Consider the following 72089-nt stretch of genomic DNA (forward strand, 5'->3'; position numbering starts at 1 on the left):
TTCAATGAGCTCCAGTCCAGATGGAATTGTATGGTGTTGAAGTATGGAATGGATGCCATGTTGGCTAAACCCCAAAGTTTCCACCTCCACGTTTGACTGTGGAAGTGAAGCAGTCTGCTAACATCATCTTTCCTGGTCCCCGTCTTACACAAGTTCTTCTGTCGGAGACAAAGACGTCTGTTTTCTGAACATCCATTTCCAACCTCAGTTCCCTTTTGCCGTAGTAAACCTTTAGTATGACCTCCAACCTTCTGGTGAGATGTTGTACTAGATGTTAGAACGTGCTTGTGAAGATTTGAACAAGAGTCATTCAGTCAGGAACTGATGGAAGCGAGAAGGTGAGGAGGTTCCTGGGGTGCAGTCAGCATTCACATTCATCCCAAAGGTGTTTTTAATAGTATTGGATTGGAGGTCTCTAGCTGGAGATCTTCCACATCTTTCAACCCATGGAAAAGCATAACTTCATATATCTTCATGGAACAGGGTCTGGTATCTTAAATGCACAGGTTTTTCAATTTCTACTTGAATTTCCCCGAAAAAGTCCAAGGTTGATTTTGATATTGATCTTTTTTTTTTTATTATTATTTATTTTCGCAAAAAATGATGGCGCGATGGCATTTTAGTAGCGGCAGATAAATTCTGACAGATGTTCATCCTCGTCACATCACTCCCGATCTGCAGGGACAAACCCGATGCTGGAATAATAATAATAAGACGCTAGTGAAGATGAGTGCTTTAAGAAGGTGGCAAAGGAGAAAAAAAAAAAAACAGGTCTTGGCAGTGGACTCTATGAATAATATTATAATATGCATAATATGAATATATAGTAGTGTGGAAACAGTAGGACGATCATGTGAGCACGCACGCGGTGTAAAGTAATAACAGGGTTTGGAACATAATGAACAACAAAAGGCGAAGACGCAGCGATTTCAGCGGCTTATAAATCCTCCAATTAGTGCTAGAGACTTCTGGGATGCCGGTTTAGGTGCAGTTAAAGAGAAACAATGTCTCGTTTTCTCGACACAAACACACACACGTGCACACACACACACACACACACACACACACACACACACACACACGCATGCATAGTTAGCACCCATGAGGGAGGTTGAAGGAAAAAATGAAGGTGATTTTCTACATTGACTTCGAAGCATGTTATAAAGCATTCATAGGATGTAGCATCGTGTAAGTGGCTCATAATGCAACATAAAGATACACTATGTGGACAAAAGTATCGGGACACGTGATTGACCTCACCTACCTGACGTTACCACGTGGCTGAATGAAATCAAGCGCAAATCTCCTCAAGGACGCTGCAAAATCGAGTGGAACATCTTCCCAGAGGAGTGGACGTTATTCTAACAGCTAAGGAGGACTAAATGTGCTCAGGTGTCCACAAACTTTTGTTCATATAGCCTATGTTTTTTCTTTACGAGCAAACTAGCGAACATCTATCTATCTATCTATCTATCTATCTATCTATCTATCTATCTATCTATCTATCTATCTATCTATCTGTCTGTCTGTCTGTCTGTCTGTCTGTCTGTCTGTCTGTCTGTCTGTCTGTCTGTCTGTCTGTCTGAAATGTGTCTGTTTTTGTTTTTATTCAATCACCACAAGGGGTCAGAAAAGTTCTGCTAAAGTTCTAAAAGAAAACTCTTATACCATACCATACCATACACAAATACAAATACCCCCCCCCACACACACACACACACACACACACACACACACCTGGAAACAAATACTGTATACTGCCGAACACAGCAGTCTGACATAAAAACAGCTAAAAGAATTCCTTTCACATTTCGCTCCCTTGACTGTCTGCGTATCTGGTCGGCTTGATTTGGACACGATTCCGTTGAAGTGTTGAAGTAAACTCTCTCTCGTGCTTTGGCGTGCGTGCAGTCAGACGTAACTGACGAGGAAACGAGTCTCGCTTGCTTTCAGCCATGCTTTTAGACCGAGAACACTTAACAAAGATGGTGGGGGTGGGGGGGTGAAGAACGAGGCAGCAAATAAAAAGAACTGGTAACAATGAGCTTTCTTTGCACACACACACACACACACACACACACACACACACACACACACACACACACACACACACTCACTCTCTTACACCGCAATGCTCAGTTGCCATGGTAACGGGCCTCAGGAACTCTGGCGTGTCTCCTCCTCTCTGAGAGGGCAGCCGAGCTCGGATGGGCCGAAAGTCAGAACTCCGAAAGCAGCCCGGGTTCAACCAGTGCCAGAGTCAACGCAGGTGTCCCTTTTCAGACGCAAGGACCAGCTGAGGACGGAGGACAGAGTTCTGCTGTTCGGGGTCTCGCCGTCAAAGAGACACGCTTGTGTTTCCTCCATGAAACAGTTTACTCATCGACGCCTCATTCCCATTCCGCCCTTCTCCCACCTTCTCACGCCTGTCCACCGCCGAATGAGACGAGGGATGGAAAAAAGACGCCGCAGGAACACAGAGCTCTACTGATCACGTCTCATTGTTTTTTTTCTTTTTCTTTCTTTTCTTAATGCTTTAGACTCCAACTATAGGTGCTCGATTAAATGATGCGAGACTCAATTCTGTGCACCATATTTACACCAGTTTCACACTTTTTCCCCTCTTTTTTTCATACTTTCATTTTTCACTCACATACAAAACACGTACGTGATTTCGGCAAACAGTTTATTTTTATATAAGACGTGTTCCTTGAGTCTAATAGTAGGAATGATACAAGCTTAGTGCAAAACAGGGGGCCAATACTTTTGAATAGTTTGGAATTTTTTGCAAATAATCGATGTTCACACACCAAAATACAGCCAAGGGTGCCAATATTTTAATCTCTAGCTGTCTGTCCGCCCGTCTATCTGTCTAGATATGCATAATTATCTATCTATCTATCTATCTATCTATCTATCTATCTATCTATCTATCTATCTATCTATCTATCTATCTATCTATCTATCTATCTATCTATCTATCTATCTACTGTTACTACCATCTCTGACACACACAATTGTCTTTGGATGCATGAAATTTTCTGTTCGTTTGAACTATGAGACCCAAACCTGTTCCAGCACGACACAAAGTCCAGCTCCGTGAAGATCTGCTTCGCATGGGTTGGAAGATGTGGAAACTCTCCTGCTGTAGATCTCTAACCCTATTAAACAACTTTGGGATGAATGGACCACTGACTACACCCCAGACCTCCTCATATCACCGACATCACCATCTGACTTTCCCACCACCCTTGATGATGAAGGAGCAGAAATCTTCACTAAATCTACTGGAACATCTTCACAGAAAAGTGAAGGACTAAAAGACTCGATGTGGGATGGGATGCTAAAAAAAAACCATAATCCAACCTTATGGTTAGGTGTTTACAAACTTTCATCTGCATACACTGTTCAGACAAGTGAACAGGAAGCAATATTAAATAGAAGATGATGGATTTTGAAGAAGATGCTTAACGGTGATGATAAACTCTTGGTAACTAAACAGTAAGGACTGGGATTGATGGGCTACACACACACATCCTGGCACGGTTGTCATGGTAACCGGGTAAGAAGGGCAACCAAAACTCAGAGAGGGCACGGGCAATTTTTTTCATTTTTCACAATTTTACATTTGGGTGCATCTTTGACTCGATTTCTATCTTTAGCCGTCTGAAACACACGTGAGAAAAACACGCTTAAACGTTCTCGCAGCATGTCCTTACATCTGAACATGTCACAGCATTGCATCGCATCACATCACACACTCGGACAGCGGACAAGATTCGCATTCCATATGATCACCGTCGTGCGCTCGATGTTTTATGGATCATATTGTTTCAGCTCATGGACCATTAACACTACAAACATCTAGATCTCATGCTCACATAAAGGTGTGTGTGTGTGTGTGAGAGAGAGAACGAGTAAATAAAGGAATGTGTGAAAGAAAGAGTTTGTGTGTCAAAGGAATCCGTGTGGAGAGGAAAGAAGAATATCTTGGTGCAATTCCACTGGGTTATGGGTTAGAAGGTTAGGGTTAAGGGTTGGCAGGTTAGGGTTAGGGTTAAGGGTTAGAATTAGGGTTAGGGTTAATGGTTAAGGGTTGGGAGGTTAGGGTTAGAATTAGTGTTAGGTGATTAGGGTTTAGGAGTTAAGGAGATACGGTTAGGAGATTAGGGTAAGGACGTTAGGGTTAAGTGTTAGAAGGTCAGGATTAGGGGTAATGGTTAGGCTACGAAGGTTAGGATTAAGGGTTATGGTTAAGGGGATAGGGGTTAGATGGTTAGGTTTAAGGGTGAGGAGGTTAGGGTTAGGAGGTTAGGGTTAAGGTTTAGGAGGTTAGGGTTAGGAGGTTGGGGTTAAGGGTTAGGGTTGTGGGTATAAGGGTTAGATGGTTAGGTTTAAGGGTTAGGAGGTTAGGGTTAAGGGGCTATGGGTTAGGTGATTAGGTTTAAGGGTTAGGGTTAAGGGGGTAAGGGTTAGATGATTAGGTTTAAGGGTTAGGGTTAAGGGGGTAAAGGTTAGATGGTTAGGTTTAACGGTGAGGAGGTTAGGGTTAAGGGTTAGGCGGTTACAGTTAAAGATTAGGGTTAGATCGTTAGGTTTTAGGGTGAGGGGGTTAGGAGGTTAGGGTTAAGGGGGTATGGGTTAGATGATTAGGTTTAAGGGTTAAGAGGTTTAAGAGTTAGAAAGGGGTTAAGGTTTAGGAGGTTTAAGAGTTAGAAAGGGGTTAAGGGTTAGGAGGTTAGGGTTAAGAGGGTATGGGTTAGATGATTAGGTTTGAGGAGTTAGGAGGTTTAAGAGTTAGAAAGGGGTTAAGGGTTAGGAGGTTTAAGGGTTAGGAGGTTACAGTTAAGGGGGTATGGGTTAATGTGTACTATATCCTAGATTAAACACCCGTTAATTTAACTATATTATTGGGGCTCCTTTTGAATTACTTACATTTGTGCATTTCATAATGCTTCAGGTCAGGTGGACTTTATCTCCGTCCTTCAAAAACATGTTTCAGTTCCTTTTCTTGATTTAGAGCTGCTTTCAGGTCGTCATAATGAAAGGTGAAATGCCTCCTTTTCTTCTTCAGACTCGCTGGAAAACACCTTCAGTTTCTGCACTAAAAGCGAATGGTATTCAGAGCTATTCATGATTCCACTCTAACAAAAGCCCCTGTAAAAGCAGCCCTAATAATTATAATGATGGAATCTCCAGGCTTCACTGCAGGTATTTTACTCTTTTTTTTCTACCAAACATACATTATGGAATTATGCAGTGTTTTTTTTACCTGGAATTTATCTCATCTCTGATTATAACACATTCGGCTTCTTGGTTATGGTTTGTTTTATATACAGAGTCTGTCAAATGGTTTATGAGGTGGAAGCTTAATGGTTTGGGTTATTTTAGAGCAGGGAAGGTTGGAGATTTATTCCAGCAGGGTGAAAGGAACCAACATTGCATCCATTCCATAACTTCAACACCATGCAATTCTAAACTGCGGCTCATCGGAATTGACTTTTTTACGGTACGATAAGTTGATAAAGCACACGAAAGTCCAAGTTCTGTAAGCGCTATTTGGAAAACAAACAGTGGGATGGAGTTTTATCTATTATAGAATGACCTGCCCAGTCACCTCACCTTAACTAGTGAAGAACACCTTTGGAGAGTTTTACAAGAGGAACGGCAAAGTATTCCAACTGAATGTTCGGAGAAACAAACTGTCCGTTTGCCGAGAGCGTGTAAAGCTGTTCGTGCTTAGGAAGGATTTTAAAACGAAAATAAACTGAGACATCTGGACATTTATTGTCTTGCTTGGTCTAATTAAATCTTCATGCATTTATTTGCATAGAAACAAAAGGAACATGCAGGTGTGTCTCTCAAAAAACATAAAACACTTATAAACTTGGATGTTTTTTTGGGAAGAAAACGGTTTCTGTCTAGACGCCCTCTCCTAGACGCCAGACGAAAAGTGTGAAAAGTATATGGGATCTGCATTGCTGTTACATGCAGAGAGTAATCAGTACTTCTCAGACGTTTCCTGCAGCTCTTTAAATGTTCCTGCAGGTCTCTTGGCAGCCTTCCTGGTAAGTTTTCTCGTGTATGTGCGTGTGGAAGGATTTCGGGCGAGTGATTTCGAAATGTTATATCTTGATCGCAAAAACCCTGACATTTTTCACAGGGGTGTTTAGATGTTTTAATATCCACTGGGTATTTATAAACTTCAGTTCCTCAATCTGCACATCTTTAGTTAGTTTGAATCCCAGAATTGCCTGGAAGTCCAGTGTTAGCAGAGTTATGTATAAGATCTATAACAAATAAAGCACTTTATTATAGTAAAAATTGGCAGTAAAACCACAGTAATTGTAAAAACAGTAAATTTATCCAAATCAGGACAATGAGTCTCGTTATGTATTAAAAACTTTCATTGGCAGAGTTTATAACCAGATTGTTCAACAAGATTTTGGAGGGTGAGACGTTCAAGGTGGAGGTTGGACTGCATCAAGGATTGGCTCTGAGCCCTTTCCTGTTTGCAGTGGTGATGGACAGGTTGAAGGACGAGGTCAGACAGGAGTCTTTCTGGACTATGTTGTTTGCGGATGATATTGTGATTTGTGGTGACAGTAGGAAGCAGGTGGAGAAGAGCCTGGAGAGGTGGAGGTACACGCTGGAGAGAAGGGGAATGAAAGACAGAGTACAGGAACACAACGCAGGGAGGTGATGGGTTACACCATTTAATGTAAAGGTCTAAGTTTTGAGAAAAGAATAGTGTTAAAAGGCATTATAGCATAAGTTATGGACAGTGTGTATGAACTGGTACAGTATCCTAAAGTATCATGTAACATGACATTATGAAGTTATTTTAAAAGTACTTATGAAAACTTACTCAGGCATGTGGCAGGCAAAATCGATACTAGCATCTCTGCAGGAATCCCAGCAGCCACTCTGGTTACTTTTTTTGGCTTTAAAAAAAAACCAAAATAATAATACAATTTACATTATAACAGGATCCAGTGTCATTATATGTAAATTGCGGCACTGGTCCAGATGTTGCAGCCTAATACTACAATATATTTATTTCTCATTAATCTACATTCAGTAATGGCAAAGTTAAAACAGATCTCCAGAAATGTCGGGACATTTGAAAAAGAAAAAAACCCTGATGTCACATGTATCACAAAGTTCAGACTCTTTGCAACAACACTTGAAAAGCTCAGGTGCCTCCCATTTCTCTTGATCGTGTAGATGTTTCTACACCGTGATTGGAGTCCACCTGTTGAACAGTTTATTGATTGGAGATGATTTGGAAAGGCACATATCTTTCTATTAAAGTCCTCACCGCTGACAATGTAGATCAGAGTACAAACCAAGCCATGATATCATTGAAACTGGCTGCAGAGCTCAGAGACCAGATTGTTGCAAGACACAGACCTGGGGAAGGCTACAAAAAAATTCTGCTGCCCAGTGACCTCCACAATTCGAGTGTGGAATGTCACCCGGCCAAATTGAACAATCGGGGGAAATCTCCGCAAAGGTGTCAAAACAGTGAGCTGGATCTTCATCTTCGGGAAGAGGGTGAAGTCTGCAGGAGACAAATCTGGCAAGTGGGGTGGATGCTGAAGTGAGATCATGTGGATCGATCATCATGCAGGAGTTGCTGATGGTGTTCGAGATTTCCGGGGGGGTCGCAGCATCAGCGTATGTCAAACGTCTCTGTGTACAATTTGCCCAGGTTCACGCAGAATTTCACGTTTGCTGTGTCAGAATTGCACAAGTTAGCACCATTCGTCTCGAACCTTTTTAGACATCTTGGATCTTGTTATCTTGTTTATATATATATATATATATATATATATATATATATATATATATATATATATATATATATATATATATATATATATATATATATATAATTATTATTATTATTATTATTTATTTTTATTTTTTCTAAATTAAAGCTCAGTTGCTTTGGCTGGAACTAATTAATAAATAAATTCTATTCTTAAATCCACCGTTGTTGTATTGTTACACCGGCTTTCTTCGCTCCTATCTGATATTTCGCCCTTTCAAATAAATCATTTTAGTGTTGCTCGCAGGAGGGGGTCAAAATTAAATTCCAGCCCCGACCTATTGGTTTAAAGCTAAACTTTAATTACTCATTTCAGGTTAGTTAATGTGGGCCAGCGGGCCGCATTAAAGATCATTCTTCTCCGTGGTTAATCTGGTGAAAAGGAGGGGACGAGCCGGACGGCCGTTCCATGACAATCAGGCGATAATTATGCGCGGGGAGCCAGTCGAGCGTGGCCAAATCCAATGTCATTAACACACCCATGGCCCGTCTCGATGAGAAGGGCACTCATTACTTTCTATTATTCTGAAAGGAGCATCAGTCACAGGCGGTGGAAACACATAGCCAGACGTCTGCACGAGGCGCAAAAAAACAACAACATGACAGACAAACCCGTGTGAGGCGCATTCGAAATTCCTCTCGCTACACACCCCGAATGGAAAAAATGGTAAGAACTGAAGGCATAAACACTGATATTTTTTTTTTAACATAAATTCTTGAAGCGTTTTATTCCTTTTACACCACAGCAATTTTTATGTAATGGTCTGAGGATTCATTTTGACCAACAAATATAAATGCCTCTTGTAAAACTCTCCAAAGATGTTCTTAACTAGCTGGAGATCTCTTTACGACCCAGTTCATCTCGAGCAGTTTAATAGGATTTTGGTGCAGGGACTGGGCAGGCCATTCCTTAAGAGAGATACATAACACTTCAGACGACTGTTTGCGCTTCAAAATAACGCTTAAAGAGTTCAGACGTACGCTTCGGCTCATCATCTTGTCATATGATGGAGTCCCTTCCACACAATTGATACACAAATATTATTCTTGGTCATCGTGAACCTGATTAGAAGTTAATGTGAAGGTCAAATTAGAGTCCGTTTGTTTCCAATCAATTGCAACCAGGTGTCTGATCTTCACAGCACGTGTTTGTGGAAATGTATCATGGCAAGATTTCTGGGGACCTCAGAAAAAAGTTATTGTTTCTGTATTGGTATAAGGACCTTATCTTAACTTGGTGAAACATGGTGGTGGTGGTATCCTTGTTCTGCTAGTTTTGCCGATTCGCATCTAGGCCACTAGGACTGCTTGCTATCATTGATGGAATAATGAGTTGAGAATGATACCAAGCACACAAAGTGTTTTACAAACGAATGGTCGAAGAGGATCGTTAATGCTTGGGAACAAACAAAATCCTGACCTAAATCCAGTGAAAATATTGAGGAAGAACCTGAAGCAAGCAGGTCATGTAAGGAAACCCTGGCAAAGCTGTTCTGTACTAGTTATTGGAAGATTTAGTGACTCGGTTCTTTGAATCTTGTTCATTGAATCAAATGAGTCTTTTGTTGAGTCATTTGGTTCATTTGATTAAAAATTTGAAAAAATGTTACATTTGCAAAAAGCAGATCCCCCAACATGTGTATATACACCAACTTTAACTATAGTTTAAATAATTAAAATATGACCATGCAGCTAAGGACAAATTAAAATACACAGAATAACAAGCTTCACCTCTCATATCTTCCGATCCATGTTATTGGTTCATTTGACACGTGACTCCCATAATTATTGTAACAATAATCTCGAGATTCGGATCAATAAAAGATCAATTGCATTGTGTAACCTATATGGGAGTCACGTGACAAAACCTCACAGCCCAGAGGACTCTGGAGGTGAACTACTTCATTCTGTTTTCTGTACGTGATCTATGAAGATTTTATGATGCATTGCTCATGCGCATCCAGTAGAAACCGAACGAATCACTCTTAGAGATGACTCGTTCTTCCGAGTCACAATAAAGGCTGGTTCAAAATGTCGACCGTTCATCGAACAACGAATCGTTCATCGACCCATTCTGTACTTCGGAATAGGCGCAAATTCCTTTAAGACATTGCGGAGGACTGATGAGCCATCACCAAAAACATTTTATTGTAGTTATTGCTGTACGAAGGAGTCACACCAGAGACTAAAAGCAATTTTTCCCATCCGTCGTTATCCCTATTTGTCAACTCTTTAATGAAACTGAGCCTATATTACAAAAACCAACTTTCACTCCAACTCTTTAAGGCTTAGAATAAACACTGTGGGACGGACGTCTCTGTTCCGTCACCTCTTCGTTGCACATCTCCGATCTGTCCAAAGTGTAACAAAACCAAACAGGGTGGAATAAACTGACAGCCGAATTCACTTCCTGAGTCTCATTAGTGAAACCTGTGAAGACATCTGCTCCTAAAAGCAGCTCAACTAAAGATTTCCACCGGATTCACCAACACGCTTTTGTAAAAACCTTACACCTGCGCTCCCGAGACACGCATCTGCAGCAATCTCTGGACGTTCTAATGACCGGGGTGGAGATGCACGCATGAGAAAAAGGTCTTAGGTTCTGTCAACAATGAAACATTGTTGGAACAACCTGCATTATTTAAGTGAAAGTTGAATTTGGCTACAAAATCGATCAACCATACACTTGACACACTTGTATGGAGAAATTGGCAGTCCAGAAGGAACCCCCATGGTGTTGAGGTATGGAATGGTTGCCATGCTGGTTTAAGATTCCTTTCATACCGCTGGAATAAATCTTCAACTTTCCCTGTTTCAAAACAACCCCAAACCATTAAGCTTCCACCACCATGTTTGGATGTGGGGGTGAGGCAGTCATCACATCTTCTCTCCTGGACTCTCACAACGTGAACATCTCTCATCCCTCTTAAATGTTGCTGCATGAAAGCTTTGAGCACAATGTGGATGAGTATTGTTCTCAACCTGATGTTGATTACAGACTTAATTAAAGAAGACTTTAAGAGTCAAATCCCAAATCGCTTTCATTTAACAAATGACCAAAAAAATGCCACCATCAGATGAGTTCCCCTGAGTTTAGTGCTATCGATTTCCTGACCAGCATGATCTATATTTTTGTGTAAAGAAGCATCAGAATTGTACCTGCACTGCTTTCTAATTGCGGGTTGTGCATCGGGGGAAAAACTCTCCCAAGTTCGCAATTCAAAAAGTCTGAACCGGATCTGTCTAGCAATGAAGATGTGACTGAACCCGGAGAACATATGCAACGATTCGGATGGACATCTGTCCAATTAGATCTCCTGCAGAACGAAGCATTTGCCTATGATCGTCCTGATTGACCTGAGTACCTTCGTGTGCTTCCTGGATTCCTGGATGTGAGAAAAGCGGTGAGTGACAGTTGCAATGCGAGAGGAAACGGTGTGCTGCGACAACTCGGCGTAATCGTACTAATTAGACCTGCTGGGTGCTTTAATTGAATGAGTTTAGTGGTGTGAGGCTGCACTCCACACACACAGATGTCATAAGACATCTTGTACAGGATTACACCTGTCTCAAGGTTTGCAATCGTATGTAAGGGAGAAACTCAAAAGCTCTTATTTTGGCAGGAACTGCAAATTACAGGCTTGTATGAAAGTCTTCGTCTTAAAACATCATCGTTTCTATAGTTACAGAGCAGTCGCGCAGACCTGTACGGCAGAGGGTCGGCATAAACACGTAGCTTTTGGTACCAGAGGACTTGTTCATGGATAGATCAATTTATAGAAGGAGTCTCCAGTTTTGGAGCCCGGAAATAAAACCCGATTTGAGGATGTTTTCTGGACAAAGGAGTTCTCTGCGGATTTTCTAGAAAAAAACTCAAAAAGTTACGAGACTAGCTCTGTTTACAAGAAAGTACTTTATTTATCTACAATTCCACACCTTTACATGTGCTGGACATCTAGTTTTCAAAGTCCGCAGAAGCCCAATTTAGTGAGAAGAGTGGGATCATGTGAATCGGTCTCCGACGATCATTATGCGCGAGTTGCCGTACGGTTTCGACATTTTCGGGGTTTGAGCTCGTAGGTCTTCCTGATCTCTAGTCGTCTCTTGGCGATGTTCTTCCGCTCTTGAAGCCATTAGAAACGTATGTTGTGGCAAATGTCTCTGTGGCAGATTTGCTCTTTGTTTTGACTTGCTGTTCATGATGAAATTGCAGACATGGTCAGAATAGCGCCGGTTAACACAATCAGTCTTCAAACTTTTTAATACCACCTTGTTACCTTTTGACTGTAACTATCAATTACAGCATTCTTCAATGGATCTAAATTATAATCCGTGGAAATAATTGCGGAATAACTAACGCTGGTGTTGTAATGGTAGCTCTTCATTGGATTCTAGATAATATACTTTGCTCAGCGGACCAAATTAAGGTTGTTCTCCATCACTACCTGGGAATTAATTATTAGCTAACAATAATTATAGTACTTTCATTTACGAGTTCTTTAGTCGCTCGGCATGGGCGAGCGCAGGAATCCGGGACGTGCGGGTAGGACGAAAGAGCGCCAGGCGAATCTCAAGGCCGCGGTGTTTTATTCATGGACATCTATGCGCTGGGATCATGAGCAGCCTGTAAAGCAACACTTCGCTATTGGTAGCAGCTGTTCTACAGGCGAGGGCTGCATGCAGATGTCCCTTTGTGCCTCTCCAATCCCGGCCAATCTCCAATCGCTGTCCATCTGGCTCGGAAATCCAGCCCGCATTAAGGAAGGAAAGTCTTCTCAGGTGATGACAAGTCGTGAAGGAAAACAGCCCTGAGGTGGGAAAGCTCTTGACAGTAATGACTCGGGGCTCTGACACGAGGCAAGGTTGTGTTCTTTTGCTTTGCAAAAGTGGAGGGGTAACACAGGAAGTGCAAAATGATAAAAAAAAAAAAAAAAAAACATCTAACAAATGCTGCATTAACCCTACAACACCCAGTGCTCTATTTTCCCCATTATCTTAGTAGAATAAGGGGCAGCGTGTTGATCACTTTTCCTATTCTGAACATCTCATTCCACATTTAGTCCCATTTACTGTTCTAATAACCTCCACTCTTCTGGGAAGATGTTCTAATGTAGGATGAGGAGGCCTGAGATGCTGTTATAATTGATCAGGGAACAATTAATGACCCTACCAATGATGGAACTGTAATGAATGGACATTCGTTGTTGAGGATGAGGACTGGTTTCTATTTCATGTCAAGTATTTTTGTTCTCGAGTCTGGTTCCTCTCAAGGTTTCTTCCTCTTGCCACCTCGGGGAGTTTTTCCCTGCCAAGGGACAATGTCATGCTCCACATCCAAAGGTGTTCTATACAATTGCGTACCTCCGAATTTGTGGGAACAGTTTGCCAAAGAACCACATACGGATGGAAAAGTCTGGTGTCCTGCTACTTCGGTCCATGTAGTGTTTTATAACGCTGATAACCTGATATTATTTAAATTTTAATCTGCTATATTAGCGTAAATTGTCCAATTCGACTAGTAGCGTTATTTGTATTCATTGAAACCTAATGCAAAATGTTTTGTTCTAGCCAGGTTGCCAAGTTGATAGAAAATACAGAGAGAATATTTGAAGCTCTGAACAGAACACATATTTTTCATTTTTATTTAGGAGATGCATTTTTCCAGAGGGACTTACATTTCTCTAATTTATACAAGTATGGGTTTAAGGGCCTTGCTCAGGGGCCCAGCTTGGTGTGGCTGGGTTTTTGAATTTACACACCTTCTAATCTTCTGAACGCCTTAACATCTGAAAAGTAGATAAGAAAAAAACTATACTTACAGCATTTGCTATTTAAACGCGTATTTTCGAAAGTCTAAATAAAAATTGCGGCTGCATTTTACTTATAAATAAATATTTATATTTACAATTATGGTAACAATCAGAAAAAACTGATATCACGTTATTTCTTCGTTCACTGTGATTTGTTCATTGTGATTGTAGAGGCAATTTAAAATGTTACCGGAACCTCGACAACATACACTGTCTGCTTTTGGGCCACAATAGGAAGAGATTTAGTAAATATTGAGACAGACAATATACATTTTCTCTCGGTTTCACACACAACACCACACCTACAAACTGATAATGTCCAAACATGCAAACTCTATGCTAATTAATTACTCCAGTCCAGGAGACCAACCAGGTTTTCACCGAGCACCTTTGGGAACCAGGTGTTGGGTCAAGCCCTAATTTAGACGGGCACGTATGTTTTTAGGGCTGTTCCTGTAGCGGGAATGGCTGTCAGGCTAAGATTGATTTGATCGAGCCGCCGGGGCCGGGTGTGTTGTTCGGTAGTGAGCGTCAGGGCTGAGAGAGAGTGGGACTGGTGGAGCGCACACTCGTGAATGTGCTCGCATGTGGTTGGACCATCTGCCGCTGCTGGTCATTGAGTCCCAGAGCAATACATGTACCTGTCTTTCAGCTCTGATCGACTTCGAAGGGCACGAGCACGGCTCCATCAAACTTAAACCACCGCCTGACATGATGCGTATGTAACGAGAACGCCAATAAATCAAAGGCCGCTTTCGACCGACTGGGATTTTTTTGGTGCTTTTTTGTTTTCTCTAGAATTCTGGGACTTCCCAAAGCATTACAGGTTCTCTGGTCGAAAGTTGGCCGAATAACAAGGTCAAGGTCGTAAAGGTGATTATTTTGTCAGTGTAAAAAACTTCATGTGAGGAAAAATTGACCCTTCGGTGCAGGAGTAAATGCTCACCCATTTATTCTCTTGAATATCACCAGCACTTAATGACCACCAGCCTCTTAATGATTCATTGCTTAAAAGGGGAACTGTAGTCGTAATGCAATCCATTATTTAAAGAGGCTAGTGTGGCTGTTGTGACTCGGAGTCATTTAAACATGATTTATTGCCTGGTTCCTTGGTTCGTTCGTGCGGACGAAGGATGAAACATTTTAATTTGAATATCCCGTAATCTAAGAAAGATGGGATGAACAGAGTGAGGAGGTAAAATATTCGATAGCTGTTGTATAATTGTGATCTGTTTTCTCTCATTAATGCTCTAATATTCTGTCAGAAGTTTGGAATCTCCTGTTCGTTGATTGTTTCTGAGATTCCTACATCTTTCTTTCATTTATATATATAAAAAAAAACTATGTACCAATGATCCTGTCCTTTTCTTCATTCTGGATCCACATTTACGGGATTTGGCAGATGCCCTTTTCCAGACCAACTTCTAACTGAGTAATAGCAGCTTGGTGGTGGTGGAATTTGAACTTGTGACTTTAGTGCAACGCCTGAATGATCCTGATGTCCTACCTCTGGAAGTTCGAGGCCACTGAACTATAATAAATGGACATTCGATGTTTAGGATGAGGACGGGTTCCTCTTTTATGTCTGGTTCCACTCAAGGTTTTTTTCCTCATAACATCTCAGGGAGTTTTTCCTTGGCAGTTGTCAGACACGATTATCCTCGGCGGGACGAGCGTTTTAATACGTCACATGCCTGGTATCGCTGAGAGAATGTGTTGGTGGCAGGGACGTCACATTACGTCACCACGTTACCTGTCGCTCGACTTTCCTCGCTGTGCCGAGTGTTTAAACAAACTCAGTTTGAAACCCGGACACTGATGTCTCAATGATGCTTTACTGTTTTCACTACCTGTAAATATTATGCCTTTCTTGTTTTAACCCAGCTTTAAAGAAAAAAATGGATAACGGGAATATATTTTATCTCCAATTCTATAAAAGTTTAGACGCTGTGTAAAAACCCAAAATGCAATCATTTGTGGATTATGCAATTCTGATAAACCCATATATTATTCACAATAGACCAGAGAAAACGTCACATGTTTAAACTGAGGAAAACCATTTGTTTATTTATATTTACATTTGTATATAATTTGTAGATTTATAAAAAAATTATTTAAATATTCTGTATGCGATAAAAAAAGTTTTTAATTTTTTATTTAATGGCAAAAAATTGGGACAGGACCATGTTTTCCACTGTCTAGCATCCCTTCTGTATAGTCTGTATATGTCTATAAACTAATGAGACCATTTGCTGTAGTTTTAGGAGAGAAATATTGTCCCATTCTGGTCCCAGTCTGATACAGGATTCTAGCTGCTCTACAGTCCTGGGTCTTCTTTGTTGTATTTTTGATTTCATAATGCAGCAAATGTTTAATTGGTGAAAGGTGTTGACTGCAGGCAATCCAGTTTAGTACCCAGACTCATCTACTATGAAGAACATCTCGCTCGTGTCCAGATTTTTCCAGATTCTCAGAAACCTTTGATGATATTTTGTACTGAAGATGCTGAGATATTTCCAAGTCTTCACAATCAGAACAGAGATTTCTAGATGCACTATTTTAATACCCAATCATGCTATTGACCTGTTGCCAATTTACCTAATAAGCTGCAAAATGTTCCTCCAGCTGTTTCTTTTTAGTTACACTTACTTCTCCAGCCATTTGTTGCCCCTGTTGCAGCCATTCCAAATTCCTTTCTTTAAAACCATTCATCATTCTTAAACATTTGAAATGCTTTCTATGTTTTTTTTTTATGAATAAAATATGGGTTTTCGCCAATCGCCACGTTCTGCTTTTATTTATTTTAAGACTCTGCAATATAATTACTTTGCAAATTAATTAGTGCTCCCATATGTTCATCTCTACTAATAATGATATACAAACATTATAAAATACCAGTAAAGAACCATTTAAACAGTGTATCCACCAAACATGGTGGCTCTATCTGCAATATTGTCTGAACTATGCAGAGCTCCGGCTTCCAGAAACCTACATGGCCTACAGACATGCCTCCTGGGGACTACAACTCCCAAAACACTCCAACACTCACACTCTTACAACCGCTGAGCTTCTAATGAGACACACCTGTTCTTAATTACACCCACACCTACACCCACACACACACACACACACACGCACACACGCTTCTCTGCAGATTATTTAAAGGACTTTCATTCATAGAAACCCTACTAAGGTATCAGCAGTGTTTGAATTACTCTTGTCTATACAAAGCCTTGTTCTCGTGTCTTTCCTTTCTGGGTTTGGATCGCATCGGTGCATCGGCATTAACGATTTAGAGAAAGTCTGAATAAGATGCAATTTGGCATTTGTGTAGTGATGCATTGCTTTGAACATATTTGCATCTTTAAAAAAAACAAAAAACGCTTATCTTTAATTATTTGTAGACGTGCTTTTATTTATTTTTCTATTTAGTATTGAATGTTCTCTCAGCACCACCAGTGCTCCGTGAATATGGCGTATCGCAATGCTACGGAGACAGAGGCGTGTCCTGAGAGTCACACAGAATACAGATTAACATGGCAGAGGTAGAGCTGTAACTTCCTGCACACAAAATGTCTGGTTTAGTTGAAATTTATTCCATTTTTTTTTTCATTAAAAGGGAGTGTTTGTGAAGGTGCAATGGGTTAGAGGTCTTTAGTTAATTGAGGTTTGCTGTCTGTCTGAACCGGAGAAATAAATCGGAGCTTCTTCATATGTATGTTTAATGTATCATGTTGGCTATGCATGCGAAAAAAAAATATTGAGAGACTTGGTTTTTTTATTTGTTTTTTAACAAATTAGCAGTTGAAGAGTGAGAACCTTGCCGAAGGGCCCAATAACGGTAGCTTGGTGGTGCTGGGATTCGAACTCCCAACCTTCCCATCAGAACTCCGACATCCAAGGTTCCAACCATTAAGCGACCACTATAACAAATACATGCATTATTTTTAAGAAAGTAAAACTTAAAGTATTAAACTGATCATGTGACTAATAAGAAACACTTTTTTCCGAGTTTGACAACCGGTAATTTTGAAGTAATACCAGTTTTGTAGTTACATTTATCCTTTTAAAAACATAATTATACGCTGTAAACATGTCCAATACTAACGAGAATACAGACTTGACAGATCCATTTTTGGATAATTACGCCACTGGAAACGATCCAAGCGGGACAAAGTTTTTCTCTGCAGTAAAAGTAGCGTTGCGAATTTGTTTTCAGTCCGCGTGCGCTAGCGTTGGCTCGTATTCTGGCTCATCATAAAAAAAAATAACGCGATATAACCAATGCACCGGGTTAGACAGTCCGATAGCGGCGACTTTCTCAAAGTCACCGTGACGATCTCGAGTGATTGACGGGACGGCGACGTTTAAGCCGGGGGGGGGGACGACCAAGTTTTTTCTACGCCTTATCAATAATATCGCCCGATCGTCCTGTTTTATTTATTTCATTCTCTAAGGTGCGACGGCTATATCTCTCGAAGTTATCTAAAAAAAAAAAAATATGAAATCATCTCAAATTTATATATCCTGTCATAAGACACCAGCTGCATGCTAAATGCTAAGACTGGTAGCAGAATTTCTTTTTTCTGACAGTTTGGGCCTGTCAAGGTGACATTTATTGATGTGTGTATGGCTTTACTGAAAATTAAAAGAAATTCTCACAGAGTTTGGATGTGGAGAAGGACAGGGTGTGTGTGTGTGTGTGTGTGTGTGTGTGTGTGTGTGTGTGTGTGTGATTTCTATAGTATGTAATTATTTTACTGTAATTCTACAATTAGCGTCTGAATCGCATTAAAACCAAGATGCTCCTGGATGTACTTGATTATCCGAAATCATCGAGAGACCAAAGTTGAGGATTTTGTATGTTTGTAGCTGCTATAACGTAATTGAGAACAGGACTTAATCCATAGTTTAAACTCATGGATACCTGATTTACACTTACAGATACTTGATCTGATATACACCCATGGATACCTGATTTACACTCATGGATACCTGATTTACACCCATGGATACCTGATCTGATATACACCCATGGCTACCTGATTTACACCCATGGATACCTGATCTGATATACACCCATGGCTACCTGATATACACCCATGGCTACCTGATATACACCCATGGATGCCTGATTTTAAGCTCATGGATACCTGATTTAAGCTCATGGATACCAGAATAAAACTCTTGGCTACTTGATATACACCCATGGATGCCTGATTAAACTTCATGGATACCTGATATACACCCATGGATGCCTGATTAAAACTCATGGATACCTGATATACACTCATGGTGACCTGATTTAAACCCATGGATACCTGATTTACACTCATGGTGACCTGATTTACATTCATGGATACCTGATATACGTACGCTCACGGATACCTTATTTGCACTCATGGATTACCCCATAGCTGTTTTAAATTATCTACAAATAACTCCAAAATTATTGGCACCCTCGCCACACCTTCCTCGAGTTTCAGACAGAGCCAATGCTGCATTCATTGGCAGTCATGTGTGAAAGAAATTCAATTTGCACTCATAAAACTGCGTGTCAGAAAAAATTACATATTCGGCAAACACCTTGTCGCTCGATCCTGTGAAGTTCTTCATCTACGGTGTTGGAAGCTCGATTCATTTACGCATTACAGCACTTACTGAAACCATAAAAAAACAAAAACGAATTAATGAATTAAGTAAATGAAATGGATAATTATCTTCACTATTCAAGCACTATTCTGGCTTGAAAATAAAGCGGGAGGGAGAGTAGGTATAGAGTGGTCTTGGTTTGAGTTGGTAGAGTTGGTATAAATTGGTTTGTAATTGGGCGTATGTGTGTCTATGTGGTTGAAATCCCAAAAGATTTCGGTAAAATTTGGGAAAAATGTGTGTCTTATTGAGAACCACTGGTTTAAAACACAAACATGGAGGAAATTTTTTTTTAGCGACTGCTCCATCGTAGACCATCTTGCCATCATTATATCAATCTGCCTTATAGTGTCCAAGTGGCCACTGTTGCTTAGGAGTCCATGACAACAGTTAAAGTTACAAGGAGACGGGTTTGTTCTTTCTGCATCAGACGCTGGACTTAAATCAAAGAAATTGTTTGTGATTTCAGGGCATTAGTGGTGGTTAGTTTTTTTTTTTTTTTTTTTTTTGCACGATTCAGATGAAAATAGTGCAAAATAGCAGCTTCCAATAAAAATGTGCAAAACTGTGACTTTGCCTTTTAGCTGCTTTAAGTGATAAACAGTTTATTGCTAAACTATTGGCATCCCTGGTAAATATTTCTTAAATAAGAGAGAATGAGAGCGAGAGAGAGAATGTGCTCTAGAATGTTATAACAATTTGATGCATTGATTGATTTAAAAAAGTGTGCATTGGATACAAGTTGGCATTTGTATCACAATGCATGCTTTTGAACATATTTGCATAAAAAATGATTTATTTATATATAGCTATTAGTAGATGCGCTCTGCTTTTTATTATTTAGAAAATGACCAATTATTTGTGACCAATGTTTTTTATGTAGATTGATTTTTAGTCGCCGAACCGTTTCTCAAGAGCGTTTTCAGACGGCCCAAGGGGTTGCTCCGTTAGAAACGAGAAATGAGGTCAGGGTCCAGGATGTGGCAGGCAGGTACCCAGGAGCATTCCTCTGGGCCGTATCCCTCCCATTCCACCAAATATTGGAGGCCTGTCCTCGGCGTTTGGAGCGTAGGAGGCTTGCTTTGGTGACTGGGGGGTGTACATCCAGAGCACGGACCTAGAAGGTTCCAGGTAATGGCTCAGTCTCCAGCCCTAGTGGGCAGTCAAAGGTCCAGATCCATGAGATTGAGGGGGTGTAAGGTGGTTGGCTGGAGACGGGTGGTAGGCACACTCCGGATGGCAAGCAGGATGCTCTGAGCAACACTCCCATATTTGCTGGTCAATCAGGGTAGGCCAGGGCGTTCAAGGCATCCAGGTCAGGCGGGAGCTTTTGGGTGGCCAGCACGAAGACAGACATATAAAGCAGTGCGATGCCACCCTCTGTAGCGTTCGGCGTTTGTAGAAGACCACAGCGAGTGGGCGCCATCCTGCCGAGGAGTGGGTGAGCCAAAAATCTTGCAGAGTTCCTTGAAGAAAGTGGTGAAGGAGGAGCATTGGGAGGACTGATTTTCCCATTTGGCAGTAGCCCCTTCAAAAGGCCTATCTGGATAGCAGGGAGATGACTTAAGGCACCATTGCTTGCTCAGTGGAAAAGAACTGGAGACAAAAAAATCTGACTGCATTTGTGCCAGGATGGACCAGCAGAGTTTGGGTTCTCTAAAGAAGCGTGCCGGAGGAACAAGGTGCAGCTCCCAGGGGCGGAAACACCAGGCGCAGGCTGGGCCTAAGGGGACCGCCGGCGTAGCCAGATGTCGGGGTGCGGCAACTGGTGGTGAGTTGGGTGCGGGAGGGCGTAGTTATTTCCTGGAGGGCTGCTCATGAGTGGCAGAGACCTGGACCAGGGCATTTAGGGTGGTCTAAAGATCAGGAGCATCTGTGGGACCCATAACTGGCCAGATTCTTCCGTAAGGACTGGCTGGCAGGAAGGACCCAAAAGCAGGATGTCCCCGAGAAAAACAACACTAGTCCAGTAACACTTATGTCTGAACCAGTCCAAATACCCCGGAAGTGTCCGTGCGACTGACTGACAGCAGTACTGCTGTACAGAAAAGTTTTTTAAAGAGACACAACTCTGATGTGGACTACAAAAATTCTATCTAGAGTTCAATACAGTGATGGATGGAGTTGTGTTGAACGATATCTAGTAAACAATATATATTTTTTTGTATAAACATCATATTATAGGTTTGTGTCTTTATAATATAAAGATGTGTAACGAATGTTGCCATGAAAATGACCAGAGGGCCAGTACTGAGACCTTTTTTGTTCATTATTTAAGTTTCTGACAAATTTCTCCTTTTTTTTTAAAATTTTTAAAAAATTTTTTAAGTAAAGCGTTTATCTTAAAAAGACAAGAGAAAATAGCAGAATTTAGTAAAAAAAAACCTTTGAATTTAAAAATATAATTGGGACATTTAGTTAAATATTTGACAGTTAGTTCATGGTTCATTGCTCACAAAATGCTTCTGAAAAGTACTCGAGAAGCTTTAAAAGAAACGCACAAACTGTTTAGGATGCTTCTTTTCGAGGAAAAAAACCCCCCACGTTCTTTAAAATATTTTTTAATTGAAGGGTTCTGAGGTTTAAGCAGATCCAGTTCTGAAAACAAGACCTATGTTTAATACTTTAGCGTGACGCTTCAAAGTTTGTCAAAGTGAGACAACTGAAGACTCAAATAAATGTGGACATTAAAACATGATGGAAATTAGGACAGGAACAGGAACAAAAGATAAGGAGCTAATCAGGGACTCCATCAGTGCTTCAGCTTAAGCTTTCGTGATTTTTTCATATTCCTGGTGATGGAATCGTATTTCACACATTCGGAAATTAACGTCTTCTGCATGTGCTCACTAATGCTTCAGCGATTCCATGGTCTCCCCCAAGGACACAGGAAGTGGATGGATACCAGAAAAAACTATTTTGAACTCAAAAAATCTCTAATATACACTATATGGATAAGGAGTTGTGGAAACCTCACCTGCTTTTTGAACGTCCCATTCCACATTGAGTCCCCCATTTGTTCTTCTAATAAGCTTCACTCTCGGGGGAAGATATTCCACTACTGTACAAGTTGGAGATTAGTGGAGGTTTTTTCTCATTTAGGCACAAGGGTGTAGTAAAGTCAGCTACTGATGTAGGTGAGGTGAAGAGGTTCCAGAGGTGCAGTCAACATGAAAAAACCATCCCAACGGTGTTTAATAGAGTTGGAGCAATACAGCAGGAGATCTTCCACTTCATCCAAGCATTTGGAGCTTTTGGAGTTCCATTGAGTTGGATTTGTGCATTGGGGTACTGTCATGCTGGAACAGATTTGGATCTTCTAGTTTAAGTGAAGGACAAAGACGTCTAATACAATTGTGACTAAGCTATTGGGGGGTGGTAGCTTAGTAGTTCACGCACTGGATTTTCAATCTAAAGCTCATGAGTTCAAATCCAAGCCACACCAAGCTTTCAGTCCTGGGTCCCTAAGGTCCCTAAGCAAGGCCTTTACCCCCATAGCTGCTCAGTTGAATGAATGAGATAAATTTATATGGTTCCTCCTGGGTAAGATCCATATATATATATATATATATAGCTGGACAAAGTCAGGTGTCCCGATACCTTCTGCTTTACTGAATTGCCTGATTCATCCTCCATAGTTTCCTTCATTTGGAAATCTTTCACTGTAACTGAGAATGTTCTCCAGACGAACAGCCTAAAGATCGATGTCGAGGGTTAAAAATCCAGAGCCATGAAGATGGATTTGGGCTGTAATTAGTATAAACAGTTTGCGACAATCGATCAGCTTTTCAAGCGTCCATCAGTAAACACCTCAACATGGAACTATAATAAATGGACATTCGCTGTTGATGAGGACTGGTTCCATTTTGAGTCCGGTTCCTCTCAAGGTTTCTTTCTCATACCATCTCAAGGATTTTTTTTGCCATTGGCTCACTCATTAGGAATAATGACCATTGTGACAAAAAGTGCTACACATTTGTTTATTAAGATGAAAGGATGAAGAGATTAAAGGTGAAATGCTTCTCATCAATTTTTTTTCGAAAGGGTCGACTTCTCCTTCTCAGCAGGAACTGGTAGAAGTATAAATCAGATGGTCTGTATTGCATTTTCTTCTTTTTCCAGACCGGTGCAGAAGAAACGAACGTGTTTCGCTTCCTCCCAGACCGAGCTGCAATCCTTCTGCAGGTATGATGTCATACGGTGTTAGCGTTCACGGCCGGGGGTGGATGTAGAGAACCGGCTCTGGCTGCGAGTGTATTTGCGTACGATCTGATATGCATATGTTCCCGTGTGTGTGTCATGCGGATGGAAAAAAAAAAAAGAAGAAGAAGGAAAAAAAAAGATATATCAGGCTGTGTGTGTATTGGGAATCTTGTTTCTGCGGTGCAAATCAGCATCGCGTCGGTTTCTGTCTCCGAGGGCGAGGTGTTGCTGAATTACTGAAACGTTCCCCTCAGGCAGATGGAGGGGCTCCAGATGTGCAGGATGCTCATACACACACACACACACACACACACACACACAGATATCAAACTTCATCATCCAGTTGCATTAGCATTCCTTTCCTTTAGTGCTTGGATTCCTCGTTCTTCTCCCCCAGGTCTCCATTTTCTTCCCTTTCCTTTGAGCAGGCAATAATGCAGCTTTAATGTCTCAAGTAACTAATATGCGGAGAAACGAGAAGCTCCTCAGAGGCCCCGTGGTCCTTAATGACGCCACCTCATTAATAAACGAGCGAGTTTTCCTCGACGCGTTCAAACATCTGTCCTGCGCGACTTTGCTAATCATTCCACTCTTCATGCTTTGTCACGTAAATGACACCACGTCGCACCTGCGCGTTCAACAGCGTCGCTATTTGCGGACTCAGCACCGTTCGTTACGTTTGCTTGTCACAAACAACAAACGATTAAAAAAAACTGTCCATTAGAAACGCTGGATTACAGCTGATTCGAGGAACCAGACGATTTTCCTGAATAGGACACATATCTACTTCCTCTTAAGATCAAAAAGCTTTAAAAGCAACGTGTGTTAGGAAGGTGCGTTTCAGAAACACAAGTGTCAATTCTACACGTCTCTGGAGAAAAAAAAAGTGCCCTACGTTTTTATTTTTCCCGTAAAAAAACAAACATTGCTCACAGCAGATCTTCCAAAAAACCTGGACCAATCGCATCACATGTTCGATTGCAAACAAGAAAAAAAATATACAGAGAGAAAAATCCACCATTGCAAAGAAACTCATGTTACTGAGATAAGAGATTCATTCTTCTTCTTCTTTCGGCTTCTTCAATTAGGGGGCGCCACAGCGCATCATCCGTCTCCATACCCCCCCCCTGTCCTCTACATCTGCCTTTTTCACACCAACTACCTGCATGTCTTCCCTCACCACATCCATAAACCTTCTCCTTGGTCTTCCTCTTTTCCTCCTTCCTGGTGTCTCCATTCTCAGCATTCTCCTACTAATATACCCCATGTCCCTTCTCTGCACATGTCCAAACCATCTCAATCTCACCTCCCTCACCTTGTCTCCAAAACATCCGTTCGTGTGTTGCTCACGTGTTTTTTCAAATCGATCCCCTTTTATAGAGCGTGTTCAAATACCTACATTTTTGTTTTCCATTGACTAAAAAAGGCGTCTGAGTGAGGACGGGCAAAATGGAGAGAAAAATGTATTTTCAAACGAAAACATATTAGTGTGGACATGGCCAAAGAGTTGAATTCTCACGGCTAAAGGTAAAATAAAAAAACATTTGGGCATCGGGACCCCGAGGACCTCTGTGCCGAATACAATTTTTGTGGAATTTCCATGTATGGCCCTTCATGATGTCATAAACAGAGGTGGGAAGTAACGAAGTACAAATACTTTGTTAATCTACTTTAATAGAATTTTCTGGTATCAGTATTTTACTTTACTATTTATTTTTCGGACAACTTTTATTCATTATATTTTTACAGAAATATCTTTCTACTTCGTCTATTTTCAAAACGGACTCGTTACTTCAGTTTTAATCTGTTTGGTGAAATGTCAATATTTTTCTTCACTGCGCATCATTTTCAGCAAATCAACCGATTTCCTGTCATCGCGCGTTTTTTTTCCAATCTACCACTGGTGTATAATTTCCTGACTCTCACACGTCACAGACGTCAGCATTCCTGATCACTATCTTTCTTCTGCTTGTGTTCTACATGGTGGATCTTCAGCCTGGATATATTTATTACAGTGAGGAAAATAAGTATTTGAACACCCTGCTATTTTGCAAGTTCTCCCACTTAGAAATCATGGAGGGGTCTGAAATTGTCATCGTAGGTGCATGTCCACTGTGAGAGACATAATCTAAAAAAGAATATCCAGAAATCACAATATATGATTTTTAAACTATTTATTTGTATGATACAGCTGCAAATAAGTATTTGAACACCTGTCTATTAGCTAGAATTCTGATCCTCAAAGACCTGTTAGTCTGCCTTTAAAATGTCCACCTCCACTACATTTATTATCCTAAATTAGATGCACCTGTTTGAGGTCGTTAGCTGCATAAAGACACCTGTCCACCCCATACAATCAGTAAGAATCCAACTACTAACATGGCCAAGACCAAAGAGCTGTCCAAAGACACTAGAGACAAAATTGTACACCTCCACAAGGCTAGCATCATGCTTTGGGGGTGTTTTCTGCACATGGAACAGGGCGACTGCACTGTATTAAGGAGAGGATGACCGGGGCCATGTATTGCGAGATTTTGGGGAACAACCTCCTTCCCTCAATTAGAGCAATAAAGATGGGTCGAGGCTGGGTCTTCCAATTTTGAGAACTTGCAAAATAGCAGGGTGTTCAAATACTTATTTTCCTCACTGTAGGTTAGAACACTTTGAAATTCGTTTTGTATTAATATATAAATTAGGGCTGTCATAATTAATGCGTTAACGCAAATTGATTTATCGACACTAATTTCATTATCGCACGATGAATGCAGCACGCAATTTTGTTTGACCAAAAAAAAAAAAAAAAAAAAGACAAAATTGAATGAAAAATATAAAGTCAGAATTAGGAAACAATTGGGAAAAAAAAGGAAAAAACCCGAAAAAGAACTGGGCGAAAACGAAGTCGAAACTGCGAGAATTGAAGTAGAAACAGGCTTCCAAATAAAAGTGGCGAATAATTTCCGGCTGTGTTTTAAACAACGCTTCAGCACTAAGTATCAGGGAGTCCTAAGTGTTAAAGGGTTTAGAACACAGTCCGAACATAGAAACTAATAACCGGCTGCTGTTATTGTATTACAGAAAATTCCGAAAGATAAATTACAGTAATAAAATCTTGAGAACTGCTCGTGTCATGTTTAGAAATTATTTTATTGTCGGAATTGTCTGTTAATTAAAAATGTGTACAAAAAAATAAATCAATAACAGACGACGGCTCCCCAACGTACGGCGTGATAATTGATAACCCACGCCGTCTTTTATTATCCCATTTACCTCCATTGGATTTGCTGTAATAAATAAAACGTCCTTCCTGACTCACCAAGGAAGCGGTTGAGCTCTTTCAGGAAGATTTCATCATCATTCGTTCAGAGTTCGGCTCCTTCCATTAGACGGTCGACTGGCAAATCGCACTGGTGGAGCGAGAACCGAGCGGTGATGAATGTGTGCGGATCAAATCCCATAAACGAAAGCATTCGTCTTGCGAAAGGGAGGCAGAGGACCGTGCGGGAAAGGCTAATGCGCCAAAATACGCTGTCGTAGAAGGAAACGGTTCGGTGTTCGGCGAAATCAATCCACAGTAATTTGACCAAATGATGACCACAAACCCAACACTGAGAAGTTCACTCGAAGATTTTAGGAGGAACAGAGCAGCTGTGGGTGAAAATCTCATCATTAGGCTCGATTTTCTGTTATAATAACTGTCACTCTTCAGGGAAGATGTTCCACTAGATTTTCTGGAGATTTGTGGAGATTCATTCAGCCACAAGTGTGTTAGTAAAGCATTCATCCCAAAGGTGTTCAATAGGGTTGGAGCTTTCTCGATAGCAAGAGCTCTTCCACTCCAACTGATGAAAAGCATATCTTCAAGCAGCTTTTATACAATTGTGTATAATTACCATACTTATACAATTGTGTGCCTCCAACTTTGTGGTAACAGTTGGTTGAAGAACCACATCTGGCTGGAAAAGTCAGGTGTCCTGATACTTTTGTCAAGGATCTTTTGAGTATAGATATGAATCTAACATATAAGAATAATGTCTCGAGTTGCTAATAAAGCAAATGAATGTCTATTAAGCCCTTTTTTCTTTCAGGTGTCAATCCAAATTTCCATTTACATCTATCACTTTTATGACCTCACACAGTTCCCTTTAGTACTTGTGTAGGCTGATCCGAAGCCGAATAATTCATTCAGTTTTTTGACTCGAACTCATTTGAACTTTAGATTTCCAGAGCACAAAAAAAGGACGAGGTGTAAAAATAATGAAATAATAACACAAAATAGGAACGATTATTAGCCATTTGCTAGTCAGTTTGATAGTAAAATACTTGTTGCTTAAACGACATTTAAGTTGAATACAATATCAAGCTTGGGAGCTTAGTTGTTAAGGCATTGGACTCTGGATTGGAAGGTCAAAAGTTCAAATCCCAGCACCACCACGCTGCCACTGCTGGGCCCTTGAGCAAGGCCCTTAACTCTCAACTGCTCATTGTAAGGGGTTCTGGAAAAGGGCATCTGGCAAATGCCATAAATGTGAATGTGAGCTTGAAGGTATGTTTTAAAAATTTAAAAATAGGTTTAATAAGCCGTAGCTCAGTGGTTGAGGCTCTGGGTTATTGATCATAAGGTCATGGGTTCAAATCCCCAGCACCACCAAGCTGCCACTGTTGGGACTTTAAACAAGGCCTTTAACCTTTTCTGCTTCGGGGGGTGATGCATCATGGCTGACCCTGTGCTCTGACCATGGCTTCCTAGAAGAGTTGGGATGTGTGAAGAAATAAATTTTACTGTGCTGTAATGTACATGTGGTGGTTACATTTATTTCTTTATGTTTCATATATTATATCATTTAATTTACCTTTATTTACTGTTTAGAATGTAATAGCTAAATGTGCCTATATAGAGAAAAAAATTTCAATTTATATTATATAAACATATGCGGCTGCACTACTATCAGCCGTTATCAGAAACTGAAACCATCCGCAACATCAGAATTGCAATTTCCTAGTTAGAATCTCTTTATCTTTATTTTTTTAAATCTGGCAACCTGGTGACCTGCTTTACCGTCTGAGCGACGTCGAACGAAGTTGATCTGATTCCACGTGTCTGTTTGATGGTTAAAATAGTTTCTCTCTCTCTTTCTCTCTCTCTTTGTCCTTTGCCGTTGGAGTGAAAGGAAGAACTTTGGGTGGTGTGTAAACAGCCCCGGGGCTTCAGCACAACACGGCTCCATTCCTCTCCTGCCAGTCATTTATAATTGGATGGCCAGACATGAGCAATTTGTGGGACATGCCAAAGCAGCCATAGCTAAGACGCACAACACAATGAAAGGTAAAAGACACACAGGGAAGGAAGTGTGTATGTGTGTGTGTGGGTATCGGTTTCTCTCCACAGCCGGCAGATAAACTTTATTTCCTATAGAGCGTCATTTGTACGCGTGTTTGATTCCCTGGGTGGTGGAGGGAAACGTGAAAATTTGGAACTAGGAGTTGTTTGGAATGAGTTTGCTGTTAAGGCGTTTATAAGAACGGTAATGGTGTGGGTGCTTGAAACTGGATTTGGGCGTCGTTACCAGTTATAAGTCATAAAGTCCAGTCTTCTCATGCGAATACAACACCGGTGCGTTATTTAGAAGAAACAGCTCGACACATCGATGATGAGTGTTGTGGTACGGAGCAGCTCGACCAGCCTTAATGTTCTCTGGCGTTTGTGCCGATCAACACCACCTGGAGACTTTTTTTTTTTTTTTACCCATTTTCTTCAAAGTGAGCAGGCGATCGTGACGAAGGCTTTTACAGCGAATGCTCATTGTGCGCCACTGCACCGCTCCATTAGAACTAACAGCAAGGGGTTGGAAACGAGGTCGCGCAAGTTCCAAACGATCGATGAAGCCCCAGGGTTGCCAAGTATTGGTACCGAAGTTTCCCTGCGCCATAGGGTGGTGAAATTTCTTCACCCTATGAATATGCATGAATGCACAAATTCCAAAACGCCGCCACATCAGAGCGTCACACAAATGACGTTAACGATTAGTCACACAACAATTACGTTAGTGAATCTAAACAGCTGGTTTTGCTTGAAGTTTTGTTGAGAGTTTTAAGCGCCGGGGAATCTTTTCTATCCAAAATTTGCATATCTCATCCGATTGGGCCAAACCCGTGAAACTTATTTTTCTGACCTCACAAAGCCATTTAGCTTTGTACAGGTGTTTTAATTGGAGAGACAAGCACTGGGAACATGTCCCCAAACATAAATCTATATCAAAAATGGACTTTATTCGTACCTCAGAAAAAGTGACTGGACCGAAAAATAACCACTAGATGATGATTGCTGTGTGATTGTAAAAACGCTGAAAAAAAAATGTTCTATTGAAAAACCTGGGAGAGTACAAACTCCTGCACTAGACCTCCACGACCCTAGGTTTAAAAGCACTAAATTTCAGTCAGGTTTTCCAGAACACGTCCACCCTCGCTAATCCGGACCCGCTAATAATAACGACGACTTTTCCCTCATATCGAGCCGTAACTGAGAAAATGATTTCAAACTCCTGCTGTTTTTCTGGACTAAACAAAAGTCTTTAAAGTACTCATTTCTTCACTGCGCAGCATTTTCAGCAAATCAACCGATTTCCTGTCATCGCGCGTTTTTTTTTCCAATCTACCACTGGTGTATAATTTCCTGACTCTCACACATCACAGACGTCAGCATTCCTGATCACTATCTTTCTTCTGCTTGTGTTCTACATGGTGGATCTTCAGCCTGGATATATTTATTAGGTTAAAACACTTTGAAATTCGTTTTGTATTAATATATAAATTAGGGCTGTCATAATTAACGCGTTAACGCAAATTGATTGATCGACACTAATTTCATTATCGCACGATGAATGCAGCACGCAATTTTGTTTGACCAAAAAAAAAAAAAAGACAAAACTAAATGAAAAATATAAAGTCAGAATTAGGCAACAATTGGGAAAAAAAAGGAAAAAAAACAGAAAAAGAACTGAAGAATTGGGCGAAACGAAGTCGAAACTGCGAGAATTGAAGTAGAAACAGACTTCCAAATAAAAGTGGTGAATAATTTCCGGCTGTATCAGGGAGTCCTAAGTGTTAAAGGGTTTAGAACACAGTACAAATAGAAACAAATAACCGGCTGCTGTTATTGTATTACAGAAAAGTCAGAAAGATAAATTACAGTAATAAAATCTTGAGAAGTGCTCGTGTCATGTTTAGAAATTATTTTATTTATTTTGGTTTTCCAGAACACGTCCACCCTCGCTAATCCGGACCCGCTAATAATAACGGCGACTTTTCCCTCGTATCGAGCCGTAACTGAGAAAATTATTTCAAACTCCTGCTGTTTTTCTGGACTAAACAAAAGTCTTTAAAGTACTCATTAACGCCACCGGGGTAAGAAAAAAATCCCCCCCCCAAAAAAACATGCTCTTGTGGCCCAGCATGTGTTAGGTTTCTTTAAATCCAAACACAGCGACATGAATCGCCAAGGAAGAAAAAACCCACTTACGCTTCCTGTCAGTCTAATGCATGAAGCATTAAAACGGCGTGAAAATGGAGCCTTGTGTGGAAATAATGACACTCTATTGGGCACTAAAAGCCAGAAATAGTACATGCCAGCAAAAGGGTACAACTTTATTTCATCACTATTAGCTGAGGAGAATAAAAAGGCGGCAAACTGGACTGGATTCTAGAAACTTCTTACACTAAATGGACTTTTCTAGGTATATGTGGTTTTTCCCAAAACTGATACCACAATGTCTGAGGTACACAATTGTATAGGACCTCTTCGGATGGGGTAGCAGGAAATGTACCCTTTTAGGCCAGCTGTATGAAGATATGGGGTGGAAGATATCCTTTCTAGAGAGCTCCAAAACTATTGAACACCTTTGGGATAATTGTGAACGCTGACTGCACCCCAGGACTCCTCCTCCTTAAAGGTCGTTCTTAAAGTTATTTGCTGTACGTTTGAGGTCATTTTTCTCCTGCAGAATCGGGGCCAATTGGATACCTCCCCTATGGAACTGCATGATGGATATGCATCTGCCTGTACTGTATATTTCAGCATTGAGGATACCATTAATCCTGACCAAATCCCCAACTCCATTCACAGAAATGCAGCCTCAGACTTGCAGGAAACCTCCACCATGCTTCACTATTCCCTGTAGACACTCGTTATCGTACAGCAGCTCAAGATACTGACAAATATTTAGGATTTCAGACTCTGAGCACCTGCTGCCATTTTTCTGCACGCCAGGTTCAATGTTTTCATTCATAATTAAGCCGTTAGAATGTTTCCATGTCGGAGGACACAATTCTTCCATGAAAAGTAATTCTGGCAGGACTAGAACATAAGTGAGAACACATTCTGACTCAGTGCGCCACAGCATGAAATGTAACTACAAACAAATAAAAATTAAGACATAAGATGTCATTATCTTATACAATTATATATAATTGTGCTGTTGTGGTATAAATGTATTTCAGGACGTGCTGCTATTAAAACATTATCCATATTAAAGTCCACTTAAACACACCACCTGATCATTTTCAGTGTGACAGACGTTTTTCTCAGAAATGGTGACATCCAACGTAGGCATAACTTCATCATACATCTGTCATGCTCATTAGTGTATCTGCCAACAAAAGTATTATCACACTTTTTTGAAAAAAAAAACCCCATAATTGCAGCAAATAAATGCAAGAATTGTTTGGATGCTTAGACATAATATATGATTAAAACTGTTTGTTTGAACTGGCCTAATTTGTGATTTTTTTTTTTTATTTGACAATGTTTAGCACATCAAACCATAAACCTTAATAAAAATAATTCATTATTTAATATTTAATTATAAAAAATATATTTTTATATTTATTAGACCTTTAAAAAATATATCTAAATATATATATATACTGTATGTATTTATTAAATTTATTTATTAAACCTTTTGAAAAATAGATTCTGTATAAAAATTCAATATTTCAATATAATAAATGAATGCATTAATAAATCATGTGTGATGTGTGTCCACAGATGTCTGATGTCACTTTGTCCCAGGATCCTGTAAGTCACTGTAAAGATGTCAGATATTCAGTCACATCATCTGTACTGTCTTCAGTCCAACACGGGTCCGTTTCCCATCCTGGTCTATTTTTGTACGGACAGTTTCTATGGCAACAGAGCATTTGCGATGTGTTTTTTTTTTTCCCCCCAAAGGTTTGACCATAGGTTTGAGTACAAACAGAGCAACATGGAACAACAACAGGCAGAGACTTGCTTATTTTCACTGTCACTCCATTTCAGGGATGTGAAACACCATGTGACAATACAGACATGGATGAAAATCAGGCTGGCTGAAAGTTTTGGGGTGTGTGTTGTTTGTATACATAAATGCATGCATACATACATACATACATACATATAAACATACGTGTGTGTGTGTGTGTGTGTGTGTGTGTGTGTGTGTGTGTGTGTGTATATATATATATATATATATATATATATACAGTGAGGAAAATAAGTATTTGAACACTCTGCTATTTTGCAAGTTCTCCCACTTAGAAATCATGGAGGGGTCTGAAATTGTCATTGTAGGTGCATGTCCACTGTGAGAGACATAATCTAAAAAAAAAATCCAGAAATCACAATGTATGATTTTTTAACTATTTATTTGTATGATACAGCTGCAAATAAGTATTTGAACACCTGAGAAAGTCAATGTTAATATTTGGTACAGGAGCCTTTGTTTGCAATTACAGAGGAAGTATTTTCTGTAGTTTTTCACCAGGTTTGCACACACTGCAGGAGGGATTTTGGCCCACTCCTCCACACAGATCTTCTCTAGATCAGTCCGGTTTCTGGCCTTTTGCTGAGAAACACGGAGTTTGAGTTCCCTCCAAAGATTCTCTACTGGGTTTAGGTCTGGAGACTGGCTAGGCCACGCCAGAACCTTGATATGCTTCTTACAGAGCCACTCCTTGGTTATCCTGGCTGTGTGCTTCGGGTCATTGTCATGTTGGAAGACCCAGCCTCGACCCATCTTCAATGCTCTAACTGAGGGAAGGAGGTTTTTCCCCAAAATCTCGGAATACATGGCCCCGGTCATCCTCTCCTTAATACAGTGCAGTCGCCCTGTCCCATGTGCAGAAAAACACCCCCAAAGCATGATGCTACCACCCCCATGCTTTACAGTAGGGATGGTGTTCTTGGGATGGTACTCATCATTCTTTTTCCTCCAAACACGTTTAGTGGAATTATGACCCAAAAGTTCTATTTTGGTCTCATCTGACCACATGACTTTCTCCCATGACTCCTCTGGATCATCCAAATGGTCATTGGCAAACTTAAGACGTGCCTGGACATGTGCTGGTTTAAGCAGGGGAACCTTCCGTGCCATGCATGATTTCAAACCATGACGTCTTAGTGTATTACCAACAGTAACCTTGGAAACAGTGGTCCCAGCTCTTTTCAGGTCATTGACCAGCTCCTCCCATGTAGTTCTGGGCTGATTTCTCACCTTCCTTAGGACCATTGAGACCCCACGAGGTGAGATCTTGCATGGAGCCCCAGTCCGAGGGAGATTGACAGTCATGTTTAGCTTCTTCCATTTTCTAATGATTGCTCCAACAGTGGACCTTTTTTCACCAAGCTGCTTGGCAATTTCCCCGTAGCCCTTTCCAGCCTTGTGGAGGTGTACAATTTTGTCTCTAGTGTCTTTGGACAGCTCTTTGGTCTTGGCCATGTTAGTAGTTGGATTCTTACTGATTGTATGGGGTGGACAGGTGTCTTTATGCAGCTAACGACCTCAAACAGGTGCATGTAATTTAGGATAATAAATGTAGTGGAGGTGGACATTTTAAAGGCAGACTAACAGGTCTTTGAGGGTCAGAATTCTAGCTGATAGACAGGTGTTCAAATACTTATTTGCAGCTGTATCATACAAATAAATAGTTTAAAAATCATATATTGTGATTTCTGGATTTTTTTTTTTAGATTATGTCTCTCACAGTGGACATGCACCTACGATGACAATTTCAGACCCCTCCATGATTTCTAAGTGGGAGAACTTGCAAAATAGCAGAGTGTTCAAATACTTATTTTCCTCACTGTATATATATATATATATATATATATATATATATATATATATATAGGGATAAATACACATAATTCACGTTGATTCTAAAGTTCTGTAAAGCTGCTTTGGGACAATGTCCATGTGAAAAGCGCTATAGAAATAAAATTAACTTAAACTTATAATACCGTATTTTTTGGACTATACGCCAGTACTTTTTTCCCACGTTTTGAACCTCATCTCATCTCATCTCATCTCATCTCATCTCATCTCATCTCATCTCATCTCATCTTCTCCCGCTTATCCGGGGCCGGGTCGCGGGGGCAGTAGTCTAAGCAGAGATGCCCAGACTTCCCTCTCCCTAGACACCTCTTCCAGCTCTTCCGGGGGGACACCGAGGCGTTCCCAGGCCAGCCGGGAGACATAGTCTCTCCAGCGTGTCCTAGGTCTTCCCCGGGGTCTCCTCCCAGTGGGACGCGCCCGGAACACCTTCCTGGGAAGGCGTCCAGGAGGCATCCGGAACAGATGCTCGAGCCACCTCAGCTGACCCCTCTCGATGTGGAGGAGCAGCGGCTCTACTCTGAGCTCCTCCCAAGTGACCGAGCTTCTCACCCTATCTCTAAGGGATCGCCCAGCCACCCTGCGGAGAAAGCTCATTTCGGCCGCCTGTATCCGGGATCTTGTCCTTTCGGTCATGACCCAGAGCTCATGACCATAGGTAAGAGTAGGAACGTAGATTGACCGGTAAATCGAGAGTTTCGCCTTGCGGCTTAGCTCTTTCTTCACCACGACAGACCGGTACATCAAACTCCCGTTCCATCCTTCCCTCACTCGTGAACAAAACCCCAAGATACTTAAACTTCTCCACTTGAGGCAGGAACTCTCCACCAACCTAAAGTGGGCAAGCCACCCTTTTCCGACTGAGGACCATGGCCTCGGATTTGGAGGTGCTGATTCTCATCCCAGCCGCTTCACACTCGGCTGCAAACCGTCCCAGTGACTGCCGAAGGTCTTCACGACAACATCATCTGCAAAGAGCAGAGACGAAATCGCGTTGTCACCAAACCGGACACCCTCCGGCCCCTGGCTGCACCTAGAAATTCTGTCCATAAAAATTATGAACAGAACCGGTGACAAAGGGCAGCTCTGCCGGAGTCCAACATGCACCGGGAACAAGTCTGACTTACTGCCGGCAATGCGAACCAAGCTCCTGCTTCGGTCGTACAGGGACCGGACAGCCCTTAGTAAAGGACCCCGGACCCCATACTCCCGGAGCACCCTCCACAGGCCGCCGCGAGGGACACAGTCGAATGCCTTCTCCAAATCCACAAAACACATGTGGACTGGTTGGGCAAACGCCCATGAACCCTCCAGCACCCTGTAGAGGGTATAGAGCTGGTCCAGTGTTCCACGGCCTGGACGAAAGCCACACTGTTCCTCCTGAATCCGAGGTTCTACTATCGGCCGTATTCTCCTCTCCAGTACCCTGGCATAGACTTTCCCAGGGAGGCTGAGAAGTGTGATCCCCCTATAGTTGGAACACACCCTCCGGTCCCCCTTCTTAAAAAGAGGGACCACCACCCCGGTCTGCCATCCCAGAGACACTGTCCCCGACTGTCCCCGATGCTGCAGAGGCGTGTCAGCCAAGACAGCCCCACAACATCCAGAGACTTGAGGTACTCAGGGCGGATCTCATCCACCCCCGGTGTCTTGCCACCGAGGAGTTTCTTGACTACCTCGGTGACTTTAGCTTGGGTGATGGACGAGTCCATCTCTGAGCCCTCAGCCTCTGCTTCCTCAATGAAAGACGTGACGGCAGGATTGAGGAGATCCTCGAAGTATTCCTTCCACCGTCCAACGACCTCCCCAGGTGAGGTCAACAGCTCCCCACCTCTACTGTAAACAGCATTGGTAGGGCACTGCTCCCTTCTCCTGAGGCGCCGGACGGTTTGCCAGAATCTCTTTGAGGCCAGCCGATAGTCCTTCTCCATGGCCTCACCGAACTCCTCCCAGGCCCGAGTTTTTGCCTCCAAAACCACCCGGGCTGCAGTTCGCTTGGCCTGCCGGTACCCGTCGGCTGCCTCAGGAGTCCCACAAGCCAACCAGGCCCGACTTCTTCTTCAGCTTGACGGCATCCCTTACTTCCGGTGTCCACCACCGGGTTCGGGGATTGCCGCCTCGACAGGCACCGGAGACCTTACAGCCACAGCTCCGAGCGGCCGCTTCGACAATGGAGGTGGAGAACATGGTCCACTCGGACTCAATATCTCCAGCCTCCCTCGGGATCCGGTTGAAGCTCTGCCGGAGGTGGGAGTTGAAGATCTCTCTGACAGGAGACTCGGCCAAACGTTCCCAGCAGACCCTCACAGTACCCTTGGGTCTGCCAAGTCTGTCCAGCTTCCTCCCCCGCCATCGGATCCAACTCACCACCAGGTGGTGATCAGTTGACAGCTCCGCCCCTCTCTTTACCCGAGTGTCCAAGACATATGGCCGCAGGTCAGATGAAACGACCACAAAGTCGATCATCGACCTTTGGCCTAGGGTGTCCTGGTGCCACGTGTACTGATGGACACCCTTATGCTTGAACATGGTGTTCGTTATGGACAAACTGTAACTAGCACAGAAGTCCAATAACTGAACACCGCTCGGGTTCAGATCAGGGGGGCCGTTCCTCACAATCACGCCCCTCCAGGTGTCACTGTCGCTGCCCACGTGGGCATTTAGGTCTCCCAGTAGAAACTCCAAACCATGGCGGCTGAGCTGAGGGGGCTATAAGCAAACCCACACCAGCCCGCCGCCTTTCACCATGGGCAACTCCACAGTGGTGAAGAGTCCATCCTCTCTCGAGGAGTGTGGTTCCAGAGCCCAAGCCATGCGTAGAGGTGATCCCGACTATCTCTAGTCAGAACCTTTCAACCTCACGCAAAATCTCAGGCTCCTTCCCCGCCAGCGAGGTGACATTCCACGTCCCTAGAGTTAGCTTCCGTGTCCAGGGATCGTTGTCGAGGCCCCCGCCTTCGACTGCTGCCCGATCCTCTTCGCACCGGCCCCTTACTGAGCCCGGCCGGACCCCGTGGGAAAGGCCTGGCCACCAGGCGCTCGCATACGAGCCCCAACCCCGGGCCTGGCTCCAGGGTGAGGCCCCGGCTGTGCCATAACGGGCGACGTCACGGTCCTTGATCTGTTCTGTCTCATAAGGGTTTTTTTGAACCGCTCTTAGTCTGACTCGTCGCCTATTGCCTTGGGAGACCCTACCAGGGGCATATAGCCCCGGACAACATAGCTCCTAGGGTCATTTGGGTACTCAAACCCCTCCACCACGTTAAGGTGGCAGTTCAAGGAGGGGACGTTTTAAACCCCGCGGCTTAAACAACGAAGCTGATAATTTATGGAATTTTCTTGGGTTTTTCCCGGTTTCACAAACTTCAAGCCAAAAAACTGAACCCCATAACATTAGACCAATGACTTTTCCGAACAGAAAAGAAAAAACGCACCTCACCTGTGTTGTGAGCTGCACGGCATCGGGAGAAAAAACTTTTTTTTTCCTCGAGAGAAATAGTGAAAGGAAGGAGGAAGACAGTGAACAATGACTTTCTTGGTCGGCTACTGTTTAGATACAAGCCGTTGTAACGTTGAGTCTGGGTGAAGGGAGAGCTCGCTAACTCCAATAAACGCAACAGAAATCATATAAGCACAGACAGGTTTCCAAAACACGTGCTTTTTTATTTTTCTTGGCAACAGCGTTACGGGTTAGTCAAAGAAACTTAGAAATGAGCATCAGAAAATAATAAGGACATAATCCTCGGTCTCCACACATGCAGTAATACCGGAAAAATGCGGCGGCAGCCTATTCCCAAAATGCCGCTCTGTTTTTAAAGGAGCCACAACATATTTCACCTGTTACACCATGTAACAGACACTGTCTTTCGTTAAAGCCTGTGTAAAGTTCATTAGTTTTAGTGTAGACACCTGCGGCTTATGGACAGGTGCGGATTATTTATGTTCAAAATAAAAATCCTTGTCAAATTCAGTGGGTGCGGCTTATATATGGGTGCCCTTTATAGTCCGGAAATGACGGTACTATAGAAATGAAGGAAGAGGACCTGTGCAGCTCTGGTGAATTCCATGTCTAGGAATGTCCACTTAGGGTGTACTCTCTTTTGTTGACAGTTATTTATACAATAATGGTTGTATGTTGTGTAATTTTCACACACTGACACAAAATTAAGATTCCTGATAGACACATGAAGACACTTCTTTGTGTAGCAGTTGTTCTGATCTGGATGCGGATGAACGTGCAGACGAATAGTAATACATTTTATGGATTTGTCTAGTGGTTTTTGTCGATGCTGCTCAGAAAAGAACTGTCTGCTAGTTGTTACTTTTTAACACTGTAACACTTTTTTTCATCGAACACTGAAATGCATGGCGACACATTGGATTTTATTCACGTTCAGAAATCACAACTGAAAAAAGTTATTGAGAAAGATAGAGCGACAGAATACATACACCAGGGAATCAAGACACAGAATAGGTGAACACAGTCGGATAACAACGCTGAGTCGGATAAATTTGACTTTTCATTGACTATTCAAAAATATAGTCGAGTTTCATTTCTATTGTATTTTCCATTGAGATGATTATATTCTAAAAAACTTGCTGACATGTGAGGGGTGCACTCAATTTTGTGAAATTTTGTGAAATTCTGTATTTGTGTGTGTGTATGTGTGTATATATATATATATATATATATATATATATATATATATATATATATATATATATATATATATATATTTCAATTAACCGAAAAAAGAGATAAATAACACAATCAGTGCAACAATATTTAGACCTCAAACTATATATTGGGGCAAAGTTGCTGAACAAAGATTTAAGATCACAACACCATGTACTCGTATAGGTTTGTTATCCTAGTGTGTGCACCTGTGTCGTGTTTCATGTTACCTGTGTTACAAAACTATGATTTCTTTGGAATTTCTTTTAGATTTTCTGCTATTTGTTTCTTTATCATACATTCTATACTTTTGTTTTTATTCGAATCTATTTTTTAGCGTTTTCTGCTTCTTACCCATGTTTACTATTTGGATAGAGAGGAGCAATGATCCTCGTGTATAATGATCTGCCAGCGTTTTTGACCCCTGCTATGGATTTTTGGATTCGGTGGCTTCTAATGAAGCCTGGCATCTCTATTTTTTTTTAGCTCTTTTTTTATATCTTATATAAAAAAAAACCCCTGAACAGCAACAAATTAATTGTCTTTCTGATATCCTTTTTTTTTTTAATGCAATGTTTGACCACCACATGATTATTATACAGAGGTTAGAACAGGTCAACACCTTTCCTGGTGTTAATCTGCTCCTCCTACATTGGAACATTTGGTCCAAAGTAAAAAATAAATAAGGGGGAACAGATTAAGCAGGCGAATCAGCCGGTCACACAGGGTCAGCGTTAGCAGGAAGATTTAGCCTGTCGCGGTCTGTGTTCAAAGAAGAAGCCAGAAAATCCTTAGTGAGCGCTGAAACCTTTTAATGAAAACCAAAAACAAGTATTTTTTTGTACGGAAAGAAAATACAGCCGTATATTGAAAATATAGATATGACAAAAATAAAGTTGAACAATAAGTCGGAGATTTCAGCAGTAATATACGAAGCTATTGTACTATTTTTTTGTATTCAGTATTTAAAAAAATCAGGATTGAAATTCCAGAACCAAAGTTTGTCTGATCTGTAATCCTGATCTCAGCGTTGTTATCCGACTGTGTTCACCTATTCTGTGTCTTAATTCCCAGGTGTATGTATTCTGTCGCTTTATCTTCCTCAATAACTTTTTTTAGTTGTGATTTCTGCACGTGATTATAATCCAATGCGTCGCAATGCATTCCAGTGTTCGATTAAAAAGAAACAACTAGTGAACATTTTCTTTCCTGAGCAGCATCGACAAAAACCAATAGACAAATCCAGTGTTGGGCAGTAACGCGTTACTGTAACGCAGTTACTTTTGACAGAAACTAATACTGTAACGCGTTACTTTTTAAATAATGTTACTCCGTTACCATATAGTGCGTTACCTGTTTTTAAATGAATGAATTTGGGCTGAAGTGTAGACTACAGTCTGACCTGTTTACAGCAGAGACGCATTGTAGGATTGGTGGATGAACCACTGTAAACACGAGGAAGACGCACTGTGGGCGTGTCTCCGTTTATTCAGGTCTGTGCAGCAGTAACGGCGAGTCGAGGCGAGAGCAAGACGAGTTTCTCAAAGTGGAAATATGCTCATTATTTCACTTTAGTTGAGCATAAAGACAAAAACTTTTTAGTCAAATGTAAGCTGTGTCTTTCTGGTTCGAAGCTCGTATCTACTGCGATAAACAGCAACTCCAATCTGTCGAAGCTCCTCCAGAAACTTCACGCCTCGATGAAGCTAGAAGCTAGAAGCTAACCCGGTGTTCTGCTCTACATTGTGGATAGTTTTCATACTTCAGCTGTGAAAGGAACATGTTTAAGAGCTCAACACAACAGCAAAAGCCACTTTAGTTTTTGATTGTGAATATATTATTCAGCTTGTTTTGTTCTTTATTTCAGAAATCCTTGTGATATATTCAGTTTGTGTTGCTCTGACTTCAATAAAATAGTGTTTAAAAATGACTTTGTGTTTAAGTCAGTTTTGTGTTTGTATGGACCATAACGCATAAAAGGGCATTAATGGGAACATTAAAGAACGTTCTTTAAAAAAGGAACAAAAAAGTTACTTTTAACACATTACTTTTTGGTGTAAATAATCAACAAAGTAACTGTTACTTTTCGAATGAAGTAACGAGTAACTGTAACTAGTTACTATTTCTTAGTAACGAGCACAACACTGGACAAATCCATAAAATGTATTGCTATTCGTCTGCTCGTTCATCTGCATCCAGATCAGAACAACAGCTACACAAAGAAGTGTCATCATTTTCTTACTGCTTTTATCGGGAATCTTTATTTTTTGGATGCACTTAAACTCATGTATTGCATTTATTTTATGCCCAAAACATCAATACCATCGTTTCAACACCATGGCTATAGAAACCATCAATATTATAGAGAAATGCAGTAAAACAGAGCATTAGAGTTTCCTTTCACTGCATTGTGTTTTACCTTTGGATTTGAAATGAAGGCAAATAGTTTGTTTTAGTGCAAATTTTACTGGAAAGAAAACACAAAGGTATAAACGGTTGATGAAAAAGCTTAACGACTGTTTCGGACTGTTCGGGGCTGACCTTTCTTTGTGATGTCTTGAAAAGTCCGTCTTGCACATGTCCTTGTAAGTGTATCTGCGACCAATGGGAATTTCTTCTCCTCTGCCAGTCTTTGTGGAATGGAAAACAAAACAGCTATAAAATCCATACGGATATATTTGAGCTTGTGCAGTTTGCTACAGATGCGGGTGGCGAGCTCTGACCAATGCACCCTCTGACCAGCCGCTCAAAGGACGTGAAAATGCCGACATTATCGGGCGCCTCCTAGATGGCCTTGGAGTGACCAAATCACAATCTGATTGGTTAAAGCAACGGCTACAAGCAACACATGATGTGACGTCTGAAATCCGATTGGGTAGAACCCATGTTTACTATTTGGATTGCGAGGAGCGCAAATCACAATCTGAAGTAGATTCAAGTAGATTAAAACATAAATCAGTGATTTTAATCAAATTAAGGCCAGCAAGAAGCCCTTGCAGGTCCTGATGATCCTCATGGTTCTTAATTTTTCCGATCTTTGAGGCTGTTCTTGTGGAGAACATCCTCAGCTGTAGCAAGAGGTTCTCAATTGAAAAGCACTCCATCCAGGATGAAGGCATCAGGATGTATCAGGCAGGTCCTCGAACAGATGAAAGGTGGGCTTTTGAACAGAAAAAATGACAAAATGTTAACAATATATTGTATTGCAAAAGTTCATTTTGGCTAGTTAGCAAGATCATTTATCTAGCAAACGGGCTAGCAAGAAAATTAGCCTCAAAATGCACAAACTTTCGTGCAGGTCTTGATTTCACATTTCTTAATTAGGCAAAAAGAAGATTACGAATTTGATGGCTACAAGACGTCAGACATATCAGTTACAAAGCACTAACTCCAATATGGAGACCCCCGCCTGGCGGATACCAATAATGCTGATTCAGCATGTAGACATCGTCACAAATTTGTAGCGCGATTACTGCTTTTAGTGTAAGATCAAGTGTCTTTCACACCTAAACCTTCGGTGGTCTTCTACCTGAACCAATCCACCTCTTAATACCATCATTATGACTCCACGGTTTTAGAGACCATCGATATTATAGAGAAACGCAGTAGAACAGAGCACTGCATCATAGACAGGAATGTCATTACTAAAGCGAGAAACCCGAAGAAAACAATTGAACAAGTCTCCTTTCACTGTAGCCCCAGCTGCACCGCTCGCATACATCATCATCAGCTCTAGCGGAAGCATCGCTATCAACCTCGTAAAAAAGGCAAATCGGTGCTTTTGTGCTAAACCTGTAGGAAAGGAAACGCAAGAGTAGAAACGGTTCATAAAAAACGTGACGACTGTTTTGACTCAACGTCTGTTTCGGCCGACTTTTCCTCGCAACGCCCTCGAAACGTCTGTTCAAGAAAAAAAGGTGTATCTGTGACCAAATGGATTTCTTCTCCTCTGTAAAAAAAAAAAAAAAAAAAGCTATTAATAAATAACAAATAGGTAATAATTAGTAATAATTTAGTAAATTGTCCTACTGTTGCTTCATTTCTGTGTTTGCACTAAGAAATCGGGGCAGTAGGTGAGCTCGGAGTTTGGCGTAAAAAAAAAAAAAAAAATCCCATCCACAATCAGAAGGTGGTAATTACGTTTAGTCCCTTATGCACGAATTGCATTAGCATGAGTGCAATGAGGCATATACTATTTCATGTTAAAGCACGGTTCTGGGTCCGGATCTGCCTGATTACGATTTTTTTTTTTCTCTGCTAAGGACTAGAGCTCGTTAGTGGAAGCAGGTGGTGTTCTAGAGGGTCGGATCCGATTAGACCCTGGAGGGGGGGTTTAGGGAGTATCAGGGTTTCGCTGCTATGTTGTATAAATCTTATTACCATAGTGTTGTTGAATCTTCTGTCCTTTGATTGGTCGAACTCTTACTGAAGAGTGCAGATGCAGATGCAGACTTCAAATGTACTTAAGTATCCAATGTACTATGATTTAATATGGCTAAAATGTTCTTAGCACTTTTTTCACAAGACTCGGCTTAATCAACTCAGTTTAGAGAAAACACTATGTTCCTCTTAGCACACAATCTATTAACAGAATAATATTAATAAGTCAAACACTATTTGATATCTGTTATGATTATAACGAGCCCAAAACATTCGATTCAACTACTTAAAAACATGAATAAAGTCACGGGTGTGGTGGCGAGTTCTATTCAGAAGTCATCATTTAATCCTCTCTCAGTGTTCTGCGTGATGTTAAACTGATGCTGAACTGGGTGTTGGTGTTAAGGAGATACACCAAGCGCCAATCAACACAAGTTCAAAACACAGTGAAGTCTCAGGAAGTCTCATGAAGTCTCAGGAAGTTTTTTCCTTCACCACAGTCGCCACTGCCTCGCGTATTATGGATCAACTTACAATTATAAGGAACACATTTATAAGCACTAAACTCATACATTCCAACTTTATAACCGTTAAGCTGCTTTGGGACAATCTCCAAATGTTAAAAGTACTCTACAAAATAGTTTTTATTCAGTGAGCATAATTGAAAAAAATGAAATAAAATTGCTGTGAGTCACAACCAGGAAACATGGAATATAAAAATACATGGACAAAAACCAATAAAAAAGCAGCTGCAGATACACGTTTGCAATGAAAAAGTTTAAAAGAGACACTACTTAAAGGCTGAACAGGTGTACACATTAGGCAAACAAACAAAAATTTAAAGAAATTGTTGATTATTTCCCATAATATCATGACACAAAGGGTTGATTTAGTGACACATCTGGACTACTGTCATAAAAAGACCCACCCCCTTTCTGTCTAATTCTTGTATATATATTTTATAGTTTATATATAATTTTATAATTTATACTTTATAGTTATTTTATTTTGTATATTTTTTTTTCCATTTCTTTATCAAAGTCATACGCATTTTAGTACATGTCGTACTCTGTATGTGACCAAAAGTTGATTAGATTTTTATTGCATACAGTAAATAAAATTTTCCAGTTTCCTCTCAACAGCTTTAGAACTGAAGATAAATTACCTGGAATTAGCAACAGTTCAGTTTCGCTGGGATTGAGTTACAGCCGCCAGACAAGCTGAGATCCGAGTAGAAGCTCTGAGAATCTGTGAGAGGAAAGGAGAAGATGAGTTATGGTAAGAAATCCACTGTAAGAATGCAACATTTCTAAGAGAGTGACTATAAAAGAAAAAAAAGAGAGTACCAAGTACTGAGCCTTGTGGGACACCATACAGTAACCTGATATGAAAAACCTTCCAGGTAGGAAGCAAAAAAAAATCATGTATGATGTTTCCCTTCCATGCCCTACATGCGTGTTATTCCCAGCACACTATAACACCGAATCTAAATTAGATCTAAATCATTTCGCTTCAGTAATGATGCTTTCAAAGCATTTTTCATCACAATAGTCCATTTCGGGTCTGTTATACAAGCGCGGTACCAAGAGATTGCATCGTTTTCACAGCAAATAACGTCGCTGATGGTCGGTAATGAAAAACACCGGTGCAGGTCTGATTATTTTATGAGGCGTCTCCTTAAAAGCTTTCCATTCCACCTGAAATGATTTAGGCTGGATGATAAAGCCTTTCCTTTTTTTCAATTTCCTTCCTCTCTATTTCAGAGCAGTACACTCTGAGCCAGGAGTTCTACTGTATTTGTGGTGAATCTGCGCTAAACACAGCGACAATCAATTCTTTCTTTCTTTTTTTACTTTTTTTAAAATTCTGACCCTCCAACCTGCTTCATTCAACACTTTGCCTCATTTCTGTCCTTTTCACTTCGGGAGTGTGTTAAAGCCTCCCCCGAGCCTGCCACTTGGCTGCGGGGTATTTTTAGCGAGACAGGATTGCGAATCACACCTATTGTTTTGTCTGGTTGTATGAGTCAGGAGACTCGCTGCGAGACCGAGACGCATTTTTCAGCACCTGCTTCTCCACAAGATGGACTTCACCCACACTCTGCTTCACATCGGTTTTAAATTAAACTCATTTTGCCAGCATTTAATTCAAATCTCTTTAAAACGTATTCATTTGCTCGGATAAGGGTTATACAGGGGTCACCAAAAAAGCAGTCAAGCCTAAAGTTGGATCTCAGATTTACTGTAGGAGAAACTTACAAAATAGTTGTGGCTATGGTCCACACTAACTTCCTTAGTGTTTTCCTTCCACACTGAGAGTTTTCGGTCAACGACCGAAAAACGCTCACCAAAGTGATTCAATTACAAAAAACCAAGATGGTGGACTAAATACTCTGTATTGTATATCCTATATAGTATATATCCCACAACTCCACCTCACTTTGGTCCTTTAAAAACACTCCTTTCCTTACCTCAACATAAGTAAATAAATGCACAGTACAGGGATTTTAGTGTTTTCAGATGTTTCAGCGTGAATTTGCAACTTTTGGGAAACAACTGAAAACGATAGTGTAAATGCTGTGTTTTTTTGACGGAAAAACGCAGTTTTTTTTATTTATTTATCTGGATTTGTGTCGATATAGCCTGTGTTTAATCGCATACATTAGACTTTTAATCAAATTTTTTTATTCAATTGATTGATTTTTCTGCTTCAAAGAAGCCCAAATTTAAAAAAAATAAACTTCAGAAAATAAAACATTAAATGTAAAACACACACACATCTGTATTACTCAAATACGGTGTAACAAATGTTAACTATTTAATAAATGTTTTTCTATTTATTTAATTTTATTGAATCATTTTAATTCATGCCAGTTTGATTGATTACTTAGTTTAAACAATAAAACGTGTATTGCATTCATTGAATTTATTCTATATCATTTTTAGCAAATATTATTTTATATATTATTTAACCAAGCAGGCCTTTTATTTAAAATGTAAACTGTTTAAATGTTGATCATGAACGTTAATAACCTAATAACCTGCGTTACTAAAAAATTACACAATTTTATATTTGCATTTCTTCAGTTTTGTTGAATTGCATAACTTTATTTTGTGCCGTAGGTCTAAAAAGATTTTGGTACGAATACGGGTACCGTTACATCCCTAGTGTATATTAATATTTATATAAACCCCGAGCAAACACAGCTCACATGAAGAGTAAATGTCTTTACTAAATCTGCTGTCCAATTTTGACCACTAGGGGCAGTTTTTTATTATTATTATTATTAATAATAATAATAATAATAATAATAATAATAATAATAATAATAATAATAATAATAATGAAGAAGGAATTATTTATAATTATCTAGCACTTAACAATAATTATCCTGTTACACCCAAAGAGATGTTGTGGTTTCAAAGGTTGAGCTTCTATGTTACTATGTTATACAGTCGGGGGTTTAAGCTGCCACTGTTGGGCCCTTAAGCAAGGCCCCTCAACCGCTCTGCTCCAGGGGTGCTGAATCATGGCTGACCCTGTTCTCTGACTTTATGTTCCTATCGAGCTGGGGTATGTGACAAAAATAATTTTGTTGTAATGTATTTGTGATGGATAAAGTATGTATGCTGTTGCAGTTTTTGACCACAAGGGGCAGACAATTCTTCAAATAAACAAGGAAATAAAAATAAGCTAACTATAAAGGACAAAATGTAGCTGCATTTTAAATATTCAAAGGGATTTAGTCTAAAACAGATTTGGAAACACACCATGTAGTATGATGGATGTTTTTTTTTTTTTTGGAGAACATCTCTGGAATGACTCAAAATAAAAAAAACCTTCTTCAGCCTAGAAGTGGCAGATAATGACTCCTGAATGATGCTGAAGCAGCATGACACTAAAAAAACAAAAACAACAACCAAAAAAACCCCATGAAACATCGACGCCTCTAAATGAATCCTTTGGCATTCGGAGGTCTCTGGGCACGAAATGAGGCATGAGGTCTACAAAAACGAGGATTTAATGGGTAATTGAAATTAACGCCTCGTCGCAGAGACGCCCGCGTGCCAGGTGGTGATTTGTTTTCGAGCACTGATCGGATTGACAGGCTGTGCCTGCACACGGTAGCATGACCAAACGCTGAAGACAAGAACGTATGCTAATCAACGTGATTAACGCCAAAACGTTTCGCTTTGATTTTTGCTGAATCAGCTGCATTCATTCAGACACGTCATCCAGGTTTATTTGAGAAGCAAGCAAGCAAAAAAAACGCTGTCATGTTTGTCGGCTTGGAGGTTCGTGTTTATCCCGATTATGTCATTTCATTTACATTTATGGCATTTTTGCAGACGCCCTTCTCCAGGGTGACTTACAATCTCGCAGGTGAGGGTTTGGGGCCTTGTTTAATTGGCAGCTTGGTAGTGCTGGGATTCGAAATTGTGACCAGAGTCCAATGCTATAACCACGTAATCCTAACCGTAATTTTCAATCTCGAGAACATCTGGAATCCTGTAAATTTGTCCTATTTTCTAAAGAATACGTCAGAATATTTCCCCCAAATGGACTGATTTGTCACATTAATACAAGTCACATATAATTTACCCGATCATATTCGGTGTCATGGTCATGCATTAATCAGCACTTTTTCAACCACTTTTATGAGTCCTGATCCTGCATTTTTTCTTTAGAACATCCTTTTGGTCCATTTCAATTCAAATCCTGATTGCAGCTTTGTTATCCATCTGTGTTCACCTATCAAAAGTTAGGTGTTTGCTCTTGCCCATTTTTCCTGCATCTAACACCAACTTTGACAAAATGTTCACTTGCCATCTAATAAATCCACCCACTAACAGGTGCCATGATAAAGTAAAGATCATCAGTGTTCTTCACTTCACCACTCAGAATGTTATAATGTCAATGTTATTCCTGGTCGTTGTACACAGTCGTGGATTTCGTGAAATTTTAATTAGTTTGATGTTCGACCGGTAGTAAAATTGTTAACCGGCGGAAATAATTTGATTTAATATATGGGTGAAGGAGTGCACATGCCGCTTGGGGTCTGCACTGGAGGACACTTTAAATACAGCTAAAACGCCTAATTAACAACAATTAGCAAACAATCTAATAGTATAAAACACTATACTACCATTTCCAAGTACCTACAGTACACAATATCACACAGGCCTGGCGCAAGACTCACGAGGAAGTAGATTCCACAACTGAAGAGCGGTGGAACTAAAAGCTCGAGATCCCATAGATGCCGAACGCATACGAGCAAAAACTAAGGAGAACGAGGACATCGATCGACGAGTTCGAGATGAGTTTATGTTCAAAGTAGGTCAGACGAGGTTTTGTAGTGCCTTAAAAACCGTTATTTGTCTCCCTGCTTTAGTTTTTCAGTTGTATGTTGTCTCGAGCTGTTCTGAATGTGATAAACGATGATTCTTGTAATTGCCCAGTTTTTTAATAAAAAAAAAAAAAAAAGAACGAATGGAAAAAAGTCACCTGGGCAGGGGGCGCTCTTTTACTGCAGTTCGAATCTGGCGCCCCCGGTTTATCGCGGAATTGCATTTGCCACATAACTAATCTGATTTTCTCGGTTTTTGTTAATATTACATTGATATTGATTTGTGATATGGGAAAGTGTATAGGACTGTGGTGAGACCTGAGATGTTGTATGGATTAGAGACAGTGGCATTGAGTAAAAGACAGGAGGTGGAGCTGAAGGTAGTTAGGATTTAATTGGGAGTGACGACAATGGACAGGATTAGAAATGAGTTTATTAGAGGGACAGCCACAATGGATCGTCCACAATGTAGGACGTTTTGAAGACAAGGTGAGGGAGGTTTGATTGAGATGGTTTGGACATGTGCAGAGGAGGGACATGGGGTATATCAGTAGGAGAATGCTGAGGATGGAGCCACCAGGAAGGAGGAAAAGAGGAAGAACAAGGGGGGGTTTATGGATGTGGTGAGGGAAGACATACAGATAGTTGGTTTGAAAGCGGCAACCCAGCGCTGGGTTGCCGATCGGAAGGTCTGGGGTTCAAGCCCCGGTATCGCCAAGCTGCCACTCTTGGGCCCTTGAGCAAGGCCCTTAACCCCTTTATGCTCCGGGGGTCCCTTACGAGGGAAATATCAAGGTCCGTGACGTCGGAGTGATGTGGGGCCGCCTTCCCGTGGGCTCACCACCTGCAGGAGGGACCGTAAGGGACGGTGCTGTGAGGATTGGGCAGCAGTCGAAGGCGGGGGCCTGCTTAGACTGCTGCCCCCGCGACCTGAATTACGGATAAGCGGGAGAAAATGGATGGATGGATGGTTTGAAAGCGGCAGATGATCCATTGTGGCGCCCCCTAATGGGAGCAGCCAAAAGAAGAAGTTTCTTTTTTTCACCCCAATTGATTTTCATTTACATGTTTAAAAAAAAATGATTTAAGAAAAAATGCAATACACATTAATGTTAATTAAACAGTGCAGTAAGTGTTTTTTTTTTTGGAAAAAGTAGTAAAGAACTAAATCACTGGTGAAAGTTTCCCGAGCGTTGTCAAGGAGTCCTTCGGGAAGCAGGTACGAGGCAGAAATTACGAGTCAATGCTCCTGCTCTTCGATTAGTTGTAGGTGGAAAGGAGGCATAATGAACGGTCTGATGAACGATTCTCATTATGGTCAGAGTTAAGTGTAGCGCTAAAGAAAGAAAGAGAAGAGATCCTCAAATTAGAGCCGAATGCAAAATCACATGTTTATTTCTGACTAATTATTAAACATCTTGAAAAAAACCCACACCTTTCCGGTCCTTTTATTTCAATTTTTTCTGGAGAGCGGAAAAAAAAAGAACCGGTGTAGATGTGACTCATCGGCGCTTAGCGATTCTCCCTGGTGTCAGTGTGAGGTAAAGCGCATTTAACATCCCATTGATTGGATTGATTAAAGGAGAATAAAGGGCCTGTATCGCGAGGCAGGAGGGCGCTCCTAGGCACAACGGAACGAGTCCTTTCAGCTCTGTGCGTAAACCGACCGATGCTATCGGAAAAAACAAAAACAACACACAATACTGCACAACCTGCTTTCCTAGACCAGCAGCCAACACACAAACACAAGTTCTCACGTATCGAAACGTGAATAGATCGCGTCTATTATCGCGTAATGAAGTCCATCAGGATCCTCAATGAGCTCAAACGATCCGAAGAGACGGTGAGACACTATTATGCGATTTAATGGGAAGTTAATAGGGTGAAGTGTGAAATCAAGTACAAAATGCTGACCTCGTTCCTCCTCGAACATTCCTGATCATTTTAAACAATTAAATCCATCGGTTTTACCCGTCTGTATGTAGCCGAGGCTCAAATTCCGCTTTATACGGAAAGCGCGGAGATTTCGAATCATACGAGGCGGTTTCGAGACTAGCTCTGTTTACGAGAAAGTACTTTATCTATCTACGTTTTTTCGCACATTTATGTTATTATATTATTCATGTAACTGTAAAAGTGGACACGTTTTTTTGGAAAAACCTCTTAAAGGTGAAGGTAAAGGAGGATCAGGGTTTTTTGTTTCCATATTTCAGCTTGTTTTCCTTCTTTTAGAAGCCGTCTTGTTAAAAGCCCACATATATAATATATATAAAATAAAACAAAAATCACGTGAATGCTTTCCACAGGAAGGGGCCGCATGCCCCTGAAAAATCCATGGTCATGATTTCTAGAGTTAAAAAAAAGAAAAGAAAAGAAAAACAGGGACAGATGGGTTTTAAAGTGCTAAAATATTAACAGGCCTCATATATACGTCCTTCGGGGATTAGCCACTCCGCTGCAGCAGCATTCCTGCTTATGGCTTTAGCGCCTCGAGGTCTCCGGGGACGTCTCTATACTTGACTCTGTAATCTTAGAAAATGTGTTTTATTTATAAAGGATCAGCGTGTCCTTGTGCGACTGCGATTCCTTGTTGGCGTATCAGTGGGTACAACCTTGTACAACTCCGCGTTGTCTCGTTCGTAATAATCTCGAGGAGGTTTAACCTTCCCTGCTAAAATGTGTAATTAGGAACAACAAACAAACGGGCTTTCAGAAAGACGGATTTTATGAGAGAAGGAGAGCGAGCTTTTAAAGATTCCCCAGCGTTGTTACTCCACCCTGGTATAGCGTCGACAATTTCAAATATTTATATGTATTTGCCCCTGAGGTGTATAATAGTGAGGACCCTTGGATTGTAAGGACAGCGAAAAATTGGGTCATCATTGGGGTCTCTTTTTCTTTTATCCTTCCCTCTATTAAGGAGGTTTTACACAACACAATGCATCAGCAAAACCACCAGCATCATGGCTGACCACACATACACACACTCACATTTTTGACACACCCTGTTCACCTTCTTGCTGTCTGGGGAATAAAGGTAAAGAAGCATTCGGCCCTCGCAGAAAGACTATCAGACTCTTCAGCAATTAGATATGTTGCCATAACCGTTGTGTTGTTAGCACCTAACGTTTTAGATGGTACCCAGTGGTTAACGCTTTTGGTTACTAATCAGAAAATCTGGGGTTCAAGCCCTGGTATTGCTAAGCTTCCATCCTTGGGGCCCTTGAGCAAGGCTCTTAAACCTCTTAAACCTTTACTTCAGGGGTGTTGTAACATGGCTGTGAGATGTGAGACCAATCTGGAGAAGTCTGGACCAAAATTTGGAGAAGTCACAGCAATTGAGTTAGCATCTAATTGTCACTTATAGCCACTAGGTGGCGGTAACAATAAATCCGTTTGATGGTGTTAGGTCACGGCCCTGAATATACAAAGTTCAGGGTCAGAGCGCAAGTTGCTAGGATACAGCCTCGGTTTTTGTTTGCCGGCTTTGCTGTCAGATGCGCTGGCTCATTAGGTCATGCAATGAGGCAAAAGGACGGATGGAAGTGCAGTAAACAGTGCACAATAAACAAAATATGAAGATAACCACAAATATGGACAAGATGAACTGGAGCTAGAATAACAACGACAATTTCCGTAGGAAGGGCGGTGAAAAAGAGCTAAAAAGATCCTAAAGGTTATAGCGATAAATGTACTTCTGAATTCAACCTGATGGTGGCTGTGGGAGCGGGGGCTGCACTTGGCCCAAATTTGGTGTAAATGTTTCTAAGGTACCCATCAAACAGTGGGCCAAATTTCACAACTTTTTTTAATAGAACGCTTCTATTGACCGCTATAAATATTTTAGCCCTCAAGAACAGGCTGTGGAAAAGATGCTACTGAATTGCAATGACATTCTGAGAAAAATATATAAAGATATTATACTAATATTATCTATATCTATATATAATAAAGTAAATTTGAGTGCATTTTTTATTAATAAAAATGAAAACCATGAACCAAAAACAATGTCAGTGGTAAGAAAAAAGAAACTAAAGTTAGCGCAGTGTCACTGTGGCTACTCGCACTGAACTATTACAGAAAATTTTATTTCATTTTATTTAAGAAATATAATTTGTGCCAATGTAATTAATTACCCAATGTAATCAATATATAATAAAAGTCTTTATTTTTGTAAAATAAACAAACCCCGACCGGAAGGTCTGGGGTTCAAGCCCCGTTATTGCCAAGCTGCCACTCTTGGGCCCTTGAGCAAGGACCTTAACCCTCTATGCTCCGGGGGTCCCTTACGAGGGAAATATCAAGGTCTGTGATGTGGGGCCGCCTTCCCGTGGGCTCACCACCTGCAGGAGGGACCGTAAGGGACGGTGCTGTGAGGATTGGGCAGCAGTCGAAGGCGGGGGCCTGCTTAGACTGCTGCCCCCGCGACCCGAATTACGGATGAGCGGGAGAAAATGAATATTTTTGTAAAATATTATAAAATATTGTTTTATATATTATTGAACTGAGCAGGCATTTTATTTAAAATTGTTTAAAGATTTTTAACTGCTGATGATCACAAACATGAATAATAATAAACTGAGTTAATAAAAAAACAGAAAGCAATTTAATGTTCTGCATTTCCGTGAATTAAAACCCGAGGTACGTCCTGAAACGTGAATTTTGTGTACTGTTACACCCCTAATATATATTATTATTACAAAAATTATATGTTATATCTAAAACACACACACACACACACACACACACACACACACACACACACACACACACACACACACACACACTTACATACACATCTGTATTACCCGAATGGGTTCTAAAAAATGTTAAAAAAAAAACTACTGTATTTAATTGAATTTTTCCATTCATTTAATTTTATTTAATTTATTTGTGCCAATTTGATTGATTACTTCAATGAATCAATATAATATAAATGTGTATTGCATTCATTTGATTTATTTTATTTTATTTGTTAATAAATATTAGAAAATATTTTAATATATTATTTAACTAAGCATGCATTTTATTTTTAATTGTTTTAAAATTGTATTATTCATGTATTATTTGAATATATAGATAGACAGAGAGACAGACAGATAGATCATTATACATAGATAGATAGATAGATAGATAGATAGATAGATAGATAGATAGATAGATAGATAGATAGATAGATAGATAGATAGATAGATAGATAGATCGATCTTTAGTTCATTGAACCAGTTACTTTGAAATACTTTTTCACTTCGCGTCTTCATTCGCAGAGCATTTCAGCTCCACACCTCAACGTTTCACAAAAACGCTGAACCATATTGAGACCCTGATCTGGAAATCCCTCTTTAGGAACATTTTGCAAGGTGGACAGTCATGTGGGATGGCAGGAAGACATGGGAGTGTTTGCAGTTTCCAGATTTATTTATGTCTGCTTGCTGATCGAGCCTGGTATTTTTTATCAGGGGTAACGGTGTACGCAAATTTCTGGCTCTTTCATTTAAAAAGAAATGTTCCGACATGTCGAAAACTTTCAGACGAAGTTTTCAAGCACTTTATCAACAACACCGAGTTCATCTTTTCTTCGATTTCGTAAGATTGAATTCTTCTGGATCTTGTGACACATTTTCTTGTCCCGTTTCATTGAAAATCTTGTTACATCCCATGATGTTTTGGGGATCTGTTTCTATTGTGTCATGTTTTGTGAGCAGGTCCGACTCCCATTCCAAGATTCCAGTCTGCCCTAGTTTGCCTTGAACCTGTTTGTCATTAGTGATGTCTAATTGGCGACCATATTTAAAGAGGACTTTCCAAAAAATCTTTCCAGAAAAGTGGAGGTTACAATAACTGGAAATGGGGACTAAACGTAGAATGGGATGTTTAAAAAGAAGCACAAATTTTGTTCATATATTGTGCATTTAACTGCCATTACTTGCTTTCCTGTGATTGTGTGGCTCCTGGTGTTTGGCCCCAGAAATCACTGCTTTAACTTTTTATTCTTTTTTTTTTTGTTTTTAATTTTATAAATTTTTTTATTAAAAATCATGTATTATGTTGACGTGATATTTGTTTTTCAATGAATAATAAAAAAAATCAATAAAATAAGAATTTAAAATGTTTGCAAGATAAATACATTTTTAACATTTACATTTCTACATATTTTTTTCTCTTGTGTTTTAAAAAAAAAATCCAGTCCTTCATGTAAAAAAATAAAAAAAAATAAAAGAAAAACCCCACCATTGAAGGGTTAATTTTTTTATACGAGTAGGAGTGAATATATAAATTAGAAGACGTTTATTCGAGTTGCATGAAACCATGAGAAGAAACTTCCTCACATGTGATAAACGTGTAGTTTTTTCCCTGTAAAAGAACAGATGTGGTGATGGTGGTGCTGGATGGTGGCGCTGGAGAAGGACAACGCAGGCCTTTAAGGAACTTTTTACGTTTTAAATAATTCCTTTAATGTGGCCTGAGTATTCATGTCATGGAGCCTGATGAGTGCTAATGTTTGGCATTGGGAAATAGCCTGAGGCGTGTGTGTGTGTGTGTGTGTGTGTGTGTGTGTGTGTGTGTTTGAGAGTAAAGAGTGTTGAGCTTCAGCTTTAGAGATTGAGGTAATAGCTTGAAGGAATAAAGAGATAACGGTGCGATGGCTCAGATGATTAGCAGGCAGTAATATCCGTCAAGGTCACACACCGGGAAAACGCACACACACACACACACACACACACACACACACACACACACACACACACACACACACACACACACAGTACTTGTCGTTCAGCGCAAATTCTCGTGTCCTGCTGTTACTTTTACACACTCTTACTTCTGGAATGTGACCCACATGTGGCATCTTTGACAGACCCACAGGGACGCTGTTTATAATACAAAATCTGGATTTCACGACCAACTTCTGAGGCGAGTTTGCCCTCAGAAACTATAAAACAGAATAAATATTTGCCGCGTTTAAACATTTACATTCCCAGCAAAAGCCACCGATGGCCGTGTCGACAGCTGTAAAATAACGTGTGCTAAATTTGGAGCTAAAAACTAAAGAAATCGTATATTTTTGTTGAGATTTAGCTGCAATGCTGGATCTCCGTCTTCCCGGAAAAGGGCGAAATCCGCAAATCTGAGAGTAGGGTGTGTGCGGACGCGAGATCGCGCGAATTGTTCTCCGGCGATCATTATACACAAGTTGCCGAATGGTTTCATCATTTTCGGGGGTCGAGCTCGTTAAAGGTCTTCCTGAGCTCTTGTCATCTTCCAGCGATGTTCTTCTGCTCCTGAAGGCCCTCAAAACAACCCCGAACAAGTCGTTGCAGATTTGCCCAGTTTCTCGCAGAATTTCACATTCGTTCTTTCTTCTGAATTGCTGTACGTGGTGAAATCGCAGACGTGGTCAGAAAAGCACCAAATTAGTCTTGAAACTTTTTGATAGCACCTCGTTTTATCTTTTTTTAGAATATATGTTTATTTCATTCTGATGGGGGTGAAATGCAGTGGTGTCGAGTATATGAAATATAGGGAAAAGTTGACTTGCTCTTTGGTTTTCCTTTTTCTTTAGATACACAGAATGGGCCATCAGACTTTCAGAATGATTGACAGGTGGTAAAGTCCTTGTGTCCTTATTAGGCCAAATTTCTTTTGACTAGAAAGATTTAATCCGGAAGCTTGGACAGCACAGGGGGCGAATACTTATGCTGAAGAGATCCTTCAGCTGTTGTTGGTTTTTTAAATAAAAAAAATATTTCCCAACATAAATCTAATGTCACCTAATTTTAAGTTTCTTTTCAATTTACAATTTGTAATTACAGGCGAATCAATAGGGGGGGTGTAAATACTTTTGCAGAGTATTGTATATACAATTTTAGACTTGTGTTTAGAGATTGAACAAAAGCTTGGATGAAAAAGATTGTCAGTTCTACTGGTGGGTGTGTGTGTGTGTGTGTGTGTGTGTGTGTTGCATGCCAATTAAGCTAAACATGAAGCAACTAGTTAGCTTGTTCAAAATCTTGTTCCAAAATGAAAATGCTGGAAAAAAGTTTGCTAAGCAAATACAGTAGCAAAGTACACGCAGGACGAGCGACTTGCCTCCTGCGAGTGTGAACACGGGGTTACTGTCATGGCTTCAGATGAAGTCTTCACCAAAACCGTATCTGTTACAAAAGAGCAGCCTGACTGCTTGACTGTAAAACCGACGACGCCTTCTGAAAGATATTTTCAGCCGTGGTAAATGTGTCAGAGTTTGCCTTCTCTGCTCTGAGGGTTCCTCGGCTTTCTTCGGCTCACGGATACAAGAAATGGCTGCACGGTTGAGTGGGTGGGCCATGAACTTTTCATTTCAGGATCTCTCTTTCCTACGTTTATAGCCGTGTCTGCTTACTAAGGATATACTTTAAATGATTTTGAGTTTAATATACTGGAAGGACGTGGAGGCGGATCTACAGGTAGAGATGTTTGCGATTAGCAAAAACGCTACATCCTCCGTGTCACCTTCGATGCCACTTCCACTTCAGCAAACCCTCGGAAATAGAATGCTAACGTTTTATTTTTGGCACACTGAGAGTAAACAGGACAGGAATAATGTGTGGATTCATAGAACTGGCTGCACAGGATAAAAAAACCCTCTGTTACACTGTATTTATTTACTCATTTGACTCATCCTGCTGAACTGTGTATATTTAAGTCGTCTCTATTACCATGTTGACACGTGGTTTCCTCACTGCACTGTTTATATTTCTTTTTATGAGTTGTCCCCATCCATTACCTCACTGTTTTGTATATATTCTGTCATTGTTACCTTATTTTATTGGATATATATTCATTTATTTAAAACGTCCCTGTTACCTCATTGCCAATTGGCTACCGCAAGGCCTTCTCTGCTGGCCTAAACACCATCAGAAGCACTGACCTACATTAACAACCTAATATTTGTTGAATAAAATTGTATTCATTTATTCCTTCATCATTCGTTTATTATCTTCATCCTCTATGTGCTGCCATGTCAATCTAATCTGCCCGGGGCCTTCAGAATCAGTAGTGCTGGCTGATGTACCCTAGACTATATTAGCAATGGGTCTGTTTCTTCAACCAATCAGATTTCAAATTTGTCTCACAGGGCAGTTAGCTGGTTTAGAATAGCGTCAGCATTTTTCCGTCCTCTGATTGGTTGGTCAGAGGGAAACTGTTACAGTCAACTTGACTAGCAAAACACGTCTGTAGCGATCTACAACATCAGAGTTAGACTTTTTTATGCCCATAATGGCTGACGGAGGAAAAGAAATTGATTTAGTCTCGGACATACTGTACTTAAAAATACATTTTCAAGAAAAGCTAGACATCGTAAGGAGGTCGGCTAACCCCGAAGCTAGCTAGCTTGTCTCAGCCCGGGAAAGGGTTTGCTCGCATGTTTACCTTACTGTACTGTACAGTATATGTTTATTTATATGAGTCATTACATCATTGTCTCTGGTACCTCACTGTTACATGGCCTTGACATTACCTTGTACACACATTATCAGGGATACTGTATTTTTATTAGTACCCAGATTTCCATGAAAAATCTTTATTCGAACCACTCGGATTTCTTCGCACTTCTCTGTTCACCATCCCGAGTAGCATGATATGTGTTTGTTGTTCACATTGGAAGCAGGCTGCCTTAAATCGTGTCAGTCACAGGCGCTGGGTTTATGCAGAGAGAATAATGGATCCATCATGCTGTGGTCAGTATGTGGTTCGGGCTGCGTTTATCACTCAGACATCTTTACGGCCGCTTCAGATGAGCGAGTCTCTGTGCGTCTTCATTTAGGGGCTGAGGGCGTTTCATTAGCCTCAGTCTCTTCTCATTATTTTGCGTATTGCGACCGGGACATCACTTACAATATGACAGAGGAGAATTTTTTTTTTGTCATATTATATTACTGGTTTTACAGTGATGTGATTTGTACTGTGGCAGGAAACAGTGGGTTTTTGGAAAAATTAATTTTCTACCCTGTGTAATAGTTTCCTTCAGTTTAGTTCCGCTATAGCTTTAGTGCCGGAGAAGGTCGATTAGATTAGATTCAACTTTATTGTCATTCTACAGAGTACAAGTACAGAGCCAATGAAATGACATTAGAATCTAACCAGAAGTGCAGTACAAATGCATATGTTTTGCAGTACTGCATTACTGTACTGTGTGTGTGTGTGTGTGTGTGTGTATATATACACACACACACAGTGCAGTACAGCAAACCATATGCATTTGCTTGGTTAAATAATATAGCAAATAATATTTTTATAATATTTTATAAAAATAAACACTTGTTTATATATTGATTAAATTGAGTAATCAATTAAATTGCCACAAATTTGATTTGTTAAATAAAATTAAATACATTTAAAAAAAAATATTTTATAGTTTGCATTTGTTTCTTTATAATTGGACATTTCTCTATGTTCCAGTTCATTCCAGAGCAGTTCACTAGGATTTAGGTGCGGTGACTTGGCAGACCGTTCCATGATAGACATCACTCCAGACGACTGTTGGCTCTTTAGATAACGAGTACAGAGCTCGGGAAATGCTTCGTATGTTTAGTTGTCGTTCTGTATGATTAAGACGGTTCCAATGAGCAGGCCAGATGAAATTGCATGGTGTTCAAGTATGGAATGGTAGCCATATTGGTTTAGGATTCCTTTCACCATTTTTCCTACATGTGTATGATATAAAAGTACAGGTGTGAGGTAGTGGGTAGAAGTGGATTGTGCAGAAAAATAGAAAATGAAATACAAATGTCCAGTGACCATTGGGTGACTGCAGTTATACAGTTTTATGCAAAGAGAGAAAGAAAGAAAGAAAGAAAGAAAGAAAGAAAGAAAGAAAGAAAGAAAGAAAGAAAGAAAGAAAGAAAGAAAGAAAAAGGCTTGGGTGGGATATATTAGGCAGCAAGTAAACATTTTGTTGACTGGGTCAGAGCATCTCTAAAACAACAGCTCTTGTGGGATGTTCCTGGTCTGCAGTGGTCAGTATCCATCAAAAGTGGTCCAAGGAAGGAACAGTGGTGAATCGGCTCCAGGGTCATGATCAGGGGACTGTGTGGTCCGACGAGCTCCTGTAGCTCAAACTGCTGAAGTAATGGTTATGTCGTTAATGCTTGAAAGAGTGACCAACACAATATTAGGCAGGTGGTCATATTGTCATAGGTGGCCACCAACCAAGTTATGCCTGGTCTGTGTATATATAAAATTACAGCACAGCAAAATAATTTATTTGCATATCCCAGCTTGTCTGGAAGCTAGGGACAGAACATTGGACCAGCCATGACCACTTGGAGCAAAAAGGTTAAAGGGCCTTGCTCAAGGGCCCAACTGTTGCAGTTTTCCAGGTCTAGGGCTTGAAGTCCCGCTTACGGTCAGTTCCTCAGAACATTCACCACTGAGCTACCACTTTCCTCTAATGAAGAAAGTAACATGGTAATGCAAATGACAAGGGACAAACAGAGTGTAAACAGCATTAATAATGTACAATACAATTATTTTGTGCTACTTAATAATAGCTACACAAGTGCATTCATGTGTGTTACTAGTTCTACAAACGACACATCACACACACAACAATAAAGGAGACAATTTTGCAAGATAATGTATGTACTGAATAAAAGAATTACATTAATATGGATCTGCAATTATGTAGAGTATAGGAAAAGTGGAATGAATGCGGCTCATCCATTTCCTGCTTAGTGCTTAATAACTATTATATAACGATAAGAAAACCTAATAATGCATAGTGTTCTTTCTTTTCCTGTTGACCCCCTCAATCCAGTCAAATTAAACATGCTCCCGAGGTATCAGTGGTCATGTTCCTTTCTTTTTTTCAGGATTTGCCTGGTTCTTTCTTCTGCCCTACCTCTGGATGGAGTTCTCTTGATTTGGTGACTACTTGCAAGTCTAAAATCTAAAGATCCATGTGGTTCCTGTGGTGGGTTCCAGAACCATAAATATGGTTTTGGACTGTAATTAGTATAAACAGTGTGCTGCAATGGATCAGGGCTGCAATTGCCACGAACACTTTTATTATATAATCGATATATGAAAACATATCTTACAACCTAATGTTCAATAAATGGACATTTGGTGTCAACCAGATGAGGACGTGTTCCATTTTGAGTCTCGTTCCTCTCAAGGTTTCTCAGGCTGTTGAGGGTTAAACGGGTTTGCTCAACGGCCCAGCAGTGGGAGCTTAATGGTTCTGAGATTTGAATTCACAACCTTCAGATCAGAAGACACTTTTAACCATTAAGCTTTCCCTCCATTTTTACACTCAGTGTCCATCAGTGAACAGTTGATAACCTCAACGATGATTGAAATGAATGGACATTCAGTGGCGAGAACGTGGACGAGTTCTGTTATGAGTTTGGTTTGTTTAAAGGTTTCTTTTTCATGAAGTTTTAAGGGGTTTACCACAGTCTCCACAGTCTCGCTCATTAGGGGTCAAGCTTTTAGGAGATGAACTTGATTTATGAGTGATGAAGTAATATTTTCGCAATTTATTTTATTCTGTAAAGCCAGGTGGCCACAGTTTGGTCGTCTGAGACCAATAAATAATCCTATAATCTGATGGTAAAACCAACAGACCAACAGACGATTAATGGTTGTTGCTGTCGTTTTTATTGCCTTCGATGAAATTCTGGCAGGAACTTTTCAGTCTTTCCCAAACTACGACTTCAAACTACCTCAGGAAAAATATGGAAAGACTCTGGTGGACAATACAGCAAGAAATGAATAAGTAATAGAGGGAAAAGGAGTTTTTAACTGCCGTACGCTGAGATCGTGTGGCATTGAGATCATGTTCTTACAGTCTAACAAGCAACAATCGCAAAGTACTACCAAAAATCGCAGTGTGAACCTGGCGTCAAGCTTCTGTTAGACGACGTTCATTGTAGAAATAAAATGTAAATACAAATCAAATTGAATTGGTATAATCTGTTTTAATGGAACCAGTTTCGTTTGATGGTCAATAAACATTTCATCCCAAGCGATTTTTTGAAATGAAAAATTCAAGCTCCATGATCGTCTTGAACAGCATTCCGAGTGAATCCCACTGTTTCTATAGAAACAGCTCAATAAAAACCGGCTTTCAAAACCTGGTTGTTATTTAGAAAAGAAAAAAATTGTTGTTATTATTTCAAAAAGGGTTCATACTTAATATACTGTTTTTTTTTTATTTTTTATCATACCTGATCAAATAAATAAAAGCGCAGCATCTCTTCTTTTTTTTTTTTTCACGAATAATGGTTCAATGACTCTAATGGATTCTAGACTTCGACAGCAAAACAACCATCAAACGTTGGAACCAAACGCAATCTTCTCCTATGGTTCACCTGAGGTTTTATAATGTGGGTTTATTTTTTTTTTCGATCACACGAGGAATTTTTAAACATTTGGTTCTGTAAGCCTTTTTTTTTTTTTTGTGCGATTTGTTTTTTAAATGGCTTTCATCCCCACAGCATGAGTCGAATTCTGGTTTTTTTTCTTCATGTAGAAATGACGGTGATAAATATCAGAGTTGAAAGCTGAAGTGGAGTTGTTTGATACGTCCTCAAAAAAAAAATGTCAGAAGTGTTTTTTTTTTTTTTTGTGGCGTGTCCTAATTTGCAGCGGCGTACGACTGAAGGCTTTGATCACTTCGAGATCTTCGCCGCACCACTGTTTGCTAAGTGTCCTTGATGGATGACAGCGTAGCTCTACTGATTTTTCTGGTGTTATATAAATGATGCCCTGATCTGACATGTTATTATAAAGTGACGTGCTGGCGTGCTGAAGTGCCGTGCTGTCGCGAGATGAACCTGGGTTTCTTCGAAACTGTAAAACTCGGAAGCGCCGTTAGCATCGCCGTTTTCATGACGGACGCACCAGTAAATAAACGCTCTCCTTTCAGCAGCCGGCATCTGTTTAGGTGTTTATTTGTGACAGCATGTTGAACCGCTCCGTTATTTAGATGCGGGTTTGTCATAACTCTGAGATGATACTGTACATTTATATATTTTTTAATATTCAAAACAGTCTCAGATGTTTTTTCAGAAGACTGAGGTCATTATTATCATCATCTTTGGAAAGTGTACTATCATGATTGAAGATATTTAAATTCGTTCTCTTTCGTCTCATAAGTGTTTTTGCATTGTGTTGAAGTATGGAATGGTTGCCATGTTGGTTCAGGATTCCTTTCACCCTATTGGAATAAGTCTCCAGCATTTCCTGCTCTCTAACATCCCCAAACCAATACGCTTCCAGCAGCAGCAACCGAACATTTTGTCCTCAAAGTCGACGTGTTAGAAACTGGAAAAATGGGCAAGGGTAAGGATTTGAGGCAAATTGTGACGGCTAGATGACTGGGACTGAGCATCTCCGAAACTGCAGCTCTAGTGGGATGTTCCTGGTCTGCAGTGGTCAGTATCCATCAAAAGTGGTCCAAGAAAGGAACAGTGGTGAATTGGCGACAGGGTCGTGGCCGAGGCTCACTGATGCATGTGAGGAGTGAAGTCTTGTCCGTGTGGTCCGATCCAAAAGACTACTCTAGCTCGACGGGTCAGAACTTTTTTGGCAGCAAAAGGGGGACCAACACAATATTAGGCAGGTGGTCATAATGTTATGCCTCATCAGTGTATATGCTGTCATGTACTGTAAACCTTCCTATTGTGTACAAACAATGGGGTCTCCATTGATAATTGGTGGTATGTTCTGTTAGTGGATACCAATAGAACCAATGGAGCCTGTTTTTGACATTATGATGGCCTCCAGATTACAATATGGTTCTACACTGGTTTCTATGGTTTCATGATAATGATTTAATGATGTACACAGACACAGATATTAAAACCATTTGCCGATCATTTTAATGGTTGGTGGATTGTAATGTAATTATAGTGGAATTTCTGTGATGGTTGATTTTCTTCAGCACAGATGACTACAGTTGTCTCAGAGATGAACACTCCTTTAGAATTTTTTGACACAAAAAAGTGTTTGGACCGGCTGCTACTCTCAGCGAGTAGCCGTCTGGTGTGCGTACTTACTTTTGGAATCCATTGTAGAGCTTCACAATAAGTCATTATTTGGTATAACTTTATCTCCATACTGCCTAAACTGAGAGCTCATTAGCAGGAGAAAGTAAATAAAATCGATAACAAGAGCGTGATCTTGAAAGCCAATTACGGAGGCTATTATCAACTTCACCTCAAAGTGCAAACAAAGAGTCTTTCCTAATATCCGAACATCACGTGATCATCTGGAGAATTAACCTGTAAAAACAAGAAAGAAAGAAAAATCCCATCAGAATAAGGTTTGAGAAAATTGGGTTCCTTAAGAGTTCTTTGCATAGCTAAAATGTTATTATTGGAAAACCTTTTTATTAGACTTTTGAGTTTGACAGGTTCGTCAAAGGGACAAGCTAAAGAATTAATTAGGTTCGTCTCAAAAATAATGTAGTTTGAGACTTCTGTCTCCTTACATGTCAGAAGGTCTCGGTTAAACCTGCCATTTTTTGGATGCAAAGGAAATTTCTTCCCTGCAATACAGACGTCATTTGGTTTCCATGGAGTTTTGCTCTTTAGCGTGGCGTTCTTGTTGAGCTAGCCATTGAGTAATTGCTGGTCGTTACCGGTGGACTCAATAGAGCAGGTCACCTTAACTAAAACGATGAGAAAATCTATTGTGAAAAAAAGGAAATCGACCTGCTTGATCACAGAAACTCCCGAGAAAAGTGAAATGATCTGTGGCGTAGCGTTGAGAAAGCTTTGGCGGCGGCGTTTGCATATGCGGCAGCTGCATTGAGCGGCGATAATGGCATTGATTCCTTGTCACTGTAATTGAAGTGCCCCCATAGGCGTCTCTATTGCGTCGGGGCGGAGTTGGCGTGTCGGGATTCCTGATTTACTGCTAGGGGGAGCTCGGAAAATAATGAGAGGAGACTGAGGCTAATGAAACGCCCTCAGCCCTTAAATGAAGACGCAGAGAAGCTCGCTCGTCTGAAGTGCAACGTAAAGATGTCTTGGTGATGAAAGCAGCCCAAGCCGTATACCGACCCCAGCGGGATGGATCCATTATTCTCCTGGCGCAAACCCAGCGCCTGTGACTGACAAGGCAGGAAACCTGCTTTAAATCTGAACAACAAACACTCGCTTCATCATCCACACCAAGTGCATCTCAGTGAGAGCCTTTCACACTGGCTTCCTCAATGTCTGCAAACACAGAAGTGCTGGATTTCGATCGGAGGCTCCCGTCATCCAACCCAAGCAGCGGGAACGTTTCCGAGGCTCCAGGAGGCATGGATTTGCATTTATCTGTGAAAATCAGAACCAGAAACTTTCTCTCCACAGTTCAGTGCGGATGTGCAGGAATTAGGAGAGATAGTTTATATGTTTAGACCATATACTTAACAATCGGTGCATTTCCACATCGTGGACCGCTCAGGGAAATCAACAATCAATTATGGAATCATTGTGGCACATGGAGGAATGTTTGAGACTGTCAAATCATGAACATTCACCAGCAAAAACTCAGAAACTTGTAAGATGAGGCTCAGGATATCAAGACTATTTGTTAATGGTAAAGAAACATCTCAAAATGGCCTATATAATGATTACCAACCTTTTTAATTGGTTAGGAACATAAAAAAAACACAAGATTACATTTGAGATTGATTAGTAAAATCAATTTTGCAGATGGTCAGGAACATCTGACCACAAATATCTGAGCATTTCTGATTGTTGAACATCTGCGATTAGACAGTTTACAGATCAGGAACTCTCAACAAGGACATTTTTGATTGGTCAGGACCCCTCTTTATGGTATACTCAATCGACTCGAATGGAACCTCTGGAGCAATCGTGATTTAGTGGTTAAGGTTCAGGGTTACTGATCATAAAGTCTAAGGTTCAAGCCCCAGCATATGTAGTATCTGAAATATGTAATATCTGAAAATATGTAGTACCTTTATTCGACTTTATTCTGTATTGTGGGAATGCAGGCCAGATCTTTTCCCTACAAGACGATGTTGAAAGACCATAGTGTTTATAGCAGAGTCTGGGCCAAATGTTTATGTTGAAGGGTGTACGTGCAGCTTCTGAAATCCCCCACGAGCCGACTGTACAATGAGACATGCTTGCGTGCCCATATGTGGTGATGTTCTTTATGCTAAACATTCTGGAGAAATGAGCTCACTTACATCTTGCATGTTTTGAGATGCGGTCAATAGCAACGGTTTGGATATATATAGATGAGACAGGACGTTAGATCGGAAGGACGGTTCGTTTGGCTCTGAACCCCTCCGAGCAAATCCTGGATGCTCGTATCAAGATGCTGTACCTTCTGTAAATAAACCTGATTGCATGAAAGACGGTGTCTACAGAGATTTCTTCAAAACAACAGCTACACTTCTGCACAACCCGAAATATACAACAACATCCAAGCTGCCACTGTTGGGCGCTTGAGAAAGGCACTTAACCCTATCTGCTCCAGGGGTACCTTACCATAGTTAACCCTGCACTCTACCCCAGCTTCCTGACAACCTGAAATATGTGAAGATGTTGAACTTCTGATTGGAAGGTCAAATCCCAGCAACACCAAGCTTCCCTGCTGGGCCCTTGAGCAAGGCACTTAACCATTAGTTGCTCAGCTGGATACTTGACGTAACTGTAAGTCATTCTGCATAAGGGCATCTGCCAAATGCTGTAAATGTACAGTTGTAAGAACAATTGCAGTTGTCCAGGAGCAGTTTTGGTTGGTCAGGAAGAACTTTACTGATTAGTGAACCACCTTCTGGTTAGTAAACTTCAATTGGTCAGGAATATTTTTGGCTGGTTAAGAAGTTCTTCAATTGGTCATTGGCATTTGTGATTTGTAAAACTGTTTACCAGAAACATCTGTGTTTGGAAGGTGTGATGGCCAGGAAAAGTGACTTGAGAATATCTGAAGCTAATTAAGCACATTTGGGTTTTGAGTTAATACTGTAAGTCCAGATCTCTGCATTGGTGTTTTGATCAGGACTTTTGAAAGTTGGTACATGAATGTGATAAGTGGGGATGGCTCGATGGAACTCAGATTGATGACAAAGTTAAATTATTGAGATCTAGAACCCTCAACTTTTCGAAAGTCGAAAAATAGAAGAGCTCACCAGTTCATGATCTTTTGTTATAGTTCTCAAATGTGGTCTCGTTCCGATCAATAAAACAGAGCAGTACAGGTTCAGCGCCTTGCTGTAATGAAGGGCGGATAAAACAGGGCCACCTGGATGATTTTATTTCTGCCATGAAAGAGAAATAAAAGGCAGAGGTGATCTTTATAAAGAAATCCCAGTTTAATTATGTAGACGTCTCCTCAGCCTGTTATCCACATATCCAGATGCCCATGTATCATAAATCAATAGGGGGTCCATTTACAGAGGCAATAATTGGAGTTGAACTATCGCAGCCAATGAGTCTGCGAGGCGTTAGGAATGAAGTAATGAACTTATTGCTCCCATTTTACGGATAATAAAAAAAAAACACAAGCTACACGTCGTATGGCACGTCAATAGGTTCAGGCTAGTTATAGAGATAATTAGAGGCTGAAGCCGCTGAGAAATCAAAACACCTGCATGGCACTGATTTCCCATCAACATCCCCATTTATAACCATGTCTTTAATACAGTTCATAACCACAACCACATATAAGCACCATCATCGTCAGTTCTATATATATCCTCCTCCTCCTGCTCATCTTCTTCTTCTTTCGTCTGCTCCCATTAGGGGGCGCCACAGCGGATCTCCATACCCCGCTGTCCTCTACATCTGCCTCTTTCATACCAACTACCTGCATATCTTCCCTCACCACATCCATAAACCTCCTCTTTGGTCTTTCTATTTTCCTCCTTCCTGGTAGCTCCACCCTCAGCATTCTCCTACCGATATACCACATGTCCAGATCATCTCAATCACACCTCCCTCACTTTGTCTTGAAAACGTCCTGCATGTGCTGTCCCTCTAATGTCATCATCAATACTGTATATATTCATATTACCATCATCATCTTCGTCATTGATACTGTATATATTTATATCATCATCATTATTAATACCGTATATATCCATATCATCTTCATCATCATTAATACTGTATATATTCATATCATTATTATCATCAATACTGTATCTATTCATATCATCATCATCATCATCATCATCAATACTGTAAATATCCATATAATCATCATCATCATCGTCATCTTCGTCAATACTGTATATATTTATAGATCCATATAATCATCATCAATACTGTAAATATCCATATAATCTGATCTAAAGCTGATCAAAATATCTACTTTGACTGTAAATTTGGATTCCTGGGTTCTAAATAAAACTCACTTTCTGATTGGGTTTTAATTATTTTTTTTTGACAGTATTTGGTTTCTACTTTGCGCTTTAGAACAGATGCGGTCTGTGGCGAGAAAATCGGCCGTGGTCGTCGCTCCCTGCCACCTTCTGTGCCTCCACAGTACTTGGGCCGAGTGCACAGCATCCTGTGTGTCCTGTATGAATGCCAGCGGGCAGCTCGAACGCCCAGGAGGACTGAAACACACCGAGCAAGGGCATTGAACACGCTCAGGTTCACGCCGGTGTCATTTATCACAGCTGACGTGCTCGCTCGATTGTCGGCGCTCGTTTCGCCTTTATTACTGCCACTTTTATTCAGAACTTCATAACATCGTGCTCTCTAGTCGTGAGCGGAAATCCTCGGAGAGAAGCTGTGTGGGAAAAGTGCCATGGAAAGAGCAAGGAGACCGAGTCCGGCCTGTTTCATGCAAACTTCAAGGTGTCATGTGGAAGAGAAAGATAAAAAAAAAATACAAGGGCACTTATTTCTCTGTTCTTACATACCCTCCACTCTTCTGGGAAGATGTTTCACTTGATTTTGTGGAAATCTTTGGAGATTTGTCCAGCCACAAGGGTGTTAGTAAAGCCAGGAACAGTACTCCTGCAGGTGAGATGAGGAGGCCAAAGTGAAGGTCCATGTTCCTTCGAGAAACAGGCTTTGTGCACTTGGTGTCATCCTGGAACAGGTTTGGGTCTCCCATCTGAAGAAGTAAATGGAAAATATGATGCTACCACATCCAAAGACATCCTCTACAAACGTGTGCCTCCAATTCTGTGGTAACAATTTGGAGATGAACCACATATGGCTGGGGAAACCAAGTGTCCCAAAACCTTCTCCATTCAGGACCTGCCTGATCCATCCTAGTGGAACCTCTGGATGGAGTCACCGTCATTTGGAAACCACTCACTGATCCTGCTGACCAGTCTAATGATCCATGAGGGTACTCTGGAGGGTTAAACTCCAAAACCACGATTTGGACTGTAATTATTATAAACAGTTTGCGGATCAGAGCTGAAACTGAGGAGGCCTGGGGTGCAGTTAGCGTGAAAAATTCATCTTCAAGGTGTTCAATGTGGTTTGGAGCTCTATAGCAGTAGATCTTCCACTCCAACCCCTGTTAAACTTCATGGAGCTGGTTTTCGGGCACTTTGTGTTATGATGGAACAGGTTTGGGTCTCCTAGTTTAAGTTCTTGCTACCTTATTTAAAGACTCCTCAACAATTATATGCCTTATGTTAAATATTTTTTGACAGTTTTTTAATGCTAATTGATTGATTGGTGACTTTTTTTTTTGAGTATTTAAGCTGTTTTTTTTTTTTTTTTTATATACATAAAATCGTAAACTGGACATAAAATCTGTAATAACGAGTCTCTCGTGAGTAAAGAATTTATTGCCCAAAACAAGTCAATTTTGACTCGCTGAGGATTTTGAGCGAACAGTAAATATTTTTAGAAATCGACGAAGCGTGGGTTTCGAGAAGCCGTGCCTCTGAAATCCGTCTGGTCGACGAGTCACGAGACGTTCGAGGAACTCGATAAGCCGTATTGACGAGGCGGCGTAATGTGATCGGGTGTAATAACGAGTACATAAGGAGCTTCGATGGTCCGATTGGGAAAAAAAAAAAAAAAAAAAAAACACAATGAGGATTTTACACCTCGTTTAAGGCGTTTTTTTCCTTATAGAGTCCGTCAGTTTTCAGGTCGATATTTAATATCTCAGGATCGATGCTTTTCTTTCTTGTTTCTTCGCAGATCCGGGGACCTGTTTTCGAAAAAGAATTAAGTTTTTTTTTCGAAACGATCCGTACTCATTTGACATGTAACTGTCGGCCACATGAGGCGTGTTTTGTCTGGTTTTGAATAGGAAATAAAAATAAAATCGGAGGATGTTGGTGTTTTGGGAAGGTGTGTTTTGTCTTGTTTGTCTTGTTTATCGTGTCATGCTGTGACTTTGGGCAGTTGTTCTATTATCACTCCTCCACCCCCAACCAGCCGCTACCACCCATTCACCCATCCTCCTTCACTGCCAGGGATTCACTGCCATTTTATTCAGCTTCTGAGAGTTTCCTGTTTATGCAAAAGAGAAACCAACTGAAATTATATTTTACTCAATGCACCAAGGTCAAACGTCATTTCCTTTTTTCGGCTGTTCCCATTCGAGGTCTCCACAGCAGATCATCCGTCACTCTTTCCACTACATCTGCCTCTTTTGAGCCAACCACCTGCATATCTTCTCTCACCACATCCATACACCTCCTCCTTAATCTTCCTCTTTTCCTCAGCATTTTCTACCCTATGATATACCCCATATCCCCCTTTTGCGCATGGCCAAACCATCTCTTTCACCTCGTCCCCAGAACGTCCTACCCGCCCAGTCCCTCTAATAAACTCATTTCTTATCCTGTCCATCCTCGTCCAAACATCTTCAACTCCACCTCCGCCTCCTGTCTTGTTGTCAATGCCCCTATCTCGAAACTGTACAACATAGCAGGTCTCATCACCATCTTATCTCAATTTTCCTTTCATTCAGATACCCTTCTAAATCCACTCTTCTCCACCCACTCCACTTTTTAACGATGGACGTTGTCTCAAAGCAGCTTCACAGAGAAAACGAGTTAAAACAGTTGTATAAGTCTATCAGCGCCTACTAGCGACGAGTCGTTCATGAACGATTCGTTCATTTTAAACGACTCTTTCGCGTGACTCGGAAGAACGATCCGTCTCAAGAGAGCGATTCGTTCATTTTCTACTTGACACGCATGAGCAAAGCATCCCAAAATCTCAGAAGGGTATGCACTGGAACCAGAATCGAGTACTCTTCTAGTCCGAATCATCATTCTTTTTTCACATGACTCCCATATACGCTATGTATTGTATTACCCAAGAAACATAATCGAATTGTTCATGTCTCGACTCTTTTATTCTGTCGTTCATTTACTTTTTTTTTTATCACGTGACTTTCGTAGACGCTATGCAGTTATATAGACATATAATATATATATATGAACGGTCCGGAATGAACGAAATGACTCGCGATTCAAAGAACCGAGTCGATAAAAAGATCCGAACTTCCCATCACCAATGCCTATAAGTTTGTTTCTTATAATTGCAAGTTTATTCCTAATAAACGAGTTATTGGCGACTGTGGTGAAGAAAAAAATCTCCAAGAGTTCATGAGGAAGAAACCTTTAGAGGAACCGGACTGAAAAAAGAACCCGTCCTCATCACCGAATGTCCATTCATTACACTTCCATCCTTGTTGAAGTTCAGGTGCTTAAATGCAAAACCGTTTATGCAAACTGTGGTCCTGAACCATCGTAGTAGACGGTCGATATTAATTCCAATCCAAATCCAGTCTCAAAGATCTTGAGTTGCTCAGTAACCATTGATGTGGAACCATCCTACTACAAAATGTCTTCAAATGATGAGATCTCCATCCAGAGGTAGATGAGAAGGATGAGAAAAGGACAGGGTCACTGGTACCTCAAGAGCAATGCATCGCTCTTCCAGGCGGGAAAAAAACCCCACTCAATTTGGTAACGTAAAAATATGATAAAGTTGAATAAGTGTTCTTGTTTTTCTGCCAGCAAGGCACTCATAATAATAACCAGAGTCCATTTATTTCAGCCTGAATAAAATTCTGTCCACTGTCCAAGTGTTAATGC

The 72089-nt window shown here is 40.6% G+C and overlaps 1 long non-coding RNA gene across 1 annotated transcript; it reads left to right on the forward strand.

Moving 5' to 3' along the window:
- The first annotated feature begins 16779 nt into the window (after window positions 1–16779).
- On the forward strand, window positions 16780–32875 carry LOC310721121. Its single transcript, XR_014531936.1, has 3 exons — window positions 16780–16837; window positions 32540–32634; window positions 32723–32875. It is a non-coding gene; the product is annotated as an uncharacterized lncRNA (long non-coding RNA).
- Window positions 32876–72089: the final 39214 nt, after the last annotated feature.

Source organism: Silurus aristotelis (assembly GCF_946808225.1).
Source record: "Silurus aristotelis genome assembly, chromosome: 27".
NCBI classification, from domain to species: domain Eukaryota; kingdom Metazoa; phylum Chordata; class Actinopteri; order Siluriformes; family Siluridae; genus Silurus; species Silurus aristotelis.